We start from the raw sequence: 72,089 nt of genomic DNA, 5'->3' as shown, positions 1-72,089 counted from the left end.
TTTTAATCGCCCACTGCCTCGCTAAAAGGAACCTAATGGATCGTACACCGTGTAAGGTGGAGATTGAAGAAACAATGGAGATGAGTAAGAATAATTAAATGGTTTAATTATTTATGGCAAGGATTAATTAATATGTTAATTAATCAAACGAATAAGTTCGTTAAAGACCTCGGGATAGTTTTGGACCTTAAGGCCCAATGGGCTTCGAACGTCAAGCCCATTGAATTAAGTTGTATGACAACTTAATGAATAATGATTCACAAAGGCCCAATTAGCCCAATAATACCCTAAGGCCGGCCATTTAGAGATGGAGTGAGTTTTGGACTTATTTACAAGTTTGCCACTCCAATGAATTAAGGTATAAATATGACTTTATAGCCAAAATTCATTTAGGGTTTTTTCTTTTGGGGAAGGGATAAGAACATAAGCTCTCCTTTCTCTCTAAAGTGGCCGGCATCCTTGGAGGGTTTAGCTAGCAATCCTACTACTCCAAGGTCACTCAATTCTTCTCCAATCTAACCTTGGTGAAGAGACTTAAAGGTTCTCAATTTTGGGAACTTGGAGAACCATTTCATCCATCCAAATCCATAGATCTAAGATGCAAGGAATGAAGGCCCTCTCTTTGGGTGATTAGCCTTTGCTTATGCAAAGAGGAATCTACAAAGGTATAATTTCTCAACTAACAAATGTTGTTTTAAGTTGAGTCAAGGTTCACCAATCTACTAGGCTTTGAATTTCATGGGTAATGTTTTGTTTTTGAGTGCGTACAAGCATGCTTCCGCCTTTTAATTGTTAATTGCATGCCATAGATGTTCTTCAAATGAACATGTTTTCACAAAATAATCCTTCACAGACGAGGAAAAGGTTGAGGTCCATCACGGTTTGCTTTGACGCACTGCCAATGCCGGCGTTGCTGAACATTATATCGAGGCGGCCGTAGATCTTGACTGTGGATTCTACCAAGATTTTAACCTGGTCCTCGTCGGTCATGTCGCAGTGGATGTAAATGGAGTGGTTAGGATTGATCGATGCGACTACATTTTGGCCTTTGTCGTCCTGAACATCGGTGATAACCATGACACGTGCACCATGCAAGCTAAATTTCCGTGTGGTTGCTTCACCGATGCCACTGGCTCCACCAGTGACGACTGCGACCTTTCCTTGAAGCTTTTGGATGGTTTGGCTGACTGAGATAGTGTCGACTGGGTCTGCCATTTTCTTTGGGCAAGGTTAAGCTGCTAACTCAGCTACTTCCTTTAAACCTAAACGGAGGTGATGACGACAGCAAGCCATGGGCAGGGTTGACGGCACCGGAGAGGAAGTGGCGGCGAAGAGGCTTAGACGGACTTTGATGGAGAAGCATGACTAGCTGGTGAAGCGCGGAGCTGTAGCTGTGCTCGGGCGACGAGGAGTTCTTCTTGCTTTTCACCGTCATGAGAACCTGCGAGAAGCCAAAGAGCAAGTTCGTTGCCTTGCCAGAAATGTGAGTGAAGCAGGACTCGCTGATTGAAGCGGAGGATGCGAATACACTGTCGCACAGAACCTCTTGTCGTCGAAGAGCATGGAGATGCCGTAGCTGTCCGATTTTCCACGCCAGCGTGGGTAAGAAGGTTGACGACGAGGGCTGCCAGTGGCTTGAGGGGTGTACGCATGTGTTTGATGTGGAAGAGCAGACGAGGACGAAGCTGTCCTGGTAGACACAAGGGTTGCAGCGATGCAGTCGGAGAAGGTGTTGATTGACGGTTGGTGCTTGCAAATATCTCTATTGGTGGAGAAGAAGAGGATACAGAGCTGGTGTGGAGACGACGACGAGATTACGTCGATTGTGTTGGAAATATGCCCTGAAAGTCAATCTTTGGAAGAAACCTTTCAGGACAAATGAATCGATGTATGGATGACTCTTATACATCAAATGGCAAAGATACTAATTAGGACTATCTCAATAAACGATATATGTCCTTATTAATGAATCCATGGACAATGGATCGATTGAAGAAGTAATCTAATGATGTTAGACTACAGAGACCTTCTTCACATAACCACTATGTCCAAAAAGGTTCCTGGTCATTGGATTGTCAGAGGGACACTGACAATGCTTAGACCGGTACATACTGTGTCCGCTTCAAATGGAAGAATGGAAAGTCTCATCCCATTTGTGTAGTGACACTAAGACAAGTATGTAGGTGCTCATTAAGGGAATGAGTTCACTGAACACAATCGAACAAGAGTACTTGCATGGAGGTCTACTCACATGTCAAGCAAGTAACTCTAATGGTTGGAATAATGTAAGTAGTCCTTTGACCTGAGGCATCATCGTTGTCTTGTGGCTAAGTACTTAATCTTTGATTATGTCAAAATCACCCCATTCGCGGATGTCCACGGCATAATTGAGGTTAAGCCACTTAGTCATGAAGGCAAGTGAATGCGCAACAAGGAATCTGTAATCCTCGATTAGAGAGGAAGAATACTCTAAGATATGATTCGGGAATCTTCGGTCGAAGTATCGAGTGTAATAAAGGAAAGCGTTCCTATACGACTCAATAGAATCATATAAGAAGGAATAATCACATTAGGGGTTTGACATAATATATCCATACCCTAGTAATGTGATTGAGAGTATTGTTTTAGAGAAGGATCGAATTACATTGTAATTCCAACTGAATAGGTTCTCCGAACAACTTCTACATTAGCTTGGGTAGCTATGACATATGGTTAGATGTCACTCATAGCTTGTGAGTTCTTCTAGATGATTAAATGTAGTCATCAAAGAAGAAAGGTGAATTAAAAGGAAGTTTTAATTCACTAAGTGATTGGATTAAATATAATCAATTGGATTGATGTCAATCACCTCACTGCCTTGCTAATTAGAACCTAAAATGATTGTACACCGATACACTCTTGTAGTGAGTAATTAATGGATGATGGAAATAATTAATTGGATTAATTAAGTGTTGTGATTAATTTAGAAAGTCTAAAGAAATCATAAAGGCGATAAAAGATCGTTTTGGGCTTAAAGAAACGTTCGGGTTTAATTGGGCCCATTGGGCCTAAACCCATTGGGCTTTTATTCAAGCATTGGATGACTAGAAATAAATAAAAGCCCAAAGCCCAAACCAACACAAAGGGGCCGGCCCTTTAAAGTGGAGAGGGAGAGATATTTGGTCAAGTAGTTGACTAGGTTTCTTTTTGTCTATATAAGGAACTTTATAGAGTTTAATCCTTAGGGTTTTTGTGTGTTTTAAAACAACAAAGAGGCAAAAGAAACATCTCTCTAAAAACCACAAAAGGCCGGCCACCTTGAGGGTGTTTTAGCTAACAATCTTTCACCCTTTTGGTTATTCCTCCATCCATCTTACTACACTAGTGGGTGTGGATATTTAGAGGTCTTCTCCTTTCGAGACTAAAGGAGAACCTTGGAGCACTCTCACTAACAAAGTGAAGGAGGCAAGGAGGGAGGCTAGGCTCAAGGACTTCAAGGAGCAAAGGACTTGGAGGTGGTCCATCCTTGGTCTAAAATCAAGATCAAGAGGTATAGATCTATACCTTCACTTTATTCTTAACTTAAATGTTTTAGATGCATTATATATAAACCTATGAACCTTGAAGGGGATTTGCATGACTATAGCTTTGATATTATTTGATAAATTGCTTCCGTTGCTCATGTATATAAATTTTGAATTGTATATGCATGCTAGTCATTTAGAAATCCCATGTGTTAAACTCATATTTTTCCCTTTAGATTGACGGTTGGTGCTTGCAAATATCTCCATTGGTGGAGAAGAAGAGGATGCAGAGCTGGTGTGGAGACGATGACGAGATTTACGTTGCCTCGTGTGGATGATGCTGATGGCTAAGCGGACCCAGAAAAAGATTTGAATCTCTCAGAGTTCCAAGTTGAGCTTATCCAGCTTACACCCCAGCTCAATGGCGATCACGTCCTTAGCATTTACCCTAATACTGGCGAGACCATGACAGTGCATGAAGCAAACATTTATGCGGAAGTTCATGCATGAAGGTTCACGAAGACGGTGATTGGGGTCTCTGCCGAAGCTGCATATGAACTTCACTTCGTAGGAGGAGGAGAAGAATAGTGGGAGTAGAAGTTGGTGGCGTCGGGAGTACTAGAGCTTCGGGGATCCATGGAGGAAGAGCATCGGTGGGCTTGCTCCTATTGAATAGAAGTTGGCGGCGATTTCTATGCAAGTCACATCTTTACAAACCTCATCGACGTCGATTATGGAAGAGTCGAACTGGATGTCACAAAGACGGCGGAGCTCAGCGGTTCGTCGGATGACGTGCTTGGAGTCGTCGAGGTCGAGCTTCGAATCTCTCTGCACACCCATTCTCAAAAGCTTCCTCTGGTATGGCGGCGATGGGCCTAGTGTAGGTCTTGATGCAAGCTTGGGCCTGGTGTTGCTTTGGAGAGATCTGGGTTTGGGCTTCTTCTCATATGAAGAGCCAAATTGGGCTTGTGGCTTGAGCCTTTTGTTGTGGCTGGGCCGAGACACTCATACATATACATTATTTCTTTTTCTTTTCTTTTGTTGTTGTTGTTTTTTTTTTTTTTTTTTTTTTGTTGTTTTTTTTTTTTTTTTTTTTTTTTTTTTTTTTTTTGTTTTTTTTGTAAATACATAATAACATATGTATTCATTTATTTTTTATTTTTGGTATGACTGTACTCGAAGTTGAACGTTCGAGTTGCCTACGTACCCTTCCAAAGAAAGAGATCAAGTCAAAACGTAGTTCAAATGAACGATGAATTTAACAATGATTTTGATGATGATTTTGAAGAACGGTTGAGCGGATCTTCAAGGGCTTTTGGGCTTGATCTTGAAGAACAGTTGTTTGTTGATCCAATGGCCGTCGGGGCTTGATCTTGGATGAACGATTACCTCAAGGATTTGATGAAGAACGAAGAGTGCTTTCTCCATTCTTCGAAATTCTTGGGAATATGAGGGTTGGATACTTGAGAGCTTTAGAGTTTCAAAGCTTCAAGAATTTTAGATGTGTGGGGAGTATTCTCTTCCATTTTTGGAGTAGAGAAATGTATTTGTGAATTCCTTGATGCCATTAATTTTGGAAGTGTGCCTAAATTTATTGAACGGAGAAAGAGATGAGAGGTAAAGATGGTCCCACTGGGCGTGCCAAATTTGTAAACACGAAATATTCCTAAAACGAAAGAGACAAGAACACGTGTACAAAATAATATTTGTATTTGATGATTTTGGGTTACAATCTCTCTCAAATTTAATCCTCTGATTCGATCTCCGTAAGGTGTTGATTTGTGGATGTGCGATTGATCCAAAGGGCTGTTGGGCTTGATCTAAGGAAGAACGTTCTTCAAGGACTGTGGGCTTGATCTTGAAGGTGGATTTAAGCGGATCTTCAAGGAGCCGTTGGGGCTTGATCTTGAGGATGAGCGTTTCTTCAAGGGCCGTTGAGGCTTGATCTTGAATAACGGTGATGAACGGATCTTCAAGCGGCTTTTGGGCTTGATCTTGAAGAACGGTGATGAACGGATCTTCAAGGGGCTTTTGGGCTTGATCTTGAAGAACAGTGATGAATGGATCTTCAAGGAGCTTTTGGGCTTGGATCTTGAAGGACGGTTGGATGTGTGGATTTGTCGACGTTGTTGATCCAAATGGCCGTTGGGGCTTGATCTTAGAATGAACGGATGATGAACGATGAACACTTTCTTCAAGGGCCGTCGAGGCTTGATCTTGAATTGGTGGAAGTTCTTCAAATGGGCCGTCGGGGCTTGATCTTGAAGGTGGATGATTGTTGATCCAAGGGTCGTCGGGGCTTGATCTTGGAAGAACGATGAACGAAGAACGAAGAAGGCTTTGTTGATTCTTCGAGAACCTGGATGCTTGAGAGCTTTGGAGTTTCAGAGTTTCAGAGCTTCAAGGTTTTGGTGTAATATGAATTGGTCAAATGAAATGAATGAAATTGGCTTCTATTTATAGAATTTTCCAAGGCCTAATTTTGAATATAATATTCCAGATGAAATAAGTCGTTTCTGCCAGGTGTTGACACGTGTCCTGTTTAATGACTTTTCCGATGATTCTCGATTTTTTGTTTAGACACACGCTACGTGTAAAATTTATGTAATACATGAGTGTTGAAACTTTGATTTATCGGTCAACATTTATTTACCAAAATTTCGATGTCTACAATATATATATATATATATATAATTGGAAACGTTATAACGTGGTTGAGTATCAGATTTCATCATGGTTTATCTATATGTATATTACATGCACACAATTATTATGAACGCTTTGAAGTGCAAAGGTGAACACAGGACACCCAAGTAAGTTCACGTGAGTTTATGGTATTAGTTGAAATGATGGGGTTATGGTATGACTACATGCATGTTTAGGCAACTCCGACCTTGTCGAATAAGTTGCAATGATAGGCAACTCCGACACTGTTGTACAGGTTGCCTATGAATCGTATATGTTACAATAGATACAGTTAGAGCTCATAAACTTGCACCTCGGTGTTAATGCTCTCGCCCATGGCCAGGGCACAATCCTTCACGTGATGTTCACCTCTCGTACCTTACGCTCACCTTGGATCCAAGGTAGGTGCACAGTCCTGTTGTGCAGACCACTATAGGTGATTCCAACTTGAAGGTGACCTGCGATTATTCGCAGTCTTCACGTGATCGTAGCACTTGAGCGTATTTATTTACACCCAGTCCTGTCGTACATACCACTTTAGGTGGTTTCGACTCGTGTGCAGGTATACTTATTGAGCTATGGATAAGTCGTACAGGTCACTAGAGGTGACTCCAACTTATGAGCTAACATAAGTGATGAGATATGTGATGAGCTAGCATATGTGATGAAATATGTGATGAGCTAGCATGTGTGATGAGATATGGGTAAGTCGTACAGGTCACTATAGGTGACTTCGACTTATGAGTTAACATCGATTGATGAGATATGGGTGTAGTCGTACAGGTCACCATAGGTGACTCTAACTTGCTGATCGGATCATATTTATATATATTTTTACTTCGAATTCACTCGTCTTTTCTTAGTTAGTTCCTTATATTTTTGAGCTATTTACGTTATTTTTGTGTTTATAGGATTTGTTATGCAAAGAAAATAAAAATAGAACAAGTGAAATTTTATGTAATAAATTCGTCAAAACTGTCTGTGTAGATCAGCTTTTAAATTAAATTAAAAAAAATAATAATAATGATAAGTCATGATGATGTTTGAAACATCATCATGATTCATGTTGTGAATGGAATAGGGTTGGTGAAGCTAATGGACGGAAGAGAAGTAGGACACGGACTGGAGAGCAGAAAATAAAAAGAAGCACAAAGGCAGGGAAGGCAGACACGGGCAGAAGAGGGGAGGAACAAAAAGAAAGAATAAAATAGGCAAAAAGAGAGGATAACAGATGAGGAGAAAAAGGGGAAGGACAGAAGAGGAAGGGGTGCGCAAACAGAGAGCCCAAAACCTGCAGCGGGAGAAAAAATAATAGAAAGCTGCCTGGCAGCTGGGGAGTGAAACCGAGAAGAATAAAAAGGCTGCTTGTGCAGCGTGATCCAGAGGGAGAAGAAAGCAGGCCGTGGGTAGCTGGGGAGAAACAAAAGCTTGCTTTGCTGCCTTGTGCAGCGAGAGATCAGAAAGCTGCAGCTTGACAGCTGCCTTCTCTCTCGGTTAAATCTTTTCAAACTGATATTTTACTATTGGTTTAATTTTTTAATAATGTGTAACTAAATTTATTTTGGCTAGAGGTTAATTCAAAGCCATGAATATATTTGTAATATGAATTGATTACCTTCAGTTGTGATTTCTGAGCTGTGATTTAATTTGCTTAACTGGTTGATTGATAGCTTATTTTTGTATGTCGATTAAGAATGCATACTTAATTTACATGCATGAATTTGACGCTAGAATATAAGGGAGTTTCACCTAATCGTTATGAACTTATATTCACAAGTAGTGAAGGTTGCTAGTCACAATCACGTTAAGTAAATTCTTGGCATAAGTTTCATGCAAATCATAGTAACGAGTGCCTCGTCAATGCTTATGTTTTTCATAGAACTTAATGATTCTTGCTTGTATCTCTATTATGCAATTCATGTAGGGAACTTGTAGGGAATGTTTTGGGTTGTCGTATGCAATCATCCAACCCAATAACTTGTGGAAAAACTGAGGGTTAATTAGTGCAATTTACGCTTAATTTGGGGCGTTGAGATTTACAATTTATTGAAAGAACAACTGAAAATCAATTTAGGTTGCATATGTGTCATGTGTGGAGAAGAACCCTCTAGCTAGTCCGTCACCTATCCTTTCACCTTAATTTCATGCTTTTGTCAATTCTGTAATTTATTTAAGTTTAATTTACTTCTCGTCAAAACCAAAACCCCCCCCCCCCATTATTAAATTATATTATTTAGTTAGTTTTCATTGTTGTTAGTCTTTTAATTCAATTTCCGTCCATTTCAGTTCCTAGTGTCTAATTTGATTGTTTTCATTATTTTGAGTCATTCTAAGTGTGTTTCGAGTTATTAGAGTTTTTAGGCTAGTTTTGTGTCCTTGAGTCTTGTTTAATATTTTTTAAATTAATTTAGAATAGATTAGCAATCCCTCCTAATCCCCGGCCTAGAACGATCCCTACTTACATACTTTACTACAATTGATAAAAAGAGGGTTTAATTTGTGTGCTTATATATTACGCATCAAATTTTGGTGCCGTTGCCGGGGATTAGCAGCTTTGCTAATCCCTTTATTTTTGTTTTTGTTTATGTTTATATTGGTGTTTGTGTATTTTACTTTTGATATTTGATTTATTTTTCTTTCTTTGATTTTAGGTACAAATGGAGCAAGACATGGCACTTGCGACCATTCAAGCTCAATTGGCACAGCTCACTGCTCAATTGACTCATAATGCCGAACGGACCACAATGCCAAGTGTCCCTACACTTGATGTGCCCTATGGGCAAGGATATCAAAGTCCTCAATTTTCTGCAAATGAAGATGTTTGGGGATATCAAGGCCATAACCAATCAAGGGGCAACATGTTTTCCAACGCTTGCAATTCAGATTGGAGAGGTAATTCAGATTATATGTGGGATGAACCTCAACAATTTCAACAAGGTGGATATTGGCAGCAAGACGAGTTCTATTCAAGACCTATGCAGCCACCACATCATCCCCCACAACAATTCCAATCAAATCAAAGTATGCCCGTGAATTATAATGAAATTCTTGAAGGACTAATTTCTTTGACGCAGGGTTCACAAAAAGAAGAACAATTGCCGCCATCAGAAGAGTTCTATCAGTGGCCATATGAGCCATCACAGCCACCACAACAATCAACCCAATTCAATTCAGGTACGTCCTTGGATAATGATACACTTAATAAGTTACTCACCTCTTTGAATAAGGGAGTAGAAAATCAAAACCAGGAGATGCAAGACCGAGTCAAAAGAGTGGACGAATTGGATATGCAAGTTGGGCAGATTGTGGAATTCATGGCACAGATTCGAGATCAAAGTGAACTTTCCAACTCAAACATTGCAAATTCAAAGGCAGAAAGTGAAATCGATGAAGCCATCACTTTGGAAGGTGACATGAAGGATGAAGCTGTCCCAGAACCATCCAAACACAGCCCGAACATGGATGAATTGCTGCTGCAAGCAGAAGAGGAGGAGGACGACCTGGGCAGTTTAGAAGAATTCTTGCTGCAAGCTCCTCAAATCCCTATGTCATCCAACTCAGGTGAGGAAGTTCTAAATTCACTTCATTCTAACATTATTCCACCGAATGTCCTTTGTCCTTGCAGGTTTTTGATTCCAAATATCAAAGAGAGTGAAAAAGACATTGTGGAAGCTCTTCCAAAGGTGCAAAGTGATATCCCAATTCTTGGTGCACCACAACAAGTTCCCGATGGTATTGAAACGTTCAAAGAACCTTGCACACCAAGAAAAGGGATTCAAGAAAATGAAGTGGTTGAAGCATATCAAGAATACATCCAAGAGGCTGTGCATGAGACAATCAAGCCCAAAGCAGTTGAGTTTGATAACACGGGACAAGCCACAACCATCATAATAAACCTGGCCAAGTTCAAAGTCCCGGAAATGTTCAAAGATGTGGTGTTTGTCATTGAGTTTGTGTCAGAAAAAGAAAGTAAGCCATCTTCTCCAATTTTAATTTTAATTTACACTAACATGTTTCTGATTTTGATGATTCAGGCACCCACTCTTGAATTTAAACCATTGCCGAATCATTTCAAGTATCACCTCCCATTAAAAGATAAATTCCATGCTTTGGAGCCGAGGGGAGTTTAAAGGAAAGATTCGTCCTGCTAAAGACGTTAAATCAAGCGCTTGTTGGGAGGCAACCCAAGAATTCAACGAAGGGAGACTTTGGAATCGCTAACCAAATCAGATTTGCATTCTTACACCCTTATCTTTACTGCTTTCATTTTGTTTTGTTTAGTTAGTTGTGTTATTTGGTTGATTTCTGTGAGTTTGTGTTATTTAGTTTAAGTGTGGGGGAAGGTTAAACAAAGTCTTTTTACATTAATTTACATATTTAAAAAAAAAAAAAAAAAAAAAAAAAAACACTTAAAAAAAAAAATAACATAAAAGTAAAAATATTTTACAATGATGTGTAAACTAATAGCATTCATTGGTCAGGTGGTGCTTCAGTAGTCGGCGGAGCTTCAGCAGTCGGTGGGGCCACGGAAGGAGGAGGTATCGGAGGTTGATCAGTTGGAGCTTCACTACGCGGTGCCGCCCCAGAAGACGAAGGCAGATGCGGTTGGAACAAACCCACAAACCTCCGGTGATGAAGTAAAATCTGACCATCATTTTCCTGCAGCTGGTCAATTTTCCTCTTCATGTTTGTGGCATAATTGTGTGCAAGCTTGTGCAATTGTTTATTTTCATGCTTGAGTCCTCTAATCTCCTCTTTGAGACTCTGTATTTTAGCCACCAACGATTCAACGTGACAGGTTCGAGCAAATAGGCATTGGGCCATGTTGGACACAGAACCCGCACACTGCACGCTAAGAGCCAGAGACTCCTTAACCGCCAATTCATCAGACCGTCTAGCGAGCAGTCTGTTATCTCTGGGGGTGACAAGGTTCCGGGCCACCACCGCAGCGGTCATGTCATTTTTCATCACTGAATCCCCAACGGTGAGAGGACCAGTAGGGGATATGAGGGACGGGCGCCATATGTTGTCTGGAGAATGAGGGGCTGCTCCTTCATCAAGGTTCAAGTCAAAACGATGGTTGGAAGGGCCAGACATTTTTCAGAGGTGGTGAAGAAAGAAGAGAGTCGGACTGATCAAGATTAAAAAAAATGCAAGAAGGGAGTGTTTACAAGAGGGAGCTCAAGTGTGTTGTGGAACAAAATTAGCGCCTCTATAAAAAGAAGAAATCGGAGAGGCGCTCCTCAGAAATCGAAGAAGCGTCATCTCGCAAATCGAAGAGTCGGGGCTCCTTTCTCAGAAGCTGGGCTTGCTCAGAAACCACGAGCCGAACCCCGGATTTCAAAAGATCAATTTGTACAAACATGTCGTCACTCGTCACATGCAACTTGCAACTTTGCGGAAATTACGGGCAGCTTTGTCAGAAAGCGCGTAATTTGTACTATTCATCCATCCACCGGCTGCCGACAATGAGTGAGAGAATAGTTCTGGTTGTGAAGAAAAGTCCTATAAGTATCTACCTTCGCCTTCCCACAGCAAAGGCACACCCTCTCAGCACTTCTTCATCTCCGAGAATGTATTTCCAACACACCCTCTCGAGTCACTCAGTGTTCCTTATTCCTTGGGGTACCTCTGCAAACAACCCATCCAAAGCAAAAGTATTTCATATCATGAAGGTTAAAAGCAAGAGTATCTCATATCATGCTTTCTCCCTGTTGGAAATATGCCCTGAAAGTCAATCTTTGGAAGAAATCTTTCAGGACAAATGAATCGATGTATGGATGATTCTTATACATAAAAAAGGCAAAGATACTAATTAGGACTATCTCAATAAACGATATAAGTCCTGAATAGTGAATCCATGGACAATGGATCGATTGAAGAAGTAATCTAATGAGTTAGACTACAGAGACCTTCTTCACATAACCATTATGTCCAAAAGGTTCCTGGTCGTTGGATTGTCGGAGGGATACTGACAATGCTTAGACCGGTACATACCTTGTCCGCTTCAATTGGAAGGATGGAAAGTCTCAACCCATTCGTGTTGTGACACTAAGACAAGTATGTAGGTGCTCATTAAGGGAATGAGTTCACTGAACACAATCGAATCAGAGTACTTGCATGGAGGTCTACTCACATGTCAAGCAAGTAACTCAAATGGTTGGAATAATGTAAGTAATCCTTTGACCTGAGGCATCGTCGTTGTCTTGTGGTTAAGTACTTAATCTTTGATTATGTCAACGTCACTCTATTAGAATGTCAACGGCATAGTTGGGGTTAAGCCACTTAGTCATGAAGGCAAGTGTATGCGCAACAAGGAATCTCTAATCCTCGATAAGAGAGGAAGAATACTCTAAGATATGATTCGGGAATCTTCGGCCGAAGTATCGAGCATAATAAAGGAAAGCGTTCCTATACGACTCAATTGGGTCATATAAGAAGGAATAATCACATTAGAGGTTTGACATGATATATCCATACCCTAATGATGTGATTGAGAGTATTGTATTAGAGAATGATTGAATTACATTGTAATTCCAACTGACTAGGTTCTTCGAATAAACTTCTACATTAGCTTGGGTAGCTATGACATATGGTTAGATGTCACTCATAGCTTGTGAGTTCTTCTAGATGATTAAATGTAGTCATCAAAGAAGAAAGGTGAATTAAAATAAGGTTTTAATTCACTAAGTGATTGAATTAAATATAAGCAATTGGATTGATGCCAATCACCTCACTGCCTTGCTAATTAGAACCTAAAAGATTGTTCACCACAACACTATTGTAGTGAGTAACTAATGGATGATGGAAATAATTAATTGGATTAATTAATTGTTGTGATTAATTTAGAAAGTCTAAAGAAATCATAAAAGCGATAAAGATCGTTTTGGGCTTAAGAAACGTTCGAGTTTAATTGGGCCCATTGGGCCTAAACCCATTGGGCTTTTATTCAAGCATTGGATGACTTGAAATAATAAAAGCCCAAAGCCCAAACAAACAACAAAGAGGCCGGCCACTTTAGGTGTGAAAAGAGTGAGATATTTAGTCAAGTGTTGACTAGGTTTCTTTTGTCTATATAAGCAACTTTATAGAGATAAAGTTCATTAGGGTTTTTGTGTGTTAAAACAACAAAGAGGCAAAAGAAAAATAGCTCTCTAAACTACACAAAGGCCGGCCACCAAAGGGGGTTTTTACTAACATCTCTTACACCCTTTTGGTTATTTCTTCATCCTTCTCACTACACTAGTGGGTGAGGATCTTTAGAGGTTTCCTACTTTGGGAACTTGAAGAGAACCTAGGAGCACTCATTGTAACAAAGTGGAGGAGGCAAGGAGGGAAGCTAGGCTCAAGGATTTCAAGGAGCAAAGGGCTTGGAGGTGGTCCATCCTTGGTCTCAAGTCTAGATCAAGAGGTATAAGACTAACCTTCACTTTGTTCTTGATTCTTTAAAATGTTTTGATGCATTATATATAAACCTATGAACCTTGAAGGGGATTTGCATGACTATAGCTTTGATAATATGTTATAAATGCTTCCGCTGCTTTCGTATATTCAATATGATTTGTATATGCATGATAGTCATTATGAAATCCCATTCTAGAATCTCATAAATTTCCCTTCAAGTGGTATCAGAGCCATTGGTTATATTTAATGTGCCCTTTTGGATTTTATGCATATGGGTATTAATATTATGCATGACATATTTATTGTTTCATTCAAAGTATGTTTGTCTTTTGTTTTTCAATAGTTGAAAAATGTTTGTCAAAAGTTGAGAAAGATATGTTTGCAAAAGTGTTTTGTATGCATGAATGAAAAATGAGTTTAAGACTAGTTTGACATATTATTTCTTCATTTAAAAGTATGTTTGTCTTTTGTTTTTCAATGGTTGAAAAATGTAAATCAAGAGTTGAAAAAGATATGCATGTAAAAGTTGTTTTGTATGCATAAATGAAGAATAAGTCATGAACAAAATTTGGGGTTTTGTTCAAAAGGGTAGGCACGGTTTTGGGGGTGGTTTTGGGTTGTGTTTGTGTTTTATTGTAAACCACTCACACATCCTATTAAAGCTTAAAAGAAGTGTTCTTGTCACTTTTGTTTTTGGGTTTGAAAAATCACCAAGAATGTACAAATCTTGAAATTGTGTTCATGGTTTTGTTCTTGGTGTTCATGGTTTGGTTTTTGGGTGAAAATGGTTTTAATTGGTTTTCATGCATGGTTTTATGGTTTTGGATGATGTTCTTACCATCCATAACCATATTAAAACTTATTAAAACCCTAGACTTGTCTAGGAGATTTCCATCAAACTTTCTCATTAAAGCCTTTTAATGCCAAAACCAAGTGACATGCAAATTTGGATTTTTTCTACTTTGCATTAAATTGTAGCATGTGGGTGAGACTTCCCACCCTCCCATTGAATGGCCGGCCTCCCTAGTGGATTTATCCACTTGTGGGGCTATTTTGTAATCTTTGAAAAGTTGATATTTACTTTGAAATATTTACGGTTTTACCCCTAACTTTTCATATTTACATTTAGGCCCCTACTTACTAGAAAGTTAAAATATTTGATTTTAATTTTGTTAGTTGTTTAAACTCATAATACTATTATGCCCATATGCACTAAATCTAAATGTTTATGTTGCATTCCCTAATGATTATTTAAATGTGTTTAAGTAGTTATGAAATGGATGACTTTGGACTTATGCCTTAAACGATAATTGAGCTATATGATAAGGCGCTAAAATCAAATTGTTTGAACCTTGGGAATGTGTTTTAATTACTGTTTAATTGGACCTTGTCACGTTTGACGTTAATCTATCTCTCCCCTTTTAGTATATGTAATTTATAGGAATTTGTACAAATCGGTTTGTAATTCTTATTACTTCTTAATCTCTATTCGTTAGTGGATTCCCTCTAGTGCTAGACTAGAGTTTCTTTAACTAATGGTATGGAGACATAATTAAAAGAGGGTTTTGACATGAGATTAAAGATTAAAAGGGTCCAATGCCCAAATTAGCAATGAATGATTGTCTTTCATTTCTAATGGCTCAATGAAAATGGTTTTAATTGGATTGATAAGCACGTAATTAAATTGACACAACCTCCCCGAGTTTATATTCAACAATGATGGCTCGTTGTTGCAATAACCTAATAAGTCCATAGTCATCCAAGAGCCTAAGATAACTATAAAGTCCAATTTCAAAGGAATGCAAAAACCGTAGTAGTAGTAGTTACTTCCAATATTTGAAAAATTTGTTTTTGATATTGATTTGTTTTTCTTAAAACAAATAGTGGGAGTATCATACGCTACTAGACTATAATGAATACAATTAGTAGTTATATATATATCTCCAATATTTTGAAAAATGTTTTGATATTGATTTGTTTTATGAAAACGAATAGTGGGGATATTATATGCTACTAATATCATTAACTTTGGACTAGTAGTTATAATAGGACAATTTATTTGATTGTGATTAAATAAATAAAATTGATGAGACCTTAAAATCCCTCAACCAAACAATATTAAGTTGTAAGCGTAAGAGTGCTTAGAACACTTTTTCGTGGCCTTCCACCGTGGTAGGCTCCAAGCGTTTATGACTTGTACACCGCCTTCACCCTATCATGGGGAAGTGACAAAGTGCATGCTTATATTCAGGAGGAGTTTATTTAAAACATTTGATGAGGTTAAGGTAGGCAACGAGTGTGGCCAACATCGTATCATCGTGAGGTCATGCTTGAACCCCTAGCAAAACCGGCATGGTGGGAAAGAACTTAACTAAGAAACATAATGCCAACATCGTATCATCGTGAGGTATTATTTTCTAGAGGCCAAAAAGATGGGTAATCACAAGAGGTTGTTGTGAATGGGTACTTGTACCCTCTCATTATTATTGTTGCTAGCCGACATCGTATCATCGTGAGGTGGGCTTGGTAATAGTGAGCCTCCCGTAACCCACTAGGAGCTTTCTTTGAAATCTCCCGGATTCCATCTTGAGGGATATGGAATTTGCCAAAAATAGTGGGTGGTGTCATTCGGTTTAAAGACCCAAATCGTTTGACTTAATCAACAATCAATCTAATTATTTTATTTGTTTATGTATATAGATATGGTTGGAAGCACACTCGCGAAAATACTCGACAAACATTGCCTAGAGGGGCACAATTTCCCATCATGGTATCGTAATGTCAAGATTCTCCTAACCTTGGAGAAGATTGTTTACGTACTAGACAAGGCTCCACCTCACATACCTCTTGGCCCTGACGCCACTGAGGATGAATGTGCTAAGTATGACAAGCACGTTGAGGATGATACACAAGCCAAGTGCTATCTGTTGGCTTCCATGAATGAGGAGCTACAGAGACAGCACGAGGGCATGGACAGTGCATCTTCCATAATACTCCATCTTACGGAGTTATATGGTGAAGGGACGCGCAACCGTCGCTTTAGCACTGTCTGTGAACTTGTGAAGACCAAGATGGTCAAGGGGGCTCCAGTGCATCAACATGTACTGAAGATGATAGGATTCATTGAACAATTGGAGAACCTTGGTACTCCACTTGACGGGGAATTGGCCCAGGACTTCATATTGGCTTCTCTTTCTGATTCATTCTCGCAGTTCGTAATGAACTACAACATGAATAAGATGGATAGCACTCTCTCCGAGTTACTAAACATGTTAGTAACCGCCGAGAAGGCTATGAAGAAATAGAACGTTGTAGGGACTGCTGCAGTAGCCTACAACAAGCCATCCTCTTCCAAGGCCAAGCCGCAAGGCAAAGGCAAAGGGAAGGAGAAGAAGTCCCCCACTCCTAAGCCGAAAGGAGGAGTGAGGAAAAAGAAGGCAAAGGAGCCCAAAGGGACTTGCCACCACTGTGGAAAGGAGGGGCATTGGAGGAGGAATTGCAGGTTATACCTTGCAAGTCTTAAGGACAAGCCACAAGGTATGGTTTATGTTCTTATCTTCAATTCTAAATGTTAGATCTTCTAAATATTTATATTTGATATAAAGTGCTAATCACTTGTATAATTGTATATAGGTGGAGAAGCCAAGTAGAAGCAGAACAAGCAAAGAAAATATGGAGAAGGGTTCGGCCACTATGATTTTTGCTTACTACTTAGGAAGTTTTGTTAGGCATTTAAAGATTGTCTTTAAACTTTCTTATTTTGTTAAGAACTAATTATATGGCTTCATTTGATGGAAGGCCACTATTAGTGCCTAAATGTATAAAGGCATTTATATTAGTCTCTAAATGTATAGAGCTAATACCTTTTGTATTAAACATTATGAATGTTTGAACTATCATATTAATGTAATGTGAAGTATGCCTTTTTAATATACTATTTCCTTAAAGTAGTGTTATGAATTGAAAATTGTCTTGTTGTATCCTAGATGAGATACAAGAGTTATGTCACTCAATTGTAATGTGATAAACCAAACTTTAGATTTATCAATTATGGATAGATCTCACATGTAGGACATAAAAGGATACAATGAATCTTTAGATTTGGTTCCATTTGTCTACTTATGAGTTCTATATGAATTGACAAAAGTCTAGAGAATCCTTTCTTGATGAAAAGGAAGATCACATTATAATGATATAAGTAATAAGAAAAACGTTTCTTATATGGTTATCACTTGAAACACAATGATCAAGATCACTCTTGATTCAATTAGTAGTTTTTGAACAACTAATTGGGCATTCTTCAAAGGTTTTAAAATGTCAATTGTGTTAGTAATTAAACCAAGAAAGAAGTGTCTAAATCTATAAAATTGTTTAAAGACTTTAGTCACTTAATAACAAGACATTAACTTAGTGAAGATTGAAACAAATAAGCTTGAAATGTTTCAAAGCTACTACACAATGTCTTCTACCAATATAATCCACTTTTATACATTTTGAATGTATGAAATGATTTCTCATTAAAGTCATGAGAAATAGTGGGAGGTGTGAAAATGGATATAAACTTGAATGTGATTGGTTTATAGTTGTCTAAAGAATAAATAGTACTTGACTATTATTAAGAGTTTGTAATTTTAATTGTTAAAAGGACTCAAGCTCTTCAAACGTTAAAATTCTATGTTGTGTAACATTTAAAGAATAGTCTTTGAAATGTTGGTTTCGTCAACCTAGCATAAAATGGTTATATGTTGGGAGTTGTCCATCATTCTCTTTTATGAGAACATGCTAATAACAAAGCATATGGACAAGTTGATGAAACAAAAGGGAATAAGTTTCAAAATGAGTCACAACATATGGTTTAACAACAAGACAATCCAAATTCAACATCTCATGTAACGATATTGCTCTATGTAGTTTTGATAGAGAATTATATCAACCACCTAGAAGGAATGGTTGAGTATCTATATCCTTAGTAGGAGCCATGCTTCCACTAAGGAATTGGATAATTCTTATATGACTACATTAAAGGTCTTAGTATGACTAAAACTTGAAGTATGGTGTATGACATCGTATAATTAAATGAATAGACTTGATAAAACAAGTCACATATTCAAAAAGGAATTACTTTAGAAGGAATTCTTTTGTATGTGATTCGTTTAAATAACTTGTGTTAGCTAGAGTTGTTGATGGTCTCAAAATTGTTGAGACATCATCAATAAACTAATGGATCTCAATGATTCTCAATGGATCCAAGACAAGTTAGTGGGAGCAATATGCATTCAAATCAAGAAAATTTAATTGTTAATTTTGAATGAATGCTAAGTTGCAACAAGGCCAGAGGGAGTGATGTCATAATTTGAGCAACAAGATGTGAATAAAGTCTATTTGATAGACTTGATGAAACATAGATGTTACTCGAAAATGACAAAACATGACACGGTCAATTTTGAAGTATAGACTTGAAATTAGACTTACTGATATAGCAAGGCTATCTCAATAATGTTATATGGGAATTAAATCTCAAATGTTGAAGATTTAAGAAAGCATTTTCCTATGTGATAAGAAATCACTTTCATAACCCTTATAATGAATGTGTCATAAAATCACAAAAGGGACACATGTGTTGACTTGTGAAGTAGATATCCAAAGGTGAAGAAACCACTAAGTTTATCACTTTAAGATATTACTATATCCCAGGATCAGAACCAAAGCAACTGATAGAGTATTATTGCCTTTAAGAAAGAAACATCAGAGTGGGACTCTGGAAGCGTGCATTCACTTAGGTTGTTAACCAAAGTGAAAATAAGCCATTTTAACAAATGGAACTTCATAATGGATGAAGTACTAATCATATGAATGAATTGTTAGTATTGTACTACAATGGTCTCAAGCTTGGAGCAAAGTTTGTATAAAGTATACAAACGAAATATATGTAGATATATAGTTTTAGAAACTGCTTCAAAAGGTGTTTTGAATGAAAGGGGTTCTTTTAGAACCCATGATTGAATCCAAACCATAAGGTCGTTAGTAGAGTACTACGACGTAATGGGGCGATAGCTCAAGCCATGGAATCAAGGTCTCATCAAAGTATTCGAACACATTAAAGAGGCATCATCAAATGTCTTGGAAACATTTGATAAGTAAATCCCTTTTAAATATAAAAGAGATTAATACATAACCAAGTTAACCTACGAGCATAAACTCTCTCGACAAGATGTATAAGATACACTAGTGATTGACTTTAGTGCAAGTGGGAGATTGTTGGAAATATGCCCTGAAAGTCAATCTTTGGAAGAAATCTTTCAGGACAAATGAATCGATGTATGGATGATTCTTATACATAAAAAAGGCAAAGATACTAATTAGGACTATCTCAATAAACGATATAAGTCCTGAATAGTGAATCCATGGACAATGGATCGATTGAAGAAGTAATCTAATGAGTTAGACTACAGAGACCTTCTTCACATAACCATTATGTCCAAAAGGTTCCTGGTCGTTGGATTGTCGGAGGGATACTGACAATGCTTAGACCGGTACATACCTTGTCCGCTTCAATTGGAAGGATGGAAAGTCTTAACCCATTCGTGTTGTGACACTAAGACAAGTATGTAGGTGCTCATTAAGGGAATGAGTTCACTGAACACAATCGAATCAGAGTACTTGCATGGAGGTCTACTCACATGTCAAGCAAGTAACTCAAATGGTTGGAATAATGTAAGTAATCCTTTGACCTGAGGCATCGTCGTTGTCTTGTGGTTAAGTACTTAATCTTTGATTATGTCAACGTCACTCTATTAGAATGTCAACGGCATAGTTGGGGTTAAGCCACTTAGTCATGAAGGCAAGTGTATGCGCAACAAGGAATCTCTAATCCTCGATAAGAGAGGAAGAATACTCTAAGATATGATTCGGGAATCTTCGGCCGAAGTATCGAGCGTAATAAAGGAAAGCGTTCCTATACGACTCAATTGGATCATATAAGAAGGAATAATCACATTAGGGGTTTGACATGATATATCCATACCCTAATGATGTGATTGAGAGTATTGTATTAGAGAAGGATTGAATTACATTGTAATTCCAACTGACTAGGTTCTTCGAATAAACTTCTACATTAGCTTGGGTAGCTATGACATATGGTTAGATGTCACTCATAGCTTGTGAGTTCTTCTAGATGATTAAATGTAGTCATCAAAGAAGAAAGGTGAATTAAAATGAGGTTTTAATTCACTAAGTGATTGAATTAAATATAAGCAATTGGATTGATGCCAATCACCTCACTGCCTTGCTAATTAGAACCTAAAAGATTGTTCACCACAACACTATTGTAGTGAGTAACTAATGGATGATGGAAATAATTAATTGGATTAATTAATTGTTGTTATTAATTTAGAAAGTCTAAAGAAATCATAAAAGCGATAAATATCGTTTTGGGCTTAAGAAACGTTCGGGTTTAATTGGGCCCATTGGGCTTTTATTCAAGCATTGGATGACTTGAAATAATAAAAGCCCAAAGCCCAAACAAACAACAAAGAGGCCGGCCACTTTAGGTGTGAAAAGAGTGAGATATTTAGTCAAGTGTTGACTAGGTTTCTTTTGTCTATATAAGCAACTTTATAGAGATAAAGTTCATTAGGGTTTTTGTGTGTTAAAACAACAAAGAGGCAAAAGAAAAATAGCTCTCTAAACTACACAAAGGCCGGCCACCAAAGGGGGTTTTTACTAACATCTCTTACACCCTTTTGGTTATTTCTTCATCCTTCTCACTACACTAGTGGGTGAGGATCTTTAGAGGTTTCCTACTTTGGGAACTTGAAGAGAACCTAGGAGCACTCATTGTAACAAAGTGGAGGAGGCAAGGAGGGAAGCTAGGCTCAAGGATTTCAAGGAGCAAAGGGCTTGGAGGTGGTCCATCCTTGGTCTCAAGTCTAGATCAAGAGGTATAAGACTAACCTTCACTTTGTTCTTGATTCTTTAAAATGTTTTGATGCATTATATATAAACCTATGAACCTTGAAGGGGATTTGCATGACTATAGCTTTGATAATATGTTATAAATGCTTCCGCTGCTTTCGTATATTCAATATGATTTGTATATGCATGATAGTCATTATGAAATCCCATTCTAGAATCTCATAAATTTCCCTTCACTCCCTGTCCTTTCTCCAGCCAGCTCTTGCTCTCGAGTACTCATCATCTTATGCTTTCGCTTTGTTTCTCACTTATAAGGGAAGTGAAGATGATACCTCGAAGCATGTGGAGACAACGTGCTGATTCATCCTCAACTAAGGACAAGGAGAAAGAGAGCAAGAGGTGGGCACTTGGAAAGATTGAAGAAAGAAACAGACCAACACCTTTACCTTGTGCCAGCCCGCGGTGCAGAAAAAAAAAAAACAAGCAGAGAAGAACTCAGAAAAAGGAGTGCGAGTTAAATCCAAGAACTCGAGAAGCTTCAACAACATTACTAAAGAGCAAAGCCTCGCCGTACAATATCATCAAATCATCACTTGCAAGTAAAAAGCTAAGTGTCACCCCGTTCAAGAGGAAAGCTGTGGAAAGTCAACAAGCACGACCAATGATCACTTATTAGTTCTATTCATTGTCTTTTATCGTGATTTTCAATTTTACATTTTCTTGCGTTACTTAACTGAATTATTTCTTTTCTTTACAGGAACTTTTGGTTATTTCCACCCTTGAAGTTGATTGCAGAATTTTAGCTTGGGAGGTCATCGCTTGATTTTACTGCAAACTAGGGAAGTTTTCAGTCTAATTGCTTTATTTTGTTTCTTATTATTTATTTATTTTATTTTTATTTGCATTATAGTGTTTTCTGACATTGGGGACAATGTCCAGTTTAAGTTTGGGGGTAAAGAGTATAAAAAATGACCAAATTGAAATTTTTTGTACCTTCAACTACGAACAGGTTTCATTTGTTTCCATGTTGTTGCTTTTTGTTTTCTTAATTAGTTTTGTTTTCTTTTAAAAAAAAAAATTTAAAAAAATCGGAAAATTTAAAAATCCAAAAATATTGTCTTGTTTCCCTTATTGTTATGAATTAGATTTTTGTTAGTTTCCCGACCCAATGATATAATTGGATCAAATTTGAATCATGATTATCAAGAACTTAGTTAACATGCGTTTTGTGAAATTCCTAATTCTCTTGTTAGTTTTGTACATGTTTGACCATCTTTGAAAAACCAAATGCACATAGCCTTGTTAATGTGAAACTAAAGTATGACTTAAAGCTTCATATGTGAATTTAGTGACCATATACATCCTATGTGAGTTTTTGAGCCTATTGAAAGTGTGTGCATTTTTCATACACTCCTATTTTTTTTCATGTGTGATGAACTTATGTGAGATACATCTCTAGAACTTGCGTAACGATCTTTCGAAATGTTTGTCATTGATTGCATGAATTTGGAAATGATAGAGGCATTAGGTTTACCACTATGGCCCAAATAACCATGTTTCCCAAAGAAAAATGATATCATTAGATTGCCAATTTGAGCCGTGTATGTTGAGCCTTTTATTTCTTATCACCAGATATGTCTACCCTTATACCTGAAACATTTTTCCTTACCCTTTCCAAGCGAGCAATGCGAGATTGTCTTATGAGAAACGTTTGTGAAGTACTTTGAAGGTGTTTGGCAAAAGAATAAGTGTGGGGGTATTTCATGTTTGTATTAAAAAAAAAAAGAGAAAAGAGAAGAAAAGAAAAAGAAAAAGAAAGATTGTATACAAATGAAATAAAAAGTTTTTAAAATTTCAGTTTAAGGTTGTGGTTGGAGGTGCTAGAAGAATTGCTGGAGAGCTTGAGTTCTTATAAATCTAAAGAAAAGAATTGCTTGCAATGTAGCTTGGAACTTGTGTTTTCCTATTCTATCGTTTCAATAACCCTATCCCTAAACCTCATTACATCCAATAAAAGTCCTCTTGATTTAAGTTTTGCAATTATGACTGTGGAGAAGTGATCTTTATGCAAGCTTATGGTAGAAATTTCACATTTGATTTTTTGAGCGAAACACATTAAAACTAAACACATGTGTGATTGAGTGTATATCCCGTGAGAAGGTTGCTAGTTTGCATATGGTGATTTTAAAAATATAAAAATTTTGAAATTGCACTAGCATGGCTATCTCACACACTACACTTCAAGGATGATTCAAAGATTACTGCTAATATTTGATTAAGGAAGATGAACTTGGATTAGTTCCTTGATGCTAGCTATGGTTCTTGTTGATTTGTGTTCTCGAATGAAATTCTATGAGGGTCACATAGGGGGAAGCTAATGTTTTTCTTGTTACTTCTTGTTCTTGTTTTCTTTGTTTTGCTCGAGGACAAGCAAAAGTTAAGTGTGGGGGCATTTGATCGAATCATATTTATATATATTTTTACTTCGAATTCACTCGTCTTTTCTTAGTTAGTTCCTTATATTTTTGAGCTATTTACGTTATTTTTGTGTTTATAGGATTTGTTATGCAAAGAAAATAAAAATAGAACAAGTGAAATTTTATGTAATAAATTCGTCAAAACTGTCTGTGTAGATCAGCTTTTAAATTAAATTAAAAAAAAAATAATAATGATAAGTCATGATGATGTTTGAAACATCATCATGATTCATGTTGTGAATGGAATAGGGTTGGTGAAGCTAATGGACGGAAGAGAAGTGGGACACGGACTGGAGAGCAGAAAATAAAAAGAAGCACAAAGGCAGGGAAGGCAGACACGGGCAGAAGAGGGGAGGAACAAAAAGAAAGAATAAAATAGGCAAAAAGAGAGGATAACAGATGAGGAGAAAAAGGGGAAGGACAGAAGAGGAAGGGGTGCGCAAACAGAGAGCCCAAAACCTGCAGCGGGAGAAAAAATAATAGAAAGCTGCCTGGCAGCTGGGGAGTGAAACCGAGAAGAATAAAAAGGCTGCTTGTGCAGCGTGATCCAGAGGGAGAAGAGAGCAGGCCGTGGGTAGCTGGGGAGAAACAAAAGCTTGCTTTGTTGCCTTGTGCAGCGAGAGATCAGAAAGCTGCAGCTTGGCAGCGTGCGGGGTAAAGAAAAGGAAGCAGCAAAGCTGCCTTACATGAGCGCCAGCACAGAAGCAACACAGCTGCCTTCTCTCTCGGTTAAATCTTTTCAAACTGATATTTTACTATTGGTTTAATTTTTTAATAATGTGTAACTAAATTTATTTTGGCTAGAGGTTAATTCAAAGCCATGAATATATTTGTAATATGAATTGATTACCTTCAGTTGTGATTTCTGAGTTGTGATTTAATTTGCTTAACTGCTTGATTGATAGCTTATTTTTGTATGTCGATTAAGAATGCATACTTAATTTACATGCATGAATTTGATGCTAGAATATAAGGGAGTTTCACCTAATCGTTATGAACTTATATTCACAAGTAGTGAAGGTTGCTAGTCACAATCACGTTAAGTAAATTCTTGGCATAAGTTTCATGCAAATCATAGTAACGAGTGCCTCGTCAATGCTTATGCAATTCATGTAGGGAACTTGTAAGGAATGTTTTGGGTTGTCGTATGCAATCATCCAACCCAATAACTTGTGGAAAAACTGAGGGTTAATTAGTGCAATTTACGGTTAATTTGGGGCGTTGAGATTTACAATTTATTGAAAGAACAACTGAAAATCAATTTAGGTTGCATATGTGTCATGTGTGGAGAAGAACCCTCTAGCTAGTCCGTCACCTATCCTTTCACCTTAATTTCATGCTTTTGTCAATTCTGTAATTTATTTAAGTTTAATTTACTTCTTGTCAAAACCAAACCCCCCCCCCCATTATTAAATTATATTATTTAGTTAGTTTTCATTGTTAGTCTTTTAATTCAATTTCCGTCCATTTCAGTTCCTAGTGTCTAATTTGATTGTTTTCATTATTTTGAGTCATTCTAAGTGTGTTTCGAGTTATTAGAGTTTTTAGCCTAGTTTTGTGTCCTTGAGTCTTGTTTAATATTTTTTAAATTAATTTAGAATAGATTAGCAATCCCTCATAATCCCCGGCCTAGAACGATCCCTACTTACATACTTTACTACAATTGATAAAAAGAGGATTTAATTTGTGTGCTTATATATTACGCATCACTTGCGTGCTAGTATGGGTTATTAATCACATGATTATTGATATTGCTGATGAGATGCTGTGTTGTAGTATATTTATGATTTTTCTGAAAACTATACAGGTGTTGTAGCGAGGGGTTATAATGCTTTATATGGTTTCTATTAAAATTTTATTTCCAGGGCCATTCACCCTTGTTTTGTTTGCACCCTCCAGGTTTTATTGGCTGAGCTTTCTTATCGTCGAAGATTCGTGGCGATTCTTAGTATTGGAGATTATTTCGAGGGTACGATTCTTAATTCACTTCTGTACTTGCTTATGCTTTAACATCACCTGTAAAGTGGGTTCATTCCCGCTCACCAGCGCATTCTGGTATTTAGGCACTCTTAGGTTTAAATTTATTCACATTTTTCCACATCATCATACTTTATGGCTTCGTCACCCTCCAGGTGTCGGCTAGCACAGCTCGATTCAGAGTTCTAGTGGACATCCCGGGTCGGTGTGTGTCACTCTGCGTGACGATATTCCCTACTTGCAGCAAATTCAATTGTTAATCCAAGTGTATGTGCAAGCGTTGGTCCACTCTCATCTTCGAAGTCTGAAGCAAACGCCAATAATACACACTCTGATGAACAAATAGAATCTCGTCCTCAAGGACAATGCACAAGTTGCAGTGATACATGATGAGAAATTTTGTCAAAATCTTTCATATCCTTCACTTGGCAACAAAAGGGACTGGAAACTGAATGTGTCGAGTCATGGATGATCATGCATCCTATACTTTGTGTTGTCTTCAATTGAGCATTCGAAGAAGAACTTGTCTGACAGCTTCTTGAAGTATCGACTACCGATGTCTTCTGTCTATCCTTTCTCACACTTTGTTCTTAGGTGGTTGTATAAATCCTTGTGCCTTCCATAACTTGACTAACTCATCCTTTCCATAAATATATGATTTTGGAAACAGGGAACACAATGAAAAGCACTGCTTGTGATCTGGTGAGGGCAGGTGATTATAACTCAATCTAAGAGCAGGCAGTACTCCAGTATCATCTTCTACTCGTACTTTCCACAGGTCGTCTAGGTCAAGTAAAAATCGTTTCAGTCAGAAGACAAGTTGAGTAAGAGTTGAGCAAGAGTTGTTCTACCCAATCCTCCCATCCCGACAATGCGAATAAATGAAAAGTTTCCCCAAATCTTACTGGCTTCTTTATCTGTCATCAACTATTCTATGATCTGTTTATCCCTTTCCCTACAAACTGAACTGGGTTTCCAGTTTTTTTTAATGACTTTGATCACTTCCTATGAAGGTTTTGCAGCATCGTCCATCTCGTTTAATCACATCTATTCTTCATGTAATTTCTCTCAACTTGGACAATACACGATACAGAAAGAGAAACTTAAAAGCACAACATGGAAGATGGAATTTTCGTACCTGCTGCTTCTTCATCTTCCACTGTTGATATTCTGTTGTCCAACAGTCGATAAAATCCTCAATATCATAAGATGCTGCTCGAAGCCTTTCGAGCCAATTATTCAAGGTGGAAGGAGTAGAAGAATTCATCTGATGATTTCCCTTATAAGACTCTTGAATTTCCTTAAAAGAATTCTTCAGCTTCTCGACCTCATCCTTGATATTAAAGAATTCATTAGTAGCGACATAAATCGATTTCTCCATTGCAATCTCTACAAAAGGACATGCAACTTGCAAGGCTAATAATTATGTCAGCATGTCGCTATCGTCTTCCAAATTAAATTGGAAAGCCGAAAACACCAAATGGACAAGAAGAAACAAGGCTAAAAGAAAGGAAACAAAAATCTAGTTTGATGTAGCGTCTGGAGAGACAATCCGGCTATGTTTTTTGAATTAATGGACGATGCTTTGAAGAGAGTAATATAGCCGCTTCAATCCTAGAACAATTTGACATTTCCTTTGGTTGAAAAGATTGGAAGGCTTGTGCAGCACCAGAGGAATACTTGAGAACACTCAAAGGATTTAGAATACTTGAAGATACAGATCAATCAAGGAACGACTCAAGAAGACAGGAGACCAATTTCCCGTCCTCTCGCTGTCATTGACCTTCCCAAAGAACAATTAGATTGTCATGGTAAGGAGTTGTTTTCAGCTAGTACCTTAGAAATTCACATAAACATGACTCGCTAGAAAATATCAACGTTTCTGCAAGGAAAATGTTCTTTAATAGGAAGGTGAGGAATTTTTCCTTGCATCTAACCTCGTCCATTGGAGATGCTCTAAAAATACTACTACTACTACTAAAAAAATAAAATAAAATAAAAAAAAAAACCAACTTTAAATGCTACGCATCTTTCAACAACAATTAGAAATATGTGGAAGGTCAGGATGTTAGTTGTTCCTCCTAAACTGGTAGGTTTTAACATTTTAAAAAATGACAGGACGAAGAGGTTCTTTACTCTTGCACTGTGGGTGAAACATTATAACCATGGAAGATTCAACAAATAGACAATTCCGGGACTTCAAGAAAATGGTCAGTCAGATTTCAAGTTTGAACCTTGAAGTTACTACTCTTGGGCTGTTAAGGGACGAGTTAACAATGTATATCAAACTAAAGCTAACTTAGATCAAGAGGAGTCAATTAAAGATGAAAAAATAAAGCTAGAAACCAAATGAAAATAAACTATTACTCAAGGGGCATCACTTTATGCTTATTGTATATATGTATACATAGGGGAGAGAATATTAAAGTGAGGAGGCTTGCATATATTTTTATGCTTTAAATTATGATTCAAAGTCCTAAAGTAATAAAAGAGACCTGAATAAAAGATGTGAATAAAACACAAAAAAGAACAAAACTCCAAATTTAGAAAACTATCTTGATAACCCTCGGGTAAAATGACGTTCCGGGCAGGTGGTATTCGGCACAAAGTTTATTTATGTATATGTATTAACATAAATGCCAGACTGATTTAAACTTATAGAAAGGGAAAAGGGTCCTAGATGATAACCTGAGAGAAACTGCTGATGCTGTGTTCATTTTTCAATCATTATGCATGCAGAAATTATGGGTTGAGAAGAACTCTGTCTACAAATGCATGTTGTTATACGCAAGGTCTTTAGCTATCACTTAGGGTGGTCCTCCATACTGGGTTTGGAATTATTATAACTGGACAGGGTATGCCGAATTTCACAAGCAACATTTAACTCGTCTTCTAGACACTTTTTCATATATGAGAGAATTTTCAATTAAGCAATGTTTTCAATATGAAAAAAATGAGAATTTTTATGTCTTTCATTCACAGTGATGACAACATTGAGGTAGCCAAACTAACGGGTGTAGGGGATTTAGATGTCCGAGGACAGTTCAAGATGTGAGAGCTCTCACCAGGAGTTGTTTATGAGATTTCCTACAAAGTTAAGTTAACAAATGGAGCATCTGTATGGGAACTCCCTGTTACACTCAAAATCAAACTCCTAGGGCAGGGCGGAACAGAAAAGAAGCTCCAATATAGTATACTTGAGCAGCTGAGAGGAGTGTGGAATCTGTGGATAGAGCTTATTGGTGGCAGTTTTCAGTCCATGGCAGGCAAGGCCGGCCCAGGCCCAGTGCAAGCAGGGCGACCGTCCGGGGCCCAAAAAAATTAGGGGCACCAAAATTATTAGGGCGGTATATTTATATAAGTTTTTATAAGAGTATAAATTTATAAAATTTGGTTCAAAGACATAGAAATTTAACTAGAAGTGGTGGTTTGTCATTTGAAAATAATGAGAAGGTCTTGGGTTCAAAACACCATGTGTGCTTATTTACTCTCCATTTTTTACAAATTTCTTTTTATAAGAGTATAAATTTATAAAATTTGGTTAAATGATCAAGAAATTTAATTAGAAACAATGATTTTTATTGTTTAAAATTAACAAGAGGTTCTAAGTTTGAAATGCTATGTGCATGTTTATTCTTTTCAATTTTTTAAAATTTTTGTTTGATTGTTAATTTATTTTTAGTTACTATCTATTAGCTATGTGGATTGTTATTTTTAAATATTCGTTTTCATTCAAGTCTAATCTTCAACAAAGAGTAATACGTAGACCAAATTTCCAAATTATAAGACGTGTCATCAAAATGTTTAATTTAGTGCCCATTCATTAATAATACATATCAATTAAAGACTCGAGAACATCATTATTTTTTAGTACCATATTGACAAGGTTAGTAAATAAGAAAAAAAAAAACACCTCACAATTTATTCAAAAACACATTCAAAGTTCAGATGGAAAACAAAACTCATCATCTATCTACTTGTAAGCCCGAAGTTTTTTTGTTTCCTGATAGGAGCATATTTATGCGCCTTAGTTAGTTAGTTCTTATGCATTTATGTTGTGTTTTCATAGTTAAAGTTAGTCTTTTAAGCTAGTTTCATGTGTTTTCAGGTTTTAGTGACAAAGTGAGCAAAAGGATGCAATTTGGAGCATTCAGGAGCAAAATTGGGCTAGAATGGAGTTCATACATATGAAGCACAAGGGATGGACGAATTTGAGGGATTGATGAAGCTAGGAAGGCGTTTCAAAGTTGAAGAATTGAAGATACAAAGTTTCCTAGTTGAAGAAGGAAATGGCTTGGATGAAGGATTCCTAAATGAATTGGGATTCCTAATCAATGTAGGAGTCCTAATTGAAGATGGATTCCTAGATGTATGAAGTTTCCTACTCAAGCAAGGTTTCCTACATGAAGAAGAAGAATTAAAGCCAAAGAATCAGCTCAAGATAAGGAATCTTATCCAAAACCTCATCCATAACCTTATCTTAGCTTATCTTATCCAAACAAACCTTATCTTATCTTATCTTATCCTAATCCTAAACTATCCACATTCCAGCCACTTAGGAGGGTTTCTAACTAGATTAGGATGCTTAAAATGGGATTTCTAGAAGACCTTATCTTATCCTACCAAGATGACACCTAAGAACCTTTCTAGAAGCCTAAAAATCTGCCTTGCATTATCCTTCTAGAAACCACACTTTGGGCCGAATTTTCTACCCTATTTCCTTTAGGATTTTGGTTTCTAGAAACCTTATCATTTCACACTCTTTGTGCTGCACCTTATCTCCCAATCCCTTTGGGTTTTTGACTTGTTTTCCTTATAGGATTGGATGTTATTATCCTATGCAATTTAGGCCTTTAAAACCTTTTCCTTTGCTACATAGGGGCTGCGAATTTCAGCCTATAAATACCATCCTTTGCTGCACCATTTAGTCACCACTCTCTACCATATTTTCACTACACCATTCACCCAAAAACCCCTCTTGTGCCGTGAGTTTTGCAAGGAGAAGAAGGAAGAAATCTGGAGCCGTGCATGCCATTCAAGGAGCTTGGATTGTTGGAGCGTTTCTAGGTGTTTTCTATCTTTATGTCAATGTTTAGATTTATTTACCTTTGTTTATTTGCGAACATGAGGAACTAATTTCTTTGTAGTTAGAGGGGAATTCAAAGCCATGATCATATGTTTTATATGACTTGATTTCCTCCAGTTATGATTTCATAAATCGTGAATGTGGTTTACTTATCTATTTGATTGATAACATGTTTATGTATGTTAATTAAGGATGCATACTTAGTTCGCATGCATGAATTTGATGCTAGAGTATAAGGGAATTTCACCTAATCGTTATTAACTTATATTCATAAGTAGTAAAAGTCGCTAGTCACGATTGTGTTAAGTAAATCCTTGGCAAGAGTAACATGCGTATTCCATAGTTATGAATGCCTCGTCAATGTTTATGATTTCCATTGAACTTAATGATCTTTAATATGTGTCTCTATCATGCGTATTCCATAGTTAGGGTCCTTGATAAGAATAATTTGGTTGTAATGCGTATTCCATTCAATTCAATGAATCTAGGGAAATCTGAGAATTAATTGGTGCAATCTAGTTAATTTGGGACATTGTCATTCATGGTTTGTTGAAAGAGTAACTGGAAATCGAGTCGTATGCATATGTTTCATGTGTGGAGAAGAAACCCTCTAACTAGCCTTTCACCATTCTATTTCATCAAAATCGTTTTTGTTAAAGTTTGTTTTCAAAGTTTATGTTTTAAATTTCAATTTTCGTCAAAACCAAACCCCTTACTTTTAAGTCTTGTTTTTAGAGTCAAAACTTGTTTCTTTTAAGTCTTTTGAGTCTTTGAAGTCCTATTTTCGTCCAAGTCACTTGTTAGGTCTAGAATTGAGTCTTTTTGGTTGTTATTTGCTGTTTTGAGTGTTTTGAGTTAGTTTTGAGTCTATAGAGTCTAGTTTAGTGTTTTTGAGTCTTATTTGTGTTGATTAGCATCCCTTCTAATCCCCGGCTAGAACGATCCCTACTTACATATACTACAATTATAGGGTTTTAATTTGTGTGTTAGAATATTTCGCATCATTTCCCTCTCTCAATACAAAATAAATTAGTCTTTCTGTGTTTCTAAATTATTGAATTTGAAGTGTTTTTCTAAGTATAATTTTATCGATGTCTTATGTGTGAAAATAAATAATTTTCTTACATGAAGTTAGGGCACTTTTTTTGACGTCGCCCCGAGCCTCAAAAATCTATGGACCGGCCCTGATGGCAGGAGAACTGGGGAAATGAGCTTTGATCTTTATAATCATGGCACGCCCTCGAAAAGTGGGCTTATCATTAACGGTATCATTATCAGGCCAAAAGAATTGAACAGGTCATGCAAAGTATAGGATTCTAAAGTTAATTATAAAGACTGATTTCTATAGCCTATACATTGATGATCTATATACAGCTATAAAGAACCATTTCCTGTTCATTTCATTTTTCCATTGAAGTACCTAATGACCTACTGTTATGAAAGCCTTAGCTAAAATTCCTAAATCCTAAGCATCATGATAATTTACATGTTGCAATAGTTTGCATGCACATTGCTTATCTGGAAAAGGAGCCAGTTAACATACCGACAAAAGGTCAGAATTATTCTGGTCATGTCACATGAAGCTCATGAAGAACTTAACCAATGTAACCGCTTCCTTCACGGATTCACCACCCTGCAGTATAATTGACAATATCTCTTCCTTGGCTGGCAACCGACAAAGAGGAGCATACTGTTAACACTACAACACTACGACACATTACTCTTCTAAAAGAAGACAGCAAAAGAAAGAAAATACAACATAATGACAAATTACATCCCTTAAACACCTCAAAGCAGTCATATTTGCTCCAGTACCCAGCTAACATGTATGATTGCTGTCATTCAACGTACAAGTATATGAACTATTTTTACTTGAGAGGCAGCAAACTGCATAAACAAACACATTAACGTTAGATTATGATAAGAAAACAAACAAAAAAGCAACCTACAGATCTCAAATCCTAAATGTTCAATCTGTTAAGAACACCAACCAAAAGATTTGTACATAGAGGCACAGAAACTCATTTGATCCTTGAGAGCCAATTCTTATGAAGTTACGATATACTTATCAAGTCAGCTGATGAAAACTTGATTTCTCATCGTAGTGCTACCCTTCTTCTACTGACTGATAACTCACTTGCAAAGAAAAACAAAGATGATGGTTTTCCTCTATTTTTTTGTCTTTAAGATCCACTTCTTGGTCTTGAGACTTAGGGTCATTAACCAATGACTGCAAAATGAGTGTAGCTTCAGATGCACTTCCTTGATGTACGTAATCATCTATTGTACGCGACAATTTGACAGCAGTGTGGAATTCCTGATGCTTCAAGTTAAAAGGAATGATACTCAACTCTTCCATTCCTTGGATCTTCCTTCCAATCAAATACCATGCAGCAGACCAGCAAAAGAAAAAGAATCAAGAATGATGCCATTGTTAACCTACTTTTCACACAGCTGTATCGCAGTTTTACCCATCCCATGATGGCAAAGGCAAATGATAATGGAATTATAAACAGCAGCCTTTTGAAACCATCCATCTGATATCATCCTTCTGAAAACCCCTAGACAAATAGATTTTTCATTTTGTTGGGACTCGTTAACTTCCTTCGGAATTGCACCAGGTTCATTGTTTGTGAACCCATTTACCAGATAATGGAAGGTGACATCATTAGGAATGCACTTGTTCTTCAGCATTAGTTCAAAAAAGGAGGCGGCTTTTGCACGGTTACCTTCCTTGCAAAAAAGTTCCAATAAGTATGCTGTATGTGACTACATTTGGCTCCAAACCACAGGATTTCATCTATTTGAAAGTCTTTACATCTCCGCATGAATCTCCCTTGTGGCAAAACCCATAGATCAAGGAGGTTTTCGTGACCACATTTGGCTTGCATCCCTGTTTGACGATCAGTTCAAAGAAACTTAGAGTAGCATCCAAGTTATGCTGCTTGACACACCCATCAATAATTGTAGAATACGCGAACTCACCAGGATGATGATGCACTTTCTGCATTTTCTCAAAGCAAGAAAGTGCATCCATCATCATTCCAAATTTGCAGAAACCCTTAATCATAGCATTGTATTCCACAACACCAGGGTTTAGACCCTTTTCAGTCGTCAACCCAAAGATTATTTTTTGCCTCTTCAAGATCACCATTTCTGATTAACCCGTCCACCAGAGTGGCATAAACATATGCATCAGTTGGTACATTTTGGTCAAGCATACACCTTAACCACAAAATCATACAAGTCAAGAGCCGCATAAGCTCGAATTAGCAAGCTCAACGCATCATGGGTCGGCTTTACTTCTTTCAACTTCACATTATCCATCACCAAATCGATCTCCCAAAGCACTCGAAACCTTGCCAGAAGCTTCAAAAGCGAAGAATACGCAGACCCATCTGGAGAGCCGCAATAGGGTCGCTCGAAAGACCAGTCAAAGAAATGAGCAACGTCCGAAACAAGCGTTTTGGTTTGGGAGAATTGGGTTTCGAGAGATTGCTCCCAGTGATGGTTGGTTCTGAGGATTTGGATGGTGTCATTGACGAGTCTCTTGATGTGGGGTGGCGGTGGGGAAGAAGATGGAGAAGTGGGCTTTCGGTTGTGAAGGGCCTTGTGAAGGGTGTTTGGGTTAATATTTAAAATTGGGCCTTATGAAATGGGGTCCAAGGGTGTCATAGTAAAATGGGGACTTGCTCGAAACCCAATCGATAGGTCTAAAGCAAATTAAAGCCATTTCAGCCAAGGCATAGACTATGTGCCTAAGATTGAAGTGACAGATGGCAAAGACCAACTCACTATCAGCTAAAAAGCACTTTCTAGTGGCATGACAAGTAAATAGATGATGACTCATTACCTTCCAAGAGCCATCGACCAAGAATAAAGTCAAGATAGTCAGGCCAAATCGCCTATAAAAGGAGAAAGAGACGCCAAAGATAAGGACAATTAACCAACCAATAAAAAAACATACGAACTCTGCTCTCAAACTAGTTTTTACCCAGAAAGTTGAAACTTGTCCATATTTAGTCATTTTAGATATAGTTCCCTTAGAAAAGCCATTGTAGACATGTAAATTTCTTTGCATACAAATAATGCATCACAAAACTCCATGTGGCATATAACTCATTTCAAATGAACAAGTCATAAATGACATGTGGCACAAATCAAGCAAAGGAAGCTCAAAAGCATTCCTAAAATGTGGTCAAGGCGAAGAAATCTCCTTAAAATCGGCAAAGGGCCCAAATTGCTCCCAAAACCGGAAAGAAAACTAAAGTATCTTTACAAAACAAGCAAGAATTGAAGATTGCTTGCAAAATAGGCAAGAAAGCCCTATAGATTTCGACCAAGCAAGGGAAAGTGGCTAAAATTAAGACACAAAACATGCCTAAATTCTCCCATGGACGAATCAAGACTCAAATCAAAACCAAATCCACCCAAAGGCATGGCTTTGGAAGCCTATAAATACAAGGTCCTAGGACAAACAAAAGGTCTACAATTTCTACATTGAAGGGCCGAAATTCTCACAAAAGGAGAAACTTTGCCAAATCTTTGAAGACTAATACGCTGTCAAAACTCTCTTCAAAGAACGTACTACCAAAGCCGAAGCTTTCTTTCGACCAAAGCCAAAGCATTCCCTTGAAGAATCAACAAGCACTTGTTCCTATTATTTCAAGACTTAGTTGCAAGCTTAAAACCTGTAACGATGTTCGATTCAAGATCAAGTCGCCAAGGCCCTTGAATCAACAAAATCCCACATCAATATCACCTTTGCCACAAGTCATATGCAAACCTAGAGGTGAAGACTATCCACGCATTGTTTCAAGCGCAAAACTTGAAGCAATAGTTCAATCGTTCGTTCGAGATCAAGTCATCGTGACCTTTGGATCAACAACCTATGCATCTACATCAAATTTGAAGACTGAATTAGAGAAAAATTGTAAACAGGGATTGTAACCCTACAAATTCAATCAATACAAATATACTTTGTACATGTGTTCTCATTTCATTCATTACAACATTTTCGTGTTTACAGCCATCTTTTGTCTAGTGTAAAAGCTCTGCTACTTCCCCTTACTGTTGTAGTATCAATTCTCTCATGTAAAACCTAGTTACCTACCATTTTTTTTAGCATACAACCTCTGTAAACTCAAAGAGAGGTGGTTGCAAGAAGTTCGACCTTACCCGAGTCTCTTTGTTTGTACTTTATTTAGTAAATTTTTCGCTTAATGTACTTTTTAGCATGTATTGAAGTTATTTCCAACTGTTTTTTACCTAAGAGTTGTTGGAGATATGCCCTGAAAGTCAATCTTCGGAAGAAACCTTTCAGGACAATGGATGTGTGTATAGATGACTCTTATACATCCAAAGGCAAAGATACTAATTAGGACTATCTCAATTAACGATATATGTCCTAAATAGTGAATCCATGGATAATGGATCAATGGAAGAAGTAATCTAATGATGTTAGACTACAGAGACCTTCTTCTCATAACCATCATATCCAAAAGGTTCCTGGTCATAAGGATTGTCAAAGGGATATTGACAATGCATAGACCAGTACATACTATGTCCCCTTCAATTGGAAGGATGGAAAGTCTCATCCCATTTGTGTAGTGACACTAAAACAGGTATCTAGGTGCTCATTATGGGAATGAGTTCGCTGAACACAATCGAACGAGAGTACTTGCATGGAGGTCTACTCACATGTCAAGCAAGTAACTCTAATGGTTGGAATAATATAAGTAATCCTTTGACCTGAGACATCATAGTTGTCTTGGGGATACGTTGCTGATCATTTTGATAATGAGACGTGACCACACCTCATCTTGGGTGTGTTCTATGCATTGTTGGGGTCAGTGATTTATTCTCAGAGGCATGTGAATGATCAACAAGGGATCTCTAATCCTCGTTATGAGAGGATGAATACTCTAAGATATGATTCGGGAATCTTCGGCCGAAGTATCGAGCGTAATAAAGGAAAGTGTTCCTATACGACTCAATTGAATCATATAACATGGAATAATCACATTAGGGGTTTGACATAATATATCCATACCCTAATAATGTGATTGAGAGTATTGTTTTAAAGAAGGATCGAATTACATTGTAATTCCAACTGAATAGGTTCTCCGAACAAATTCTACATTAGCTTGGGTAGCCGTGATATATGGTTAGATGTCACTCATGGCTTGTGGGTTCTTCTAGATGATTAAATAAGTAGTCGTCAAAGAAGAAGGAGAATTAAAAGTAAGTTTTAATTCACTAAGTGATTGGATTAAATATAATCAATTTGATTGGTGCCAATCACCTCACTGCCTTGCTAATTAGAGCCTAAAATGATTGTACACTGAAACACTCTTGTGGTGAGAAAACTAAAGGATGATGGAATAAATTAATTGGATTAATTAAGTGTTATGATTAATTAGAAAGTCTAAGGAAATCATAGAAGCGATGAAAGATTGTTTTGGGCTTAAAGAAAAGTTCGGGTTCCTTTGGGCCCATTAAGCCCAAACCCATTGGGCTTTTCATTCAAGCATATGATGACTTGAAATGATAAAAGCCCAAAGCCCAAATAACACTTAGGGGGCCGGCCAAGGAGCACTCACTCTAGCAAGGTGGAGGAAGCAAGGAGGGAGGCTAGGCTCAAGGAGTTCCAAGAACAAAGAGCTTGGAGGTGGTCCATCCTTGGTCTCAAGTCTAGATCAAGAGGTATAAAACTATACCTTCACTTTGTTCTTCAATAATTTCTTAGATGCATCAAATATGGACCTATGCTTCTTGAAGGGGATTTACATGACTATAGCTTTGATATTATGTGATAACATGCTTCCGTTGCTTATGTATATAAATTTTGAATTGTATATGCATGCTAGTCACTAGAAATCCCACATAAATCTTATTATTTCCCTTCAAGTGGTATCAGAGCCAAAGGTTTATATTTGATGTGTCATTTTGGATTTTATGCATATGGGTTTTAATTTTATGTTTGACATATTATTTCTTCATTCTAAATATGTTTATCTTTTGTTTTTCAAATGTTGAAAAATGTGTATCAAGAGTTGAAAAGATATGTATGCAAAAAGTGTTTTGGATACAAGAATGAAGATTGAGTTTTGAACAAAATTTGGGGTTTTTTGTTCCATAGGGTTTGCACGGTTTTGGGGGATTTTTTGGCTTGTGTTTGTGTTTTATTGTAAATCACTCACACATTTTTTTTAAGCTAGAAAATCTAGATCTTGTCACTTTTGTTTTTGGGTTTGAAAAATCACCAAGAAAGTACAAATCTTGAAATTGTTTTCATGGTTTTGTTCTTGGTGTTCATGGTTTTGTTTTGGTGTAAATGGTTTTGTTTTGTGTTCATAAATTGTTTTATGGTTTTGGATGATAAACTTACCATCCACAGCCTTCCCAAAATTTATTCAATCCTAGACTTGACTAGGAGAATTTCCATCACCTTTACACTAAAGTCCTTAAAGCATGTCAAGTGGCAAGAAATATCTTGGGTTTTATCTACTTTAATTTGAATTAATGCAAGATGTTTGAAACCTCCCATCCCCCCTTAACATGGCCGGCCACCCTAGTGGATTATCCACTTGTGGGGCTATTTTGTAATTTTTAAAAGTTGATAATACTTTCTAGTATTTGCGGTTTGACCCTTAACTTTTCATATTTGCATTTAGGCCCCATCTATCTAACAAGTTAAAATATTTTGATTTTAATTTTGTTAGTTGTTTAAACTCATCATATAATTATGCCCATATGCACTAAATCTAATTGTAAATGTTGCATTCCGATTAATTATTTAATGTGATTAAGTAGTTAGAAAATGGTTGACTATGGACTTATGCCTTAAACGATAATTGAGCTATGAGAAAGGGCGCTAAACTCAAATTGTTTGAACCTTGGGAATGTGTTTTAATTACTATTTCAATTGGACCTTGTCATGATAGACATTAATCTTTCTCTCCCTCTTAGTATATGTAATTTGTAGGAATTTATACAAATTGGTTTGTAATTCTTATTACTTCTTAATCTCTTTCAATTAGTTGGTTCCCTCTAGTACTAGACTAGAGTTTCTTTAACTATTGGTAAGGAGACATGATTAAAAGAGGGTTTTGACATGAGATTAAAGATTAATTGGGTCCAACGCCCTAATTAGCAATGAATGATTGTCTTTCATTTCTAATGGCTCAATGAAAAATGTTTTAATTGGATTGAAAGCACGTAATTAAAACGACACAACCTTCCCTAAATATTATTCAACAATGTTGGCTCGTTAATTGAATTAACTCAATAAGTCCATGGTCATCCAAAGAGCCTAAGATAACTATAAAGTCCAATTTCAAAGGAATGCAAAAACCATAGTAGTAGTAGTTACTTCCAATATTTGAAAAATTCGTTTTTGATATTGATTTGTTTTTTTTCTCAAAACAAATAGTGGGAGTATCATACGCCACTAAACAATAATGAATACAATTAGTAGTTATATATATCTCCAATATTTTGAAAAATGTTTTGATATTGATTTGTTTTATGAAAACGAATAGTGGGGATATCATATGCTACTAATTTCATTAAATTTGGACTAGTAGTTATAATAGGACACAATTTATTTTAATGTGATTAAATAAATAAAATGATGAGACCTTAAAATCCTTCAACCAACATTCAATATTAAGTTGAAAGTGGAGAGGTGCTTTGAACACTTCTTCGTGGCCTTCCACCATGGTAGGCTCCAATCGTTTATGACTCGTACACCGCCTTCACCCTATCATGGGGGAGTGCAAAGTGCGTGCTTATACTCAGGAGGAGTCTATTTCAACATTTGATATGGTGAAGGTAGGCAACAAGTGTGGCCAACATCGTATCATCGTGAGGTCGTACTTGGACCCCTATCTAAACCGGCATGGTGGGTCAAAACTTAACTAAGAGAAATGGTGCCAACATCATATCATTGTGAGGCATTGTTCTCTAGAGGCCAATAAGATGGGTAATCACAAGAGGTTGTTGTGAATGGGTAGTCATACCCTCTGATTATTATTTTTGCTAGCCAACATCGTATCATCGTGAGGTAGGCTTGGTAATAGTGAGCCTCCCATAACCCGCTAGGAGCTTTCATTGAAATCTCCCGGATTCCATCTTGAGGGATATGGAATTTGCCAAAAATGGTGGGTTGTGTCATTCGGTTTAAAGACCTGAATCGTTTGACTTAATCAACAATCAAACTAATTTATTTTATTGTTTATGTATTTAGATATGGTTGGAAGCACACTCGCGAAAATACTCGACAAACATTGCCTAGAGGGGCACAATTTCCCATTGTGGTATCGTAATGTCAAGATTCTCCTAACCTTAGAGAAGATTGTTTACGTACTAGACAAGGCTCCACCTCACTAGACAAGGCTCCACCTCACATACCTCTTGGCCCTGAGGCCACTGAGGATGAACGTGCTAAGTATGACAAGCACGTTGAGGATGATACACAAGCCAAGTGCTATCTGTTGGCTTCCATGAATGAGGAGTTGCAGAGACAGCACGAGGGCATGGACAATGCATCTTCCATCATACTCCATCTTACGGAGTTATATGGTGAAGGGACGCGCAACCATCGCTTTAGCACTGTCAGTGAACTTGTGAAGACCAAGATGGTCAAGGAAGCTCTAGTGCATCAACATGTACTGAAGATGATTGGACTGATTGAACAATTGGAGAACCTAGGGACTCCAATTGACAAGGAATTGGCCCAGGACTTCATCTTGGCTTCTCTTTCTGACTCGTTCTCGCAGGTTTCTATCAAAGATTTCTCAAAGGTTTCCCAACCTCTTTGCCGTCTCCTTCAAAAAGATGTGGCGTTTGACTTCAATAAGGAGTGCACAACATCCTTCAAACAACTCAAGGAGTTGTTGACCACGGCTCCCATTATTGTTCCACCAGATTGGAGCCTTCCTTTTGAGCTCATATGTGACATATCCGATTATGCTTTAGGAGCTGTTTTAGGACAAAGGAAGGATAAGAGGCCGCATGCCATCTACTATGCTTCACGGACGTTGAATGATGCCCAATTAAACTACTCCACAACGGAAAAAGAACTTCTTACCGTTGTCTTTGCTTTAGATAAATTTTGATCATATTTAATTGGTACTAAAGTAATTGTTTTCACTGATCATGCAGCTTTAAAATATTTGCTCAGCAAGAAGGAGGCCAAGCCAAGGCTAATTCGATGGATATTACTTCTCCAAGAGTTCGACATTGAGATTCGAGACAAAAAGGGAAGTGAAAACGTGGTGGCTAACCACCTAAGCCGTATGATGCATAATGAGGAGTCCCTACCCATTGCTGAAACGTTTCCTGATGAACAATTGATGTCCATTAAAGTAAGTGAACCTTGGTATGCTGATTTGGTAAACGTTTTGGTGTCTAAACAAATTCCAAGCACTCTTACTAGACACCAACGTGATAAGCTTAGAAATGACGCACGATTTTATGTGTGGGATGATCCATATTTGTGGAAATATTGCCCAGATCAGATTATTCGTCGATGTGTGCATGATTCTGAGTTTCATTCCATTTTAAGCTTTTGTCATACATATGCATGTGGTGGTCACTTTGGCACACAAAGAACAGCACTTAAGGTGTTACAATGTGGGTTCTATTGGCCTAGTATCTTTAAGGATGCTAGAATTTTTTGCTTAACATATGATAAATGCCAAAGAACATGAAATATAAGTTCAAGGGATCAAATGCCGCAGGTTTCCATCCTCAATGTTGAATTTTTTGACGTTTGGGGTATTGATTTTATGGGTCTTTTTCCTTCCTCACATGGTTTCCATTATATCTTACTTGTTGTGGATTATGTATCGAAATGGGTAGAAGCAAAAGCCACCCGAACTAATGATTCTCAAGTGGTTGCAGATTTCATTAGAACTAACCTATTTGCAAGGTTTGGAATGCCATGAGTAATCATCAGTGATAGGGGGTTTCACTTTCGTAATCGAACCATTGCGGCGTTATTGAGGAAGTACAATGTCAACCATAAGGTTTCTACACCTTACCATCCTTAAACCAATGGGCAAGCCAATGTGTCTAATAAGGAGATCAAGCAGATTCTAGAGAAGACCATTGGGCCAACAAGAAAGGATTGGAGCTTGCGTTTGGAGGATACGTTGTGGGCATATCGCACAGCATATAAAACACCCCTTGGCATGTCCCCATTTCGGCTCATCTATGGCAAACCATGCCATCTTCCCGTAGAATTGGAGCACAAGGCGCATTGGGCCGTCAAAACATTCAACATGGACCTTGTGTTGGAAATATGCCCTGAAAGTCAATCTTTGGAAGAAACCTTTCAGGACAATAAATGGATGTATAAATGACTCTTATACATCAAATGGCAAAGATACTATTTAGGACTATCTATATAAACGATATATGTCCTAAATGATGAATCCATGGACAATGGATCGATTGAAGAAGTAATCTAATGATGTTAGACTACAGAGACCTTCTTCACATAACCATCATGTCCAAAAGGTTCCTGGTCATAAGATTGTCGGAGGGATACTGACAATGCATAGACCGGTACATACTATGTCCGCTTCAATTAGAAGGATGGAAAGTCTCATCCCATTTGTGTAGTGACACTAAGACAAGTACGTAGGTGCTCATTAAGGGAATGAGTTCACTGAACACAATCGAACGAGAGTATTTGCATGAAGGTCTACTCACATGCCAAGCAAGTAACTCTAATGGTTGGAATAGTGTAAGTAGTCCTTTGACCTGAGGCATCATCGTTGTCTTGTGGTTAAGTACTTGATCTTTGATTATGTCAAAGTCACTCCATCCGCGGGTGTCCACGCCTTAGTCGGGGTTAAGCCACTTAGTCATGAAGGCAAGTGAATGTTCAACAAGGAATCTCTAATCCTCGTTATGAGAGGATGAATACTCTAAGATATGATTCGGGAATCTTCGGCCGAAGTATCGAGCGTAATAAAGGAAAGCGTTCCTATACGACTCAATTGAATTATATAACATGGAATAATCACATTAAGGGTTTGACATATTATATCCATACCCTAGTGATGTGATTGAGAGTATTGCTTTAGAGAAGGATCGAATTGCATTGTAATTCCAACTGAATAGGTTCTCCGAACAACTTCTACATTAGCTTGGGTAGCCATGATATATGGTTAGATGTCACTCATGGCTTGTGAGTTCTTCTAGATGATTAAATATAGTCATCAAAGAAGAAGGTGAATTAAAAGTAAGTTTTAATTCACTAAGTGATTGGATTAAATATAATCAATTGGATTGGTGCCAATCACCTCACTGCCTTGCTAATTAGAACCTAAAACGATTGTTCACCAATACACTCTTATAGTGAGTAACTAATGGATGATGGAAATAATTAATTGGATTAATTAAGTGTTGTGATTAATTAGAATGTCTAAAGAAATCATAAAAGCGATATAAGATTGTTTTGGGCTTAAAGAAACGTTTGGGTTTAATTGGGCCCATTGGGCCTAAACCCATTGGGCTTTTATTCAAGCATTGGATGACTTGAAATAAATAAAAGCCCAAAAGCCCAAACAACACTAAGGGGGCCGGCCATAAAGAGTGAAAAGGAGAGATAGGAAGTCAAGTTGTTGGCTAGGTTTCTTTGTGTTATAAAAGGAACTTTATAGTGAAAAAGTTTATTAGGGTTTTGTGTGTTGTTTTTCACAAAAGAAGAAACCATCTCTCTCTCTCTCAAAAACTCACACAAGGCTGGCCACCATAGGGGTGATTTAACTAATCATCTTCTCACCCTTTTGGTTATTCCTTCATCCTTCTCACTACACTAATGGGTGAGGATCTTTAGAGGTTTTCAATTTTGGAAACTTGAAGAGAACCTAGGAGCACTCATTCTAAACAAAGTGGAGGAGGCAAGGAAGGAGGCTAGGCTCAAGGAGTTCAAGGAGCAAAGGTCTTGGAGGTGGTCCATCCTTGGTCTAAGATCTAGATCAAGAGGTATAAAACTACTCCTAAACTTTGTTCTTATATATAAATTTGTTATTGATGCATCTTACATAAACCTATGCATCTTGAAGGGGATTTGCATGACTAGAGCTTTGATATTATTTGATAACATGCTTCTGTTGCTTTCGTATATTGATGTGAAAATTAACTTGACACACAAATTAAACCCTATGGATGACAATTGTAGTATATGAGCAAATAGGGATCGTTCTAGACCGGGGATTAACTAGGGGTGCTAATCAATGTGAAACTGACTCAAAACGTAAAAACATAATGTAGAACACTAAACTAGACTCAAAGAATGCAAAACTAAACTCTAAAACACTAAAACAAACCAAAAGACTCAAACAGCACTCAAAACACTCAAAACTGCCTTAAAAACACTTTCTGGGCAGTTTTGAGCACCTAACACTAATTTGGAAGAAATTGGACTATGACTTGACTCAAGACACTTAAAAACACAAACTAAATTAATTTCTAACTAATCTAACACTTTAAAATAAATGGGGGGATTAATTTTTACGAAATTGATATTAAAACAGAGACTTGTAAACAAACTTCAAACAAAACAGATTGTGATGAAATAGAATGATGAGAAACTTAGTTAGACGGTTCCTTATCCACACATGAACATATGCATTTAATTTGATTCCCAGTTATGACTTCAACAAACAATGAATGACAATGCTCCAAGTTAATTAGGTTTGCTTAAATTAACTTTCAGATTTCCCTAGATTCATTGGATTGAATGGGATACGCATTACAACCAAATTATTCCTCATCAAAGTCCCTAACTATGGAATACGCATGATAGAGACATTCAACAAAGATCATTAAGTTCAACGGAAATCATAAACATCGACTAGGCATTCATAACTATGGAATACGCATGTTAATCCAGCCTAGGGTTTACTTAACACAATCGTGACTAGCGACTTTTACTACTTATGAATATAAGTTAATAACGATTAGGTGAAATTCCCTTATATCCTAGCATCAAGTTTAGGCATGCAAATTAAGTGTCGACCCTCAACCCACATACATAAACATGTTATCAATCAAAACAGAAAAGTAAACCACATCTAAAGTTCATGAATTCATAACTAGAGTAAACCAAATCATAACCAACATATATCCATGGCTTCAAATTCGCCTTTAACTAAAAAGAAATTAGTTCCACATGTTTAACATAATTGAACAGCAAATTAAATTAAACATGAAAACAGAAACAAGAGAAGAAAGAACTCCAAACACTCCACTAGTTGCAGATTGCATGTGCAAGGTCTCTTCCTTCCTTTGGTTTGCACGGCACTACTCCTCTCCTCCTTCAATGGTGGCTGCACAAGGTGGTTATGGTGATGGAAAGGTGCGGCTATGGTGGATGAATGGTTACTTGGATAGAAGGTTGCGGCAAAGGTTGAATTTGGGCAGAAAGTTGGGAGTTTGGGGGTGGAAGGCTGCTGCAAAGTCTTGGTATGAATTTCTAGCATGAATGGTTGATATGGGAGGTGGTGGTCCGCCAAAGGATGTAAAAACACATATATATAGGCACCACAAACCCTAAAGAAATCAGGTTAGACAATGGGCTAGGGTTTAGGTGCGGCTAGGGTTGAAAATCCACAAGGAATTAGGTTAAACAATCAGATTTTTGCATGGGAAAAGGCCTAGGGTGTGGCTGATTAGTGGCTAGGGTTAGGGTTTGTAGATAGGGCTTCTAGAAAGCCCAAAACCAAGAAGAAATAAGCCCAACCCACGGCAAGGATGAGAAAATGTTCTAGAACCACTCTTCGTGTCTTTCAACGCTTAGGAACCTTCTAATGTTGCTAAAACGCAAGGCCATTTAGGTTTAGGAAAGATCAACCCAAAATGGAAACTTTTAGGCTTAGCTTTCCTACTTCAAGTAGGAAACCTCGTTTGAGTAGGAATCTTCGTTCTTCTCAGAATCCATCTTCAACTAGGAATCCCTCGTTGATTAGGAATCCTTCTTCAGTTAGGACTCCTCCTCGGACTAGGAATCCTTCTTGTACTAGGAATCCTCAAATCTTCAAATCTTCAATTTCATCCCAACCTTGTGTTCCAAGCATGTACTTTTCAATCCAAGCTCACTTTTTGCTCCAAAAAGCTCCAAATTGCATCATTTCATGTAATATGTCCTTTAAACCTGAAAACACATGAAAGTAGCTTGAAAGACTACTTTAACGAAGAAAACATAACGAAAATGCATAAGAACTAGCTAACTAAGGCGCATAAATATGCTCCTATCATATATAAATCTTGAATTGTATATGCATGCTAGTCACTAGAAATCCCACATGAAATCTCATAAATTTCCCTTCAAGTGGTATCAGAGCCAAAGGTTTATGTAAGATATGTCCTTTTGGATTTTATACATATGGGTTTTAATTTTATGTATGACATATTATTGCTTCATTCAAAGTATGTTTATCTTTTGTTTTTCAATGGTTGAAAAATGTAAATCAATAGTTGAAAAGATATGCATGCAAAAGTGTTTTGGATGCATGAATGAAGATTGAGTTTCGAACTAAAATTTGGGGTTTTTATTCCAAATGGGAGGGCACGGTTTTGGGGGTGGTTTTGGGTTGTGTTTGTGTTTTATTGTAAACCACTCTCACATCCTTTTAAAGCTAGAAAGAAGAGTTATTGTCACTTTTGTTTTTGGGTTTGAAAAATCATCAAGAATGTACAAATCTTGAAATTGTGTTCATGGTTTTGTTCTTGGTGTTCATGGTTTTGGTTTTGGTGAAAATGGTTTTGTTTTGTGTTCATACATTGTTTTGAGGTTTTGGATGATGCACTTACCATCCATAGCCTTCCCAAAAATTTAATTCAATCCTAGACTTGACTAGGTGAATTTCCATCACCCTTTTCTTAAAGTCCTTAAAGCAAAACCAAGTGACAAGCAAAATTTAATTTTTTCTTCATAATGTTGAATTAATGCATGTTGTGTAAGAAACCTCCCATCCCCATTAAGTGGCCGGCCTCCCTAGTGGATTTATCCACTTGTGAGGCTATTTTGTAATCTTTGAAAAGTTGATATTTACTTTCAAGTATTTACGGTTTGACCCCTAACTTTTCATATTTGCATAATAGGCCCCCGTCCATATAAAAAGTTAAAATATTTGATTTCAATTTTATTGGTTGTTTAAACTCATAATATTATTATGCCCATATGCACTAAATCTAATTGTTTATGTTGCATTCCATATGATTATTTAATGTGATTAAGTAGTTAGAAAAATGGATGACTATGGACTTATGCCTTAAACGATAATTGAGCTATGAGATAAGGCGCTAAACTTAAATTGTTTGAACCTTGGGAATGTGTTTTAATTACTGTTTCAATTGGACCTTGTCACCTTAGACATTAATCTATCTCTCCCTCTTAGTATGTGTAATTTGTAGGAATTTGTGCAAATCGGTTTGTAATTCTTATTACTTCTTAATCTCTTTTAGTTAGTTGATTCCCTCTAGTGCTAGACTAGAGTTTCTTTAACTATTGGTAAGGAGACATAATTAAAAGAGGGTTTTGACATGAGATTAAAGATTAAATGGGTCCAACGCCCTAATTAGCAATGAATGATTGTCTTTCATTTCTAATGGCTCAATGAAAATGTTTTAATTGGATTGAAAAGCACGTAATTAAATTGACACAACCTCCCCGAGTTCTTATTCAACAATGTTGGCTCGTTGTTGCAATAACCCAATAAGTCCATGGTCATCCAAGAGCCTAAGATAACTATAAAGTCCAATTTCAAAGGAATACAAAAACCGTAGTAGTAGTAGTTACTTCCAATATTTGAAAAAATCGTTTTTGATATTGATTTGTTTTTCTTAAAACAAATAGTGGGAGTATCATACGCTACTAAACTATAATGAATACAATTAGTAGTTATATATATCTCCAATATTTTGAAAAATGTTTTGATATTGATTTGTTTTATGAAAACAAATAGTGGGGATATAATATGCTACTAATTTCATTAACTTTGGACTAATACTTATAATAGGACAATTTATTTGAATATGATTAAATAAATAAAAATTGATGAGACCTTAAAATCCCTCAACCAACATACAATATTAAGTTGAAAGCGTAAGAGTGCTTTGAACACTTTTTCGTGGCCTTCCACCATGGTAGGCTCCAATCGTTTATGACTTGTACACCGCCTTCACCCTATCATGGGGGAGTGCAAAGTGCATGCTTATACTCAGGAGGAGTTTATTTAAAACATTTGATGAGGTGAAGGTAGGCAACGAGTGTGGCCAACATCGTATCATCGTGAGGTCATACTTGAACCCCTATCTAAACCGGCATGGTGGGTCAAAACTTAACTAAGAGAAAAGGTGCCAACATCGTATCATCGTGAGGCATTTTTCTCTAGAGGCCAAAAAGATGGGTAATCACAAGAGGTTGTTGTGAATGGGTACTTGTACCCTCTCATTACCCTCTCATTATTATTTTTGCTAGCCGACATCGTATCATCGTGAGGTGGGCTTGGTAATAGTGAGCCTCCCGTAACCCGCTAGGAGCTTTCTTTGAAATCTCCCGGATTCCATCTTGAGGGATATGGAATTTGCCAAAAATGGTGGGTGGTGTCATTCGGTTTAAAGACCCGAATCGTTTGACTTAATCAACAATCAAACTAATTATTTTATTGTTTATGTATTTAGGTATGTGATGCGTAAAATAACTAAACACACAAATTAACCCTCTTGTTGACAATTGTAGTATGGATAAGTAGGGATCGTTCTTAAACCGGGGATTAGGAGGGATTGCTAAAACACTCTAAATTGACTCAAATCTGTAAAACAAAGTTTAAAGTACTAAACTAGACTCAAAGAATGCAAAACTAAACTCTAGAACACTAAAACAAACCAAAAGACTCAAAACAGCAAACAAACACTCAAAACTGCCTAAAAACCACTTTCTGGGCAGTTTTGGGACTCTAACACAACTTGGACGAATTTTGGTTTTCTAATGACCTAAAACACCTCAAAACATATTCTAAGACAAGTTCTAGTTAATATGACTCAAAGAAATAAGATGGGGTTGATTTTGGACGAAATTAATTAAATTAAGACAAGAACAATGAAAACAGATTCTTAGACAAAATTAGGTGATTTGATGCGATATGGGGTAACTAGGGGGATCTTCTCCACACATGAAACATTTGCATTCAAATTGATTTCCAATTGCTTCTTTCAATAAACTATGAATCTCAATGCCCTAGGTTAACTGTGATAGCACTTTTTTAACCTTTAAGTCTTCCTTACGTTATTGAATTGGATGGGAATGCACATGCAACAACTCAAAACATTCTCTAAAAGTTCCTTACGTGAAAAGCACAATAAAGATATAATCAAAGATCATTAAGCTTCATGAAACTATAAGCATTGACGAGGCAATTGTTACTATGAAAAGCATGAAACGTTTGCCAAGAATTCACTTAACACGATCGTTTATAAGCGACCTCCACTACTTGCAAACATAAGGTTGTAACTATTAGGTGAAACTTCCTTATGTTTTAGCTTCAAATTCCTGCATAAAAACTAAGTTGGCCACCTTAATTAACGCACAAAAATAAGTCATCAATCAAACGGTTAAGCAAATTGCATTCACAATTCATGAAATAACAATTAGACGTAATCAATTCATCTTGCAAGCATAATCATGGTATCGAATAACCCCCTAGCCAAAAAGGCTTAGTTCCTCATGTTCATAAAACAAAGGAAAACAGATTTATACATTGTAAATATAAGAAAGAGAACACCTAAATATTCCAACGATTCGATGTTGAACAGCTAGAATCTTCAAGTACTTCTTCTTCCTCTCCTTTGCTGTGGCACAGGGATTGGGGTTGAATTTGGGGAGTTGTGGATGATGTAGAAGGATGGAATTGAGGTTAGGATAGATGTAGGGTCGGCTAGGGTGGTTTCTGGGCAGAAAATAGGGTGAATGGTGATAGAATGGTGCGGCTAGAGGTGGTATGTGATTTCTGGCGTGAATGGTGAGTCTATGGATCTTTTGTGGCTGCAAAAGAGGAGTTTATTTAAAGGATTTCAGGAATTAAAACCCTAGGTTATTTAGGTAATCAGAAATTAAGTCTAAGGCTTCTAGAAATAGGAAACAAAATTAGAAAATTAAAGGAAAGGCAAGGGAATATGCGGCAAGGTCCTAAAACACATTAGGAATGTGTTTTAATGCATAAAATCAGGAAACAACCCTCTCCCTTGCACGGCAAGGAAGAGGAAATGTCAAGGGGGTACGGCAAGGGTTCATAATGTGCAAAGGATGTGTATTTGATGTCCTAGAATGCTTAGGATGCCTTCAAAGTTGATAAAACTTAGGAACATTTAGGAAAGGTCAAACCAAAGTAGGAAACCTTGGCTTAACTTTCCTATTTCAAGTAGGAATCCTTCTTGGAGTAGGAATCCTTGTTCTTCTAGGAATCCTCATGTGATTAGGAATCCATCTTCAATTAGGAATCCTTCGTTGATTAGGAATCCTTGGTTGATTAGGAATCCTAATTTCTTCAAGTCTTCAATTCATCCATTCCTTTTGCTCCAAAAGGCTCCAAATTACATCATTTTGCACACTTCGGCTTTGGAATCTGAAAACGCACAAAAGTGACTTTAAACACTAAAATAACTAAAGAAACACAACGTAAATGCCCGAGAACAAGCCAATTAAGTCGCATAAATATGGTCCTATCAAATTCCCCCACACTTAGCTTTTGCTAGTCCTCGAGCAAAACAAAGAAATAAAACAAAACAAAACAAATAAAACACAACCTAAACCTTCCAACATTTGCCTCAGGGATTTCCAATGCACATGACATGTTAAAATTCATTATCCCCACAGATTTGAGTCATCTTTACACTTGAGCACATACTTAATCATAGTCACCACTTACTAGTTCACAATTAATCAATTAAAACAATGTTTTTGATGTAGTAACATGCCTTAGAGAATTCGCTCAATTCCTTACAAGATATGCACTCAATTTTCACTCAAATTTTCTAACTACACACCCTATACTAGTTATATGTGAGAAGATTAATGTAGATATGAAAACGAACGCTCACATATATGTATCACAAAGAAAGCAATTTCCGGAGTTAATAAGCATGTTTAGATATGATCTCATGAATGGAATGCTACCACTTAGATGCGAGAATCGGTGACACCATATGCTCATACCAAATTCAAACTCCACAAATTGAAACATATAACACTCAAGATTGAAGTCAAGGTTTGTAATGGGGCTTGGGGTATTGGTTAACAAACGAAGGTAGGGATAAACAAAGGTTCTTAAAGAAAAAGTAAGCAAATTAATGAAGTTGACACTTAGAATTCACTTTTGAATGCAAAAATAAACTTTTAAACACAATGGAAGATTCATGCAACACTTAGGGTCAAATTCAAACTTTTGGACCCTTTCTTCAACAACCAACACATGTGAGTTCATTCTCACTTATTTTTCAACTCTTTTTCATAATTTTCACACACTTTTCTTCTTCCTTTTCTTTTTCCACGAATTTTTTTTTAATTTTTTTATTTATGCCCTTTTCTTTCTTTTGGCACACAAAACACACTTTGAAAATCCTTCCCCCACACTTGTTTTTCTGCAAAAATCAAAAGGAATTCCCTCTAAGTCATGCTTCACTATTCTTTAAGAACAAGGGTGTGGACAGGTGAGGATAACGTGGGTTAACAAAGAATGTAGGCTAACAAGGCTCGAAGGGGTTAAACTTAAACATAAAATGATATGGGATACATGGCAGTTTGGCTTTGGTGGTGGTAACTACACAACTTCATCTTGAATATGTGTTATGCAAATCAATAACATGCTTTGAATGAAATGGGCATGAGTTCTAGCATTTGGAACTAAATGATGAAACGCCTTCTAAGTAATAACCAAGCAAAGAATAATGAGATCATGCAACAACTTTAGAAAACAATAATGCACAGATTTTAACTCTCCAAATAAACGTTTAGGCTCAAGTCTCACAAGGTTGTAGCGTTTGTTTGAGTTCCTTCCTTCAAGCATGTTACAAAAACTAATTTTTTTCTTTTGTGATTGCATGTGAATTCGTAAACTATAACCACAACCAAGCATAAACAAAGAGTAAATCAAACTTCATCCATGTTAATCACTCTCTTTAACAGCCATGCAATTACAAATCAAATCCTCATCATTGTGTTGGAAGGTACCCTAATTCATAAACAAACACACAAAAACAAATAAAAAACAACTCTTTTTGGTTTTTTTTCAAAACAATTTTTCAATTTTTTCTGGGATTTTCGGATTTTTAGAACAACATATACTAAAACACACCAAAACAGCCTAAAAACACTTAAAAACAGCAAGGAACAACACTTGAAGTTATGGGTGATAAAATCCCACGAATTTGCATCAAAAACACTTAGTTACCCCCCCACACTTAAATCAAACATTGTCCTCAATGTTTCAAGCATAAAATCACACCAAACAAAATTAAACACATAAACAGCAACTAAACAAATAAACTGGCAGATTAGAGACAACAACAAAGAGAAGGGTTTTAGGAACGCAAATCTGGAATTGGAGTGATTCCTAGGGCTTCCTTTGTTGTATGCATGGGTTGCCTCCCACGTAGCGCTTTCTTTTACGTCTTGCAGCCAGACGAAGAGCTCATTCAGCTCTCATTGGAGCCCACGGCATGCAGTGGGATCTCCTCCACAACATGCTCCACAAAGTTCTCGTAGTACGGCTTCAATCGATGTCCATTCACCTTGAATTCTTGCCCGGTTCTCAAGCTCTTAATTTGGACTGCACCATGCACAAAAATATTAGTAACAACAAACGGGCCAACCCACTTGGAACGTAACTTACCAGGGAATAAACGAAGATGGGAGTTGAACAACAACACTTTCTGCCCAAGTGTTAAAGTCTTGCCTCGAAGCATCTTATCATGGAATGCCGTGGTCTTCTCTTTGTAAATTCTGGCATTCTCATAAGCTTCATGCCTTATCTCATCAAGTTCACTCAATTGAAGCTTTCGATGAATGCCAGCTTGGTCCACATTCAAATTGAAGGTCTCGATGGCCCAATGCGCTCTATGTTCTAATTCCACGGGTAGATGGCAAGGCTTGTCATACACAAGCCGAAAAGGAGACATACCAATGTGAAGGGAAATCTATGAGATTCATGTATGGGATTTCTAAATGACTATCATGCATATCCAAAACAATTATGATATACGAAAGCAGCGGAAGCATTTATAACATATTATCAAAGCTATAGTCATGCAAATCCCCTTCAAGGTTCATAGGTTTATTTATAATGCATCAAAACAAATTATAGAATCAAGAACAAAGTGAAGGTTAGTCTTATACCTCTTGATCTAGACTTGAGACCAAGGATGGACCACCTCCAAGCCCTTTGCTCCTTGAAATCCTTGAGCCTAGCTTCCCTCCTTGCCTCCTCCACTTTGAAAGAATGAGTGCTCCTAGGTTCTCTTCAAGTTTCCAAAGTAGGAAACCTCTAAAGATCCTCACCCACTAGTGTAGTGAGAAGGATGAAGGAATAACCAAAAGGGTGAAAGATTGTTAGCTAAAACACCCCAATGGTGGCCGGCCCTTTGATGTGTTAGAGAGCTTTTTCTTTTGCCTCTTTGTTGTTTAAACACTTCAAAAAACCCTTATGAACTTTATCACTATAAAGTTTCTTATATAGACAAAAGAAAACCTAGTCAACACTTGACTAAATATCTCTCCTTCCCCACATAATATGGCCGGCCCTCTTTGTGTTGTTTGGGCTTTGGGCTTTCATTTATTTCAAGTCATCCAATGCTTGAATAAAAGCCCAATGGGTTTAGGCCCAATGGGCCCAATTAAACCCGAACGTTTCTTTAAGCCCAAAACGATCTTTATCGCTTTTATGATTTCTTTAGACTTTTCTAAATTAATCACAACACATAATTAATCCAATTAATTGTTTCCATCATCCATTAGTTACTCACCACAATAGTGTTTTGGTGAACAATCTTTTAGGTTCTAATTAGCAAGGCAGTGAGGTGATTGGCATCAATCCAATTGCTTATATTTAATTCAATCACTTAGTGAATTAAAACTTCATTTTAATTCACCTTTCTTCTTTGACGACTACATTTAATCATCTAGAAGAACTCACAAGCTATGAGTGACATCTAACCATATGTCATAGCTACCCAAGCTAATGTAGAAGTTTATTCGAAGAACCTAGTCAGTTGGAATTACAATGTAATTCAATCCTTCTCTAATACAATACTCTCAATCACATCATTAGGGTATGGATATATCATGTCAAACCCCTAATGTGATTATTCCTTCATATATGATTCATTTGAGTCGTATAGGAACGCTTTCCATTCAATACGCTCGATACTTCGGCCGAAGATTCCCGAATCATATCTTAGAGTATTCTTCCTCTCTTATCGAGGATTAGAGATTCCTTGTTGCGCATACACTTGCCTTCATGACTAAGTGGCTTAACCCCAATTATGCCGTGGACACCCTCGAATGGGGAGACTTTGACATAATCAAAGATTAAGTACTTAACCACAAGACAACGACGATGCCTCAGGTCTAAGGATTACTTACATCTTTCCAACCATTAGAGTTACTTACTTGACATGTGAGTAGACCTCCATGCAAGTACTCTCGTTCGATTGTGTTCAGTGAACTCATTCCCCTAATGAGCACCTACATACTTGTCTTAGTGTCACAACACGAATGGGATGAGACTTTCCATCCTTCCAATTGAAGCAGACATAGTATGTACCGGTCTACGCATTGTCAGTATCCCTCCGACAATCCAACGACCAGGAACCTTTTGGACACAATGGTTATGTGAAGAAGGTCTTTGTAGTCTAACATCATTAGATTACTTCTTCAATCGATCCATTGTCCATGGATACACTATTTAGGACATATATCGTTAATTGAGATAGTTCTAATTCGTGTCTTTGCCATTTGATGTATAAGAATCATCCATACATCGATTCATTTGTCCTGAAAGATTTCTTCCAAAGATTGACTTTCAGGGCATATTTCCAACACAATGGGGGTTTTGTAAGCCGTTCGATACGCCCATAGTGTATCATCCAACCGTAAGCTCCAATCTTTTCTATTTGGCCCAACGGTCTTCTCCAAAATCTATTTGATCTCACGATTAGACACCTCAGCTTGGCCATTGGTTTGGGGGTGGTAAGGTGTGGAAACCTTATGTGTCACATGGTACTTCTTGAGTAGTGCCTCAATGGTACGGTTGCAAAAATGAGACCCTCCATCACTGATTAGCACCCTAGGCATCCCAAATCTAGAAAAGATATTAGTTTTCACAAAATCTGCCACAACTTTAGAATCGTTAGTTCGAGTGGCTTTTGCTTCCACCCACTTTGAAACATAATCAACGGCAAGTAATATGTAAATGAAACCAAAAGATGAAGGAAACAGACCCACAAAATCGATACCCCAAACATAAAAAATTTCAACAACAAAGATGGGTACCTGCGGCATTTGATCTCTTTGGCAGCGATCACATGTTAAACAAAAGGTTCTAGCATCTTTAAACAAAGTAGGCCAATAAAAACCACATTCAAGAACCTTAAAAGCTGTCCTTTGGGTGCCAAAATGACCCCCACATGCATATGTGTGACAAAAACTTAATATTGAGTGAAAATCTGATTCATGCACATATCTTCTTATAACCTGATCTGAACAATATTTCCACAAGTATGGGTCATCCCAAACATAAAATCTAGCATCCTTCTTAAGTTTATCACGTTGGAATTTGTTTAGGGTGCTAGGAACTTGTTTAGTCACCAAATAATTCACCAAATCTGCATACCAAGGAGCACTTACCTGAATGGACAAGAGTTGTTCATCCGGAAACGTTTCAGAGATGGGAAGAATCTTCTCTTCACGCACCAACCTGCTTAGGTGGTCGGCAACAACATTGTCACTCCCCTTCTTGTCCTTGATTTCGATGTCAAACTCTTGAAGTAGAAGCATCCAACGAATGAGTCTAGGTTTAGCTTCTTTCTTGGTGAACAAGTACTTCAAGGCTGCATGGTCAGTGAAAACAATGACTTTAGTGCCAATTAAATATGATCTAAACTTATCTAATGCAAAGACAACTGCCAAAAGCTCTTTCTCGGTTGTGGAATAATTTAATTGTGCATCATTTAAGGTACGAGAAGCATAATAAATAACATGTGGCAGCTTGTTTTTCCGTTGACCCAAAACAGCTCCTAATGCATAATCCGATGCATCACACATTAGTTCAAAGGGAATGGACCAATCCGGTGGAGTGATAATTGGTGCCGTGGTGAGGAGGTCCTTGAGATGGTTGAATGCTTGCTCACACGCCTTGTTGAACTCAAAAGGCACTTCCTTTTGTAGGAGACGACATAGGGGCTGTGCAATCTTGGAAAAGTCCTTGATAAATCGTTGGTAGAATCCTGCATGACCAAGAAAAGAACGAACCTCTCTCACCGAAGTGGGAGAGGGTAAGTAGCGTACAAGATCTATTTTAGACTTATCAACCTCAATTCCTCGTTCAGAGATTATATGACCTAAAACAATACCTTGTTTAACCATAAAATGGCATTTCTCCCAATTTAACACAAGGTTTGTTTCAACACAACGTTTCAAGATTAAAGTGAGATTATCCAAGCAATTATCGAATGAATTACCAAACACACTAAAATCATCCATGAATATCTCAATAATGCTCTCAACATAATCAGAAAAGATGCTAACCATGCACCTTTGGAACGTGGCTGGAGCATTGCACAAACCGAATGGCATGCGTTGATATGCAAACGTTCCAAAGGGACAAGTAAAAGTGGTCTTTTCTTGATCATCTGGGGCAATAACAATTTGATTATAACCGGAGTATCCATCAAGAAAGCAATAAAAGGAATGACCCGTTAACCTTTCGAGCATTTGATCTAGGAATGGCAATGGGAAGTGATCCTTCCTTGTGATGGCGTTTTAGCTTCCTATAATCAATGCACACTCGCCAACCGGTTTGAATCCGGGTGGGCACAAGCTCATTCTCTGCATTCTCTACAACCGTCACTCCAGATTTCTTGGGCACACATTGGATAGGTGAAACCGAACGGCTATCGGAGATGGGATAAATCACACCACAATCAAGGAGCTTGATTATCTCCTTTTTCACAACTTCCATCATCGGAGGGTTAAGACGGCATTGAGCCTCTCTAGTTGGTTTGGCCCTCTCCTCAAGAAATATGTGATGCATACATGTTGTAGGACTTATACCTTTGATATAAGCCAAGGTCCATCCTAGGGCAGATTTGAACTCCTTCAACACACGCACTAGTTTCTCCTCCTCTTCGTTCTTGGATTGCAAAAATCTGCTAGGAAAGGGGACATTGGAAGGAAAAACATTAGTAGGAACTGAATTTAACACATTCTTACCCTTATTGGACAGATTTGAAGGTTTAGGGGCCATTGACATTTGCGGCAAAGGTGTTTCCACCTTTGCCGTGGGTTGGCTTGATTCCTCCTTCTCAAATTGAAGTTTTTCATCCTCTTTGTGACCTGATTTTGATGGTGTAGGACCTGTCCCAACCTCCTTGCCACTTCGTAGGGTGATCGCTTTGGCTGATTCAAACCCTTCCTTCGGATTTGGAATGGTAGAACTAGGAAGTTGGCCTTGGTCTCGAAACTTCCCTACAAAATCTGCAATTTGCCCAATTTGCTTTTCCAATTGATCCACCCTAATGTTCGTGTTGTGCATTGCTTGGGTGTGATCGTCTTGCCCCTGAGATAACTTGGTTAGTATCTTAAGAAGTGCATCATTATCTAGAGACATACCTGAAGCATTTGGGGCAGATTGTGGTTGGACTTGAGGGGGTGCGTATGGTTTGGTGTAGAAACCTGGGGGTTGTTGCCTAAAGCCTCTTTGTGGTTGGGATTGTTGTGGCTCCCTCAACTTGAAATTTGGGTGGTCTCTCCAACCGGGATTGTAGGTATTGGAATATGGATCGTTTCTTGGTTGATTTTGGCGTTGAAACCCAATGGCATTAGCGCTCTCTCATCCACCATTCTCAATGAGTTGAGGACACTTTTCAGAGGCATGTCCTTGGATAGAACATACGCCACACACCATTGGTCCTTTAATCTTCATTCCCTCGGCCATCTGTGAAACAATGGAAGTAAGATTAGCTAACTGAGATTGAATATTGGATGTGGAACTTACCTCATGCACTTGTTGCCGTGGGGGTCCCCTTTGGCCTACACCCTCGTATTGTTGAGCGTTCAACGCTCGATTAGCAATCAAGATTTTTGCAGCCATGGGCGTTTTGTCCACCAATGCTCCACCCGCCGAAGCATCGAGCATTTGACGTTCAAGTGGTAGAAGCCCCACGTAAAAGTATTGGAGAAGTAGTTCCTCCTTCATCTGATGCTGTGGACAAGAAGCAACAAGTGATTTAAAACGTTCATAATAAGTGGGAAAAGACTCACTTTCCTCTTGCTGAATACCACTTATCTTTTTACGAAGAAGGATGATTCGAGAAGTTGGGAAGAACTTCTCCAAAAATGCCCTCTTCATACTCTCCCAAGACGTGACTGTTCCGGGAGCCAATTTGTATAACCAATCCTTGGCTTTGTCCATCAAAGAGAATGGAAAAGCTTTCATCTTCAAAATACTTCCGTCGACGTTAACCGGAGTCATACTTGAGCAAACCACCTCAAACTCTTTCAAATGCTTGTTAGGGTCCTCCATGGATAGCCCATGGAACTTTGGAATGTGGTGGAGCAAACTTGACTTTAACTCGAACTCTTCGGTTTTACCTTGAGCAGCCATGGGATATTGATGCGTAAAATAAGTTAACACACAAATTAACCCTCTTTTTGACAATTGTAGTATAGATGTAAGTAGGGTATCGTTCTAGGCCGGGGATTAGGAGGGATTGCTAATCTATTCTAAATTAATTTAAAAATATTAAACAAGACTCAAGGACACAAAACTAGGCTAAAAACTCTAATAACTCGAAACACACTTAGAATGACTCAAAATAATGAAAACAATCAAATTAGACACTAGGAACTGAAATGGACGGAAATTGAATTAAAAGACTAACAACAATGAAAACTAACTAAATAATATAATTTAATAATTGGGGGGTTTGGTTTTGACGAGAAGTAAATTAAACTTAAATAAATTACAGAATTGACAAAAGCATGAAATTAAGGTGAAAGGATAGGTGACGGACTAGCTAGAGGGTTCTTCTCCACACATGACACATATGCAACCTAAATTGATTTTCAGTTGTTCTTTCAATAAATTGTAAATCTCAACGCCCCAAATTAACCGTGAATTGCACTAATTAACCCTCAGTTTTTCCACAAGTTATTGGGTTGGATGATTGCATATAACAACCCAAAACATTCCCTACAAGTTCCCTACATGAATTGCATAATAGAGATACAAGCAAGAATCATTAAGTTCTATGAAAAACATAAGCATTGACGAGGCACTCGTTACTATGATTTGCATGAAACTTATGCCAAGAATTTACTTAACATGATTGTGACTAGCAACCTTCACTACTTGTGAATATAAGTTCATAACGATTAGGTGAAACTCCCTTATATTCTAGCGTCAAATTCATGCATGTAAATTAAGTATGCATTCTTAATCGACATACAAAAATAAGCTATCAATCAAGCAGTTAAGCAAATTAAATCACAACTCAGAAATCACAACTGAAGGTAATCAATTCATATTACAAATATATTCATGGCTTTGAATTAACCTCTAGCCAAAATAAATATAATTACACATTATTAAAACAGAAATAAACCAAAAGTAAAACATGGGTTTGAGAAGATAAAACCAAGAAAAGAAGATCTGCCCTCCTGCTCCGTGCCTGCCCTCTGTCGTCAGTCTTTCTGCTTCTCTGCCGTGTCAGTCTCTCTGCTTCTCAGCTGCTTCTGTGCTCTTTTCTTTTTATTTTTCCCGCACAGTCTCGCCCTCTCTCCCGTTTTGTTTCTGCCCTCTCTCCCCTTATTTTGCGCCTCTGCCTTGCTCACGCTGCTAGGCAGCTTTTTGCTTCCAGTACTCTTTCTCCCCCCCGGTTTATATTCCATCTTTTATTTTCTTATTCTTTCCACCAGCCTTTGTCTGCCAGTCTGCCATCCACTGCATAATATTTCCGCACTGCCTCACTCCTCTCTTGTGCCACCATCACCAACATACACCACCACACATGCATCTTTCCTATCCATCTTTAAAGAATACGCAGCACCAACAGCATGTGGAAGTCGTGAGCTGGAAAGCAATATAAATTATTGGTGGTGTGACCTTAATCATTTTAGTGAAACATTTGAAAATGGTCAACATATCAGCCAAAAATAATCTCCTACATAAAATAATTTCTGTTTATTATTTAAAACTCATTTGTGCTATTTTTATTTTCTTTGCATAACAGATCCTATAAACACAAAAATAACGTAAATAGCTCAAAAATATAAGGAACTAACCAAGAAAAGACGAGTGAATTTGAAGTAAAAATATATATAAATATGATCCGATCAAATACCCCCATACTTAGCTTTTGCTAGTCCTCGAGCAAAACAAAGAAAACATGAAAAAGTAATAACATGAACAACATTAGTTTCCCCCTATGTGACCCTCAAAGAATTTCATTCAAGAAAACAAATCATCAAGAACCATAGCTAGCATCAAGGAACTAATCCAAGTTCATCTTCCTAATTCAAATATTAGCAGTAATCTTTGAATCATCATTGAAGTGTAGTGTGTGAGATAGCCATGCTAATGCAATTTCAAAATTTTTATATTTTTAAAATCATCATATGCAAACTAGCAACCTTCTCACGGGATATACACTCAATCACACATGTGTTTAGTTTAAATGTGTTTCGCTCAAAGAATCAAATGTGAAATTTCTACCATAAGCTTGCATAAAGATCTCATCTCCACAATCATAATTGCAAAACTTAAATCAAGAGGACTTTTATTGGATGTAATGAGGTTTAGGGAGAGGGTTATTGAAATGAAAGAATAGGAAAACACAAGTTCCAAGCTACATTGCAAGCAATTCTTTTCTTTAGATTTATAAGAACTCAATCTTTCCAACGATTCTTTTAGCACCTCCAACCACACCCTTAAACTGAAACTTGAACAACTTTTTATTTTCTTTGTGTACAATCTTTCTTTTTTTTTTTTTTTTTTTTTTTTTTTAAATACAAACATGAAATACCCCCCACTTATTTTTTTGCCAAACACCTTGAAAGTACTTCACAAACATTTCTCATAAGACAATCTCACATTGCTCACTAGCTTGCTTGGAAAGGGTAAGGAAAAATGTTTCAGGTATAAGGGTAGACATATCTGGTGATAAGAAATAAAAGGTTCAACATACACGGCTCAAATTGGCAATCTAATGATATCATTTTTTTTTTTTTCTTTGGGAAACATGGTTATTTGGGCCATAGTAGTAAACCTAATGCCTCTATCATTTCCAAGTTCATGCAATCAATGACAAACATTTCGAAAGATCGTTACGCAAGTTCTAGAGATGTATCTCACATAAGTTCATCACACATGAAAGAATAGGAGTGTATGAAAAATACACACACTTTCAATAGGCTCAAAAACTCACATAGGATGTATATGGTCACTAAATTCACATATGAAGCTTTAAGTCATGCTTTAGTTTCACATCAACAAGGCTATGTGCATTTGGTTTTTCAAAGATGGTCAAACATGTACAAAACTAACAAGAGAATTAGGAATTCACAAAACACATGTTAACTAAGTTCTTGATAATCATGATTCAAATTTGATCTTAATTATATCATTGGGTCGGGAAACTAACAAAAATCTAAATCAAAACAATAAGGGAAACAAGACAATATTTTTGGATTTTTAAAATTTCCGATTTTTTTTTTAAATATTTTTTTTTTAAAAGAAAACAAAACTAATTAAGAAAACAAAAAGCAACAACATGGAAACAAATGAAACTCGTTCGTAGTTGAAGGTACAAAAAAAATTTCAATTTGGTCATTTTTTATACTCTTTACCCCCAAACATAAACTGGACATTGTCCCCAATGTCAGAAAACACTATAATGCAAATAAAAATAATAAGAAACAAAATAAAGCAATTGGACTGAAAACTTCCCTAGTTTGCAGTAAAACCAAGCGATGACCCCCCCAAGCTAAAATTCTGCAATCAACTTCAAGGGTGGAAATAACCAAAAATTCCTGCAAAGAAAAGAAATAATTCAGTTAAGTAACGCAAGAAAATGTAAAAAAAAAAAAAAATTGCAAACGAAAAATTGAAAATCACTATAAAAGACAATGAATAGAACTAATAAGTGATCATTGGTCGTGCTTGTCGACTTTCCACAGCTTTCCTCTTGAACGGGGTGACACTTAGCTTTTTACTTGCAAGTGATGATTTGATGATATTGTGCGGCGGAGCTTTGCTCTTTGGTGATGTTGCAGTTCCTTATTTGTTCTCCAAGCAGATGTGGCAGCTTCTCTAGTTCTTCATCTCAGACTCCTTCTGCTGGGATGATTGTGCAAGCTGCATTCTTCTCTGCTTGTTTCTTCTGCACGACGGGCAGGCACGAGGGAGAGGTGTTGGTCTGTTTCTTTCTTCAATCTTTCCAAGTGCCCACCTCTTGCTCTCTTTCTCCTTGTCCTTAGTTGAGGATGAATCAACACGTTGTCTCCACATGCTTCGAGGTATCATCTTCACTTCCCTTAGACGTGAGAGACGAAATGGAAGCATAAGATGATGAGTACTCGAGAGCAGGTGCTGGCTGGAGAAAGGACAGGGAGAAAGCATGATATGAGATACTCGTGCTCTCAACCTTTATGATATGAAATACTTGTGCTCTGGATGGGTTGTTTGCAGGGGTATCCTAGGGGATGAAAAATACAGAGTGACTTGAGAGGGTTTGTTGGAAATACATTCTCGGAGATGAAGAAGTGCTGAGAGGGTGTGCCTTTGCTGTGGAAGGCGAAGGTAGATACTTATAGGACTTTTCTTCACAACCGGAACTATTCCCTCACTCATTGTCGGCAGCCGGTGGATGGATGAATAGTACAAATTACGCGCTTTCTGACAAAGCTGCCCGTAATTTCCGCAAAGCTGCCAGTTGCATGTGACGAGTGACGACACGTCTGGACAAATTGATCTTTTGAAATCCGGGGTTCGGCTCGTGGTTTCTGAGTAAGCCCAACTTTTAAGAAATGAAACGCCTCTTTTGAGAAAAGAATCCGACTTTTGAGAAAGGAGCCCCGACTCTTCGATTTGCGAGAGGACGCTTCTTCGATTTCTGATGAGCGCCTCTTTGATTTCTTTTTTTTATAGAGGCGTTAATTTTGTTCCACAACACACTTGAGCTCCCTCCTGTAAACACTCCCTTCTTGCACTTCCAAAATCTTAATCTGTCCGATCTTTTTTTTCTTTACCATTCTGAAAAATGTCTGGCCCTTCCGATCGTCGTTTTGACTTGAACATTGGTGAAGAGGCAGCTCCGCCTTCACCAGACAACATATGGCGCCCATCTTTCATATCCCCTACTGGTCCTCTTACCGTTGGGGATTCGATGATGAAAAATGACATGACCGCTGCGGTGGTGGCCCGGAACCTTGTCACCCCTAGAGATAACAGATTGCTCGCTAGACGGTCTGATGAATTGGCGGTTAAGGAGTCTCTGGCTCTTAGCGTGCAGTGTGCGGGTTCTGTGTCCAACATGGCCCAACGCCTATTTGCTCGAACCCGTCACGTTGAATCGTTGGTGGCTGAAATACAGAGTCTCAAAGAGGAGATTAGAGGACTCAAGCATGAAAATAAACAATTGCATAAGCTTGCACACAATTATGCCACAAACATGAAGAGGAAAATTGACCAGCTGCAGGAAACTGATGGTCAGATTTTACTTGATCACCGAAGGTTTGTGGGTTTGTTCCAACCGCATCTGCCTTCGTCTTCTGGGGCAGCACCGCGTAGTGAAGCTCCAACTGATCAACCTCCGATACCTCCTCCTTCCGTGGCCCCGCTGACTGCTGAACCTCCGCCGACTACTGAAGCATCACCTGACCAATGAATGCTATTAGTTTACATATCATTGTAAAATATTTTTACTTTAATGTTTAATTTTTTTTTTTTTTTTTAAGTGTTTTTTTTTTTTTTTTTTTTTTTAAATATGTAAATTAATGTAAAAAGACTTTGTTTAACTTTCCCCCACACTTAAACTAAATAATACAAACTCACAGAAATCAACCAAATAACACAACTAATTAAACAAAACAAAATGAAAGCAGTAAAGATAAGGGTGTAAGAATGCAAATCTGATTTGGTTAGCGATTCCAAAGTCTCCCTTCGTTGAATACTTGGGTTGCCTCCCAAGAAGCGCTTGATTTAACGTCTTTAGCCGGACGAATCTTTCCTTTAAACTCCCCTCGGCTCCAAAGCATGGAATTTATCTTTTAATGGGAGGTGATACTTGAAAATATTCGGCAATGATTTAAATTCAAGAGTGGGTGCCTGAATCATCAAAATCAGAAACATGTTAGTATAAATTAAAATTAAAATTGGAGAAGATGGCTTACTTTCTTTTTCTGACACAAACTCAATGACAAACACCACATCTTTGAACATTTCCGGGACTTTGAACTTGGCCAGGTTTACTATGATGGTTGTGGCTATTTATACTTGAAGAGACTATTTCTGTCATAGAGAGTGCTTTTACAGTGAGCTCCAATTCCTGGACATTTGATTAAGGCGCTAGTCAACATATCTGTAATACGATGCAGGGACTAGCGGGGAGCAAGTCACTGCGCAATGGGGAGATGGTTGTGCGAGTTGGGAACGGCACTAAAATCTCTGCAAAAGCAATAGGCACCTACATGCTTAACCTACCCTCTGGGGAAGTCCTGGAACTTAAAAATTGTTTATATTTTCCTTCATGTATAAAGAATTTGATTTCCATCTCTAAGCTTTTACGAGATGGGCACTCAGTATTGTTTGACAAAATGAGTTGCACTTTATACTTGAACGGTCGTATTATCTCTCATGGTAATATGATAGAGGGACTTTTTCACCTAGAGACAAATAGTGGGATGCACTGTATTACAAGCGGGAATACCTCAAAACCCAAAAGGGCTAGAGAAGAAGTTAACCAAGAAAAGATGTGGCATCTTAAACTTGGACATGTGAACCTTGATAAGATTCACAAGATGTCGAAAGACGGATATATCCGCCCATTAGGTAATGACAAGATGGGTACTTGTGAATGTTGCTTGAAAGGGAAGATGACCAAATCTCCATTTACTGGAAAATGAGAGCGTGCCACTGAAATTCTAGGGTTGATCCACACTGACGTATGTGGACCAATGTCTACTATGTCGAGAGGAGGCTTCTCCTACTATATCACATTCACCGACGATCACTCTCGGTTTGGCTATGTGTATCTTATGAAGTACAAGTCAGAATCCTTTGAAAGGTTCAAGGAATTCAAGAATGAAGTTGAGAAGCAAACTGGGAAACAGATAAAGATCCTAAGATCGGATCGAGGGGGTGAATATCTGAGTAATGAGTTCCTAGATTATCTCAAAGAGTGTGGAATAATATCACAGTGGACTCCACCGGGAACTCCACAACTTAATGGAGTTTCTGAAAGGAGAAATCGAACCTTGATGAACATGGTTCGTTCTATGATGAGTTCCGCTGATCTACCAGTAACATTCTGGGGATACGCTCTATATACAGCAGCTTACTTGCTTAATAGAGTACCTTCCAAATCAGTTTCACAAACGCCCTATGAGATATGGCATGGAAGAAAGCCAAGTCTTAATCATGTTAAGATTTGGGGTTGTGAAGCATATGTCAAGAAGCTTGAAGCTACTAAGCTTGAAGCGAGATCAGTAAGATGCTATTTTGTGGGATATCCTAGAGAAACTATGGGATATGAGTTCTACCATCCTGACGACCAGAAAGTCTTTGTCGCCAGAACTGCTATGTTTTTAGAGGAACAATTTGTTCTCAAAGGAACTATAAGCAAAGAGATGGAAATTAATGAGATTAATAATGAACCACAAACAAGTACTCGACATATTGACAACCCTGTTCCTGAACCCCTAGCTCCACGTAGATCTGAACGAGTTAGTAAGCCACCTAAGAGGTATGGCTTAGACAATGACTTTGCGGAATTGCACCTTCTAGGTGACAATGACACAAAGGAGGACCCTAGGGACTACACTGAAGCAATGTCCGACATTGATTCAAAGAGATGGCAAGAGGCCATGAAATCCGAGATGGATTCCATGTATCAAAATCAGGTCTGGACTCTTTTAGACCCTCCAGAAGGTATTGTACCTGTTGGAAACAAATGGGTCTTCAAGAGGAAGATAGGCGTTGATGGGAACGTGGAGACTTATAAGGCTAGACTAGTAGCCAAGGGTTACAGGCAAAGAGAAGGGATTGACTATGAAGAAACTTTCTCTCCTATAGCCATGATTAAGTCCATTCGGATTTTGCTTGCTATAGCTGCGTACCATGATTATGAGATATGGCAAATGGACGTGAAGAAGGCCTTTCTGAACGGCTACCTAGAGGAAGAGCTCTATATGACTCAACCCGAAGGTTTCATGTCCAAGTCTGAAAAGACTAAGGTATGCAAGCTTCAAAGGTCCATTTATGGACTTAAGCAAGCCTCCAGGAGCTGGAACATTCGTTTCGACACTGAAATCAAAATGTTTGGTTTTACTCAAAACGAAGACGACAATTCTGTTTATCAAAAGGTCGTTGGGGAAACAGTAGTATTCCTAGTGTTATATGTAGATGACATATTACTATTCGGGAATGACACTGCAATACTTTCTTCTGTAAAAGTGTGGTTGTCCAAAACCTTCCACATGAAAGATTTAGGAGATGCATCTTATGTACTTGGGATAAAGCTCTATCATGATAGATCCAGAAGATTAATTGGATTATCCCAATCTATGTACATTGATAAGGTGCTAAGTAGGTTCCAGATGGAACAATCTAAGAAAGGTTTTCTTCCTGTTAGACATGGAATTCACCTTTCTAAGTCCATGGAACCTAAGACTCCTGAAGAGATACGACAAATGAATGCTATTCCTTATGCTTCTTCCATAGGGAGTCTCATGTATGCCATGATATGCACAAGGCCTGATATCGCATATGCTATGAGCATTACTAGTCGATATCAATCTAACCCAGGACCAGAACACTGGGCAGCTGTCAAGACGGTCCTTAAGTACTTAAGAAGAACTAAGGACATGTTCCTCGTATATGGAGGAGCGGCAGAGTTGCGAGTGGAAGCCTATACAGACGCAGATTTCCAATCTGACGTCGATTCTTCAACAAGCAGCACTTTCAAACTCTTTTTCCCATATTTTTCAACTCCTTTTTTTTTTTTGTTTTTTTTTTTTTCTCAACTCTTCTTTTCTTTTCAACAAGCATAATAACTCACACTTCCCCCACACTTGTTTTCTGCCATACATTAATCAAAAGAAATTCAATTTGAATCATGCTTTACTATGCTTCAAGAATAAGGGTATGGATGGTCCTAAACTAGGCTAGGTAAGGATAATGTGGTTTAACAAAGAATGTAGGCTATCAAGGCTCAATGGGGTTAACTTAAACATATAACGATATGGGATACATGGCAGTTTGGCTTTGGTGGTGGTAACTACACAACTTCATCTTGAATATGTTTTATGCAAATCAATAGCATGCTTTGAATGAAATAGGCATGAGTTCCAGCATTTGGAACTAAATGATGAAACGCCTTCTAAGTAATAACCAAGCAAAGAATAATGAGATCATGCAACGACTTTAGAAAACAACAATGCACAGATTTTAACTCTCCAAATAAACGTTTAAGCTCAAGTCTCACAAGGTTATAGCGTTAGTTTGAGTTCTTTCCTTCAAGCATGTTACAAAAACTAATTTTTTCTTTTATGATTACATGTGATTTCATAAGTTATAACCACAACCACGCATAAATAAAGAGTAAATCAAACTTTCATCCATGTTTATAACTCTCTTTAACAGTCATGCAATTACAAACCGAATCCTCATCATTGTGTTGGAAGGTACCCTAAGACACAAATAAGCGCACAAAAACAACTCTTTTTTGGATTTTCGGATTTTTATGAATTTTCGGATTTTTATGTCAAAACACACTGAAACACTCCAAAACAGCTTAAAAATACTTAAAACAACAAGGAACAACACTAGAAGTAATGGGTGATAAATTTCTACGAATTTCATGCAAAACAATGGTTACCCCCCCCACACTTAAATGAAACATTGTCCTCAATGTTTCAAGCATATACTCACACCAAAAACAACCAAATAACAAACGACAAATAAACATGACAAATATGGCAAAGTAAAAACCAGACAGAGTAGAGTTTAAGAACGCAAATCTAGTTTTGGAGATAGTTGATCTTGTTCACTTTCCACAGCTTTGATCTTGAACTGGATTGGAATTGTACAGCGAAGCTTTGCTCTTTGGTGATGTTGCAGTTCCTTATTTGTTCTCCAAGCAGATGTGGCAGCTTCTTTAGTTCTTCATCTCAGACTCCTTGTGCTGGGTGGATTGTGCAAGCTGCATTCTTCTCTGCTTGTTTCTTCTGCACGACGGGCGGGCACGAGGTAAAGGTGTTGGTCTGTTTCTTTCTTCAATCTTTCCAAGTGCCCACCTCTTGCTTTCTATCTCCTTGTCCCTAGTTGAGGATGAATCAGCACGTTGTCTCCACATGCTTCGAGGTATCATCTTCACTTCCCTTATACGTGAGAGACGAAGCGGAAGCATAAGATGATGAGTACTCGAGAGCAGGTGCTGGCTGGAGAAAGGACAGGGAGAAAGCATGATATGAGATACTCGTGCTCTCAACCTTTATGATATGAAATACTTATGCTCTGGATGGGTTGTTTGCAGGGGTATCCCAGGGGATGAAAAATACAGAGTGACTTGAGAGGGTTTGTTGGAAAGCCATTTCAGAGAGGATGAAGGGTTAAGTGAGGCTGAAAGTTGGGTAAGACTGCTTCACTTTGAAGTTCAGCATTTATAGAATTTTCTTAATGGCTGGGAAGGCATTGTTCCTTTACTCGTGTCGACAAGCCTGGGATAATTGAACAGTAGTTTTCACGTGCATTCCGCTTCTCCAAAAATTTTCGACAGATTGCGCGTGATTTACGCAACGCAGATGTGCAAATTGACAGATGCTGACACGTCTCGATAAAGCAGAGGCCTCTTTAATATCCAGAATTTACGCTTCGAGTTCTGAGCTTCGTTGAGGGCAGAGATTGCATGTGACAAGTGCTGACGAGGCTGAGAGAGACAGATGGTTGGAATCGGTGCTTCGACAGACTGCCCGTAATTTTTGCAAAGCTGAGTTGCGTGTGATGGGTGCTGATGAGGCTGAGACAGCTGACACTCTTCGGTATCTGGAATTGGTGGTTTGTGAGCAAGCCTAACTTTTGAGAAAGCTGGCGCCTCTTCGATCTCCGAATGGCTTCTTCGATTTCTGAGCTCACCTCTTCGATCTCTGAAATCCCATCGCGTGCTGATTTTTATAGAGGTATGCAGGACGTTCAAAGCACTCTTGAATTTCTGCCTGTAAAAACTCCCGTTTTGCACTTCTACGATCTTGACTTGTCCGATCTCCTCTTTCTTTAACACCTCTGAAAAATGTCTGGCCCTTCTGACCGTCGTTTTGACTTGAACCTTGGTGAAGGAGCAGCCCCTCCTTTTCCAGACAACATATGGCGCCCGTCCCTCATATCCCCTACTGGTCTTCTGACCGTTGGGGATTCGGTGATGAAAAATGACATGATTACTGCGGTGGTGGCCCGGAACCTTGTCACCCCCAGAGATAACAGACTGCTCGCTAGACGGTCTGATGAATTGGCGGTTAAGGAGTCTTTGGCTCTTAGCATGCAGTGTGCGGGTTCTGTGTCCAACATGGCCCAACGCCTATTTGCTCGAACCCGTCACGTTGAATCGTTGGCGGCTGAAATACAGAGTCTCAAAGAGGAGATTAGAGGACTCAAGCATGAAAATAAACAATTGCACAGGCTTGCACACAATTATGCCACAAACATGAAGAGGAAAATTGACCAGCTGCAGGAAACTGATGGTCAGATTTTACTTGATCACCGGAGGTTTGTGGGTTTGTTCCAACAGCATCTGCCTTCGTCTTCTGGGGCGGCACCGCGTAGTGAAGCTTCAACTGATCAACCTCCGATACCTCCTCCTTCCGTGGCCCCACCGACTGCTGAGACTCCGCCGACTACTGCGACTCCGCCGACTACTGCGACCTCTCCCAAGCAGCCTTTGTGAAGGCTCCCTCTTGTATTATGCTATGTTTCTTTATTTCCCAGTTTGCTGTTCATTTCCACGAAGTTTAATGTTAAAATCCTTTGCATATTTGTTAATGTTTCAAAATAGAAAGTCACAACCAAAAATAATTAAACAAGTAATAAAATTGACAATCAAGCAGAATAAATGGGTTGCCTCCCTTAAAGCGCTTGCTTTAACGTCTTCCAGCCGGACGATGAACACCTTGATCAACCTTCATGGGAACCCACGGCATAATGGGTTGTCTCCTCCACATCTTGTTCTACAAAGCTCTCGTACATTGCATCCTTGAATGGAAATGGATAGTGATGTTTGTTGATGGGTGTGTTGTGTTGCCTAAGGTTCACGTTCCTGTGCCCACCGTCGGGGATTTGCTTGGGTATCTGCACCAAAGAAGGGAACCACCTATCAACTTTAATGGGAATTGGATTTGGATTAGGTGGCTTACCTATGTGATGTGATGAAGTGGTAGCAATGTGAACATTCTTCCCCATGGTGCTTTCGGCCAATTTGAGCACTGTGAGGGCTGTGGCCGTATGGTCTTTGTACTCCACTCAAATTCCCTCGTCTTGCATGGTTGTTGATGCATCCTTTGTGCTTGGTGCTGAATGGTCCAGTCCTATCTTTTCAATTTTATCAATGGCACAACAAGAATGAACAACATTAGGAGTCTCAATGGATTCAGAAATTTTAAAACTAATCATGTCACCACCAAATGCCATAGTGACTAATCCTTTGGCCACATCAATCTTCGTTTGAGCCGTTTTCATGAATGGCCTTCCAAGGAGGATGGGCAATGAAGGGGCATGGTCCAATTCATCCATTTCGAGGACATAGAAATCCGCCGGGAAGATTAAATGATCAACCTGCACTAAAACGTCTTCCAAAACTCCATTTGGATAAGCGTTAGATCTATCGGCCAATTGTATGATTACACCATCATTTTTCAATGCTCCTAAGTTCATAGATGCATAAATGGAATATGGCATAACATTTATAGAAGCACCTAAATCAAGCATGGCAGATTTGAAACGGGTATTACCAATGACACACGGAATTGTAAAACTCCCCGGATCTTTGCATTTGGGGGGTAGTTTATGTTGCAAGATGGCGGAGACATTCTCACTTACATGTACCACCTCTTTCTCCTGGACACGTTTCATTATTGTACAAAGCTTCTTTAAACACTTGGCATACTTCGGGATTTGCTTTATGGCATCAAGGAGGGGAATGTTGACATGCACCTTTCTAAATGTCTCTAGAACATCTTTTTCCTCCTCTTCGTTCTTTGATTGCAAAAATCTGCTAGGAAAGGGGACATTCAAAGGAAAAACATTAGTCGGAATTGAATTTAACACATTCTTACCCTTATTGGATGAATTGGACAGATTTGAAGCCATGGGGGCTTGCGGCATAGGTGTGTCCACCTTTGCCGTGGGTGGGCATGCTTCCTCCTCCTCAAATTGAAGTTTTTCATCCTCTTTGTGACCTGTTTTTGATGAAGAACCTGCCCCAATCTCTTTTCCACTTCTCAAGAGTATGGCCTTTGCACTTTCAAAGCCTCCCTTCGAGTTTGGA

At 37.9% G+C, this 72,089-nt stretch overlaps 2 protein-coding genes across 2 annotated transcripts in view; both read right to left on the bottom strand.

Moving 5' to 3' along the window:
- LOC114827144 ((-)-isopiperitenol/(-)-carveol dehydrogenase, mitochondrial-like) overlaps positions 1-1,215 on the bottom strand; it is a 2,954-nt gene extending 1,739 nt beyond the window's left edge. The window contains exon 1 of the mRNA XM_029108823.2: positions 856-1,215. Within this exon, the coding sequence (XP_028964656.2) occupies positions 856-1,215 (360 nt within the window). The remainder of the gene's footprint in view (positions 1-855) is intronic.
- Positions 1,216-32,619: 31,404 nt separating this feature from the next.
- Positions 32,620-34,200, bottom strand: LOC139187852 (pentatricopeptide repeat-containing protein At1g52620-like). The gene is made up of 5 exons (XM_070804460.1): positions 33,865-34,200; positions 33,490-33,779; positions 33,184-33,418; positions 32,919-32,933; positions 32,620-32,736 (listed from the first exon to the last, which is right to left on the bottom strand). Exons 1-5 carry the CDS (start codon positions 34,198-34,200, stop codon positions 32,620-32,622), a joined length of 993 nt encoding a protein of 330 aa, XP_070660561.1.
- Between the last annotated feature and the right edge of the window lie 37,889 nt (positions 34,201-72,089).

This window comes from Malus domestica, chromosome 09 (assembly GCF_042453785.1).
Source record: "Malus domestica chromosome 09, GDT2T_hap1".
Taxonomy (NCBI): domain Eukaryota; kingdom Viridiplantae; phylum Streptophyta; class Magnoliopsida; order Rosales; family Rosaceae; genus Malus; species Malus domestica.
This window is presented reverse-complemented; position numbering and strand designations above follow the sequence as displayed.

Coding starts and splice junctions, on each gene's coding strand:
- LOC139187852 (XM_070804460.1), bottom strand. CDS start 34,200: ATGGTGATCTTGAAGAGGCAAAAAATAATCTTTGGGTTGACGACTGAA. Junction 33,780..33,864: donor AGGGAGATTCATGCGGAGAT/GTAAAGACTTTC, acceptor CTTTTTTGCAAG/GAAGGTAACCGTGCAAAAGC. Junction 33,419..33,489: donor GCGATACAGCTGTGTGAAAA/GTAGGTTAACAA, acceptor TTTGATTGGAAG/GAAGATCCAAGGAATGGAAG.